Raw genomic sequence first — 72,089 nt, forward strand, 5'->3', positions numbered from 1 at the left:
TTTCATTAACATTCAGTGCTCCTCACCCCATAGTCAACCAAGATACCTAAAGAAGAGCACCAATATGTTCACAGTTTCTTGTAAAAGCAACCCAGTACAAACGTAACTTCCTCAGATTTACAAATAAGGTAAAGAAGCACTAATTCTGTCGCTGCTGGACCATGAAGTTGTTTTTGTATGTCAATCCTTAAAACAGGTGGAAATTTAAGTTCAGGAGTACACTATTTGTTAGGAAGTGTAATGAATTGCACAATTAATTGATTGCAGAAATCTCTCAGAACAATGTGTGTTGGTCAACTACCGCCAATAGTTTCACATTTTCCTGTGTCAGAGAGGGAGACACCACCATTATGAGTATGCCTGCAACAGACCTGGCGTTCGCCGTGCCTAGCTGACGTGACGTCACGAACAAGCGCCGAGGCCTTCCTTTGAGTCGGTGTTGGTTCGGCGCATGGATCTCCCGCCTCGTAGCGCGTCCGGAGCAGCAATTCGAGCAACAGTTGCCACCACAGTGACATAACGAACTGTGACAAATCGGTTACTTCAAGGACAGACCCGAGCCAGACGCACTGTAGCGTGTTTTCCACTGACCCCAAACCAACGCCATTTGTGAAATCAGTGGTGTCAAGCGAGAGCTCATTGGAGGGTAGGAAGGAGGCCTGTTGTGTCTTCTGATGAAAGCTGGTTCTGTCTGGGTGCCAGTGATGGTCGTGTGTTGGATAGAAGGAGCCCAGTTGAGAGCCTACAACCGACCCAGCACACTTGACCTACACGTGGAGGTGTGGTCTTGAGTGCAATTTCGTATGACAGCAGGAGCACTCTCGTAGTTATCCCACGCACACTAACTGCAAATTTGTACGTCAGTCTGGAGACTGGACCTGTTGAGATGCTATTCATTAATAGCATTCCAGGGGGTGTTCATCAACAGGATAACGCTTGTCCACATACCGCTGCTGTAACTCAACGTTCTTCACAGAGGTCGGCATGAGCCTTGGTCTGCTAGATCACCAGATCTGTCTCCAATCGAGCACACATTGGATACTATTGGACGACAATTCCAGGGTCATCCACAAACAGCATTAACTGTGTCTGTATTGAACTACCAGGTGCAACAGGAATGGAACAATATCCTACGAATTGACATCCTGCACCTGTACAACATAAATCATGCACGTTTGCATGCTTGCATTCAAAATTCTGGCAGGTACACCGGTTATTTATACACCAGCATTTCATATTTGCAATGGCTTGTCGCTCGCTTACATTAACCTGTGATCTTGCAATGGTTATCACTTAAATATGTTACTAGAGAAATGTATTCCGAAAGCTCGTTACTCTACAGCAATTATTTTTTGGTGTAGCAATTTTTTTCGTCAGTGTATTAATTCTATGTGTTTTGAGGATTTTATTAATATTGAGTATGAGTTGGTTATGTCATGTCACAGTTTGCCATTTTGTGTTGAGGGATGTGTTTTCTGGTGTGGGTGTTCATTTTGTGTCAGTGTTATCTGTTGCTATATCTAAATTATTTTTAATTTTGCTGTTTTATGTCTGCATTTTCCTTTTAATGGTGTCACGCAGTTTGTATACCATGTCGCTGCTGTATCCACTTATATGTTGACGATCATGTTTAGTTCTTCCTGGTAGTTTTTTTTTTTTTTTTTTTAGAGGAATTCTGCACAATCTGTATGTCATACGGCTGATGGCCGTTATATTTTGAGAAAGCGGGTGGTTTGATTTCTCGTGTATTGTCATGTCAGTAGCTAATAAAAGTTTCTCGGGCTTCCAGCCGCGTCAAGTGATTTAAAATCGACGAACTTTCGGACCAGTACCCCTCACCCATTTTCAAGTGGTGACTGTCTTGTGGTTGCTGCCGCCGTCCTTATATAGCCGCGCTGCCTTCCGTGACGTCACTGGTACCCCGCCGCGCCCGCTTCAACGTTCCTATGGCCGTGTCCCACTCTGTGTTTAGCTGGAGGCCGCCATCTTTATTGAGCGTGTTGCCACAAATTTTTATTTCGATCGCTTCTTTTATTATGCTATCTCAAAAACTGTTAGTCCTTGTGGTAATAGATATCTCACTGAATGCAATACGATGACCGTTTTCTAATGCATGCTCTGCTACCGCTTATTTCTCTGAGTACCGTAGACGAAAACATCTTTCATGTTCTACACAGTTCTGTTAAATGGTACGCACCGTCTGTCCGATATAGAACTGTCCACGCTCACATGGTATTTTATGTACTCCTGGCGTTGTGAGGCCTACGTCTTCTTTAACAGGCTTCAAGAGTTGTCGAATTTTTACTGGCGTGCTGAAGACTGAATAGATTTTAAGCCTCTTTAAGAGCCGTCTTATCTTTCCTGTTATTGAGCCACAGAACGGCAAGAACGCAGACTTCTTCGAGTCCTCCTCGGCGTCCTTCTGCTTACGTTTTTTAGGAAAGATAGCTTGCGAAATCTGGTGGTTGTTGTATCCGTTTTCCTTGAATACTTTCCGTAAGTGGCTCAGTTACTTCGGCAAGTTTTCAGAATCTGAGACGGTTTCGGCTCGATGCACTAAGGTTCTCAGAACAGAACGTTCCTGCGACGGACAGTGATAGTTGTTTGCGTGCAGGTATTGGTCTGTGTGGATGGGTTTCCGATAAACGCTGTGGCTGAGACACCCATTTGCTTTGCAGCGGACGCGGACATCAAGGAACGGCAAGGTACCATCTGTTTTTATCTCCATCGTGAACTTCATGCTGTCATGGATGTTGTTGACGTGATCCAGAGAATTCTCCCAGCTTTTCACATCCATGAGACCAGACAACAAACGTGTGGCGTAAGGAGGGTGGCCAGATGTTTTGCGAGTCTATCACACGTTGGTCATTGTGTGCACCACATCAAGAATACAGCCGACTTCATCAGTCGAATTAAATGTCTGCGTCTTGGAGAAGGGCATGTTATAGTCAGCTTTGATGTAGTGTCATTGTTCACGCACGATCCCATTAAAGACTCGATAGATTTGCTCTCCCAGTTATTTGACGACAGTGTTGTTGATTTATTCAAGCATACTCTAACGTCATCGTATTTCTTGTATGATGAAGAATATTTCAACAACACGCACGGCGTAGTGATGGGAAGCCCATTAGCTCCAGTTGTAGCCAACCTTTTCATGGAGTACATCGCCCTGGACACGGCTCCTGAAGAGCCTACTTGCTTTTATCGTTACGTCGGCGACACGTTTGTTGTCTGGTCTCATAGACGTAAAGAACTGGGAGAATTCTGAGACCACATCAACAACATCCATGACAACATCAAGTTCACGATGGAGATAGACACACTCGGTGCCTTGCCGTTCCTTGATGTCCTCGTTCGCCGCAAAGCAAATGGGTGTCTCAACCGCAGCGTTTACCGGAAACCCACCCACGCAGACCGATATCTGCACGCTAACAGCTATCACCATCCGTCGCAGGAACGTTCTGTTCTGTTCTGAGAACCTTAGTGCATCGAGTCGAAACCGTCTCAGATTCTGGAAACTTGCCGAAGAAATTGAGCCACTTACGGAAAGCATTCAAGGAAAACGGCTACAACAACCGACAGATTTTGCAAGCCATATTTCCGAAAATACGTAAGCAGAAATACTCCGAGGAGGACTCGAAGAAGCCTGCTTTCTTGCTGATGTGTGGCTCAATAACAGGAATGATAAGATGGCTCCTAAAGAGACATAAAATCGATTCGGTCTTCAGGGCTCCAGCAAAAGTTCGACAACTCTTGAGGCCTGTGAAAGACGACGTAAGCCTCAGAACGCCAGGAGTACATAAAATGTCATGTGGGTTTGGACAGTTCTATATCGGACAGACTGTGCGTACCACTGAACAGCGCTGTGTGTAACGCGGGAGATGTTTTCGACTACGGTACCCGGAGCAATCAGTGGTAGCAGAGCATGCATTAGAAAATGGTCCTCGTATAGCTTTGGACGAGACACCTATAATCACACGGACTAACAGTTTCTGGGATAGCATAAAAAAGAAGCGATCGAAATAAAAATTTGTGACAACACGCTCAATAAAGACGGCGGCCTTCAGCTAAGCACAGCGTGGGGACCCGGCCATCGGAAGGTTGAAGCGGGCGCGGCGGCCGCACAACGCTAACATTACCGTATATGGTGCCGGAGCGGGTACCAGTGACGTCACGGTAGGCATCGCGGCCGTATAAGAACGGCAGCAGCAACCAGAAGACAGTAACCATTTGACAATGGCCGAGGAGTACTCGGCCGAAAGCTCGTCGATTTTAAACCACTTGACGCGGCTGGAAGTCCGAGAAACTTTTATTTGTACACATCGCCACGAAACTATGCACTCCTATGTCAGTAGCTGTTTCTTTTCTGAAAATGTTGAAGCTATGTCCGTTGTCAGATTTTATGGTTTTGAGGTCGAGGTAGTGTATTACCTGTTCTGTTTGTGTTTCCATGCTGAACTGAATGAGGTTGCATATGTTATTTCATTATCTGTGTAAATTATTTATCTGCTCATTTATGAGGCATATGACGTCGTCTTCGTATCTGTACCAGTAAAATATTTCATATTTTTTCTTTTTATTGTTTCTGCAAAAAATCTGTTTTCAGAGTGATTGACTAGAATACACAAATATTAACAGAACTTTTCAAACTTGAGAACAACAACAGCTTCGAAATAATCCAAAAAATGATAGATACACACATCAAGTCAACTGCGAATGTGATATATTTGTATGTGAAAGACATGGACACTTCAATCACTCTTGATAATCCAATTAACATTATAAGAAAACAACTGACAGGAAGCCCAGAAATAAAAAAGTCTCCACTACAGAAGAGTTTACACAAATAATAAAACTGATCATCGAGTAAAACTGCTTTCATTACAATAAGTCGTAATTTTACAAAAGGATATCTTGCTAATGGGAGGCCTAATCTCATACATATTAACAGATATCCTATCGTATTGAAGTGTACATGTCTTTCACCGGCAACACTTTCGCAGTTTGGGTGGCTACGGAGGCAGCGTGACTCAATATTTCTGCAGGGGACTTCCAACGGCTTGTTGAGTCGATGTCTTGTCGAGTTGCTGCACTACGCCGGGCAAAAAGAGGTCCGACACGATATTAAGACGTATCCCATGACTTCTGTCCCCTCAGTGTGTACCATGTATCAAGATGCAACCACAGCAAAACAAACGTGCGAGAGGAATGTGGAAGGTGAATGTTAGCATCTTCTTCGACGGCGAATTGGAAGAAGGATTTCATGGCGTATGGGGACCAGTACACATCAAGTGTAGAAACATCCTAATGTTCTGGACTGGTGGGTAAATCTGGTAAAGCCAAGTAATAGGAAGTTTTTAACTACTGGTCATATCTCTGTGATTTATGTAGCAGACGTACAGACCTAATGCGTCATAGACGAAGTGTTAAATCGTTAAATTTTTTTCGCAGTTGCGAATATGGACAACCATCAGCTATAGAATGAAATGACGATGAAAATTTGTGCCGGAGCGGGATTCGAACTCGGATTTCCCGCTTATCGCGAGCAGTCGCCTTATCACTTTGCTATCCGTGCACGACTCACTCCCAAACCAATACTTCCATATGTTGTCAACCCTGTATCTACAACTTGTACTCATACATCCATCATGTACACTTGACAGCAAAAAAAGTGGGTCACTGCCGAATACAACCGACATAACGTAGCTGTGTTGCAGGTCCTCTAAACACCAAAACCCCGTGGGGTACAGTCATTTGACTACACACAATGGGTACTACTAGAGACCAAAGGTCTTTATGGCAGTCAGTCTAAGCGTCAACTAATATCGTCATACAAAACATATTAGAAAACACGTTCTTAGCGATGAGACACCCCATAACACTCATAAACTAACCTTAATTACATCAAGCGACATTCCAAAAGTTCTAAGAAAACGGATTACTTTACATATATCGTACAGTAATCCTTAGTCAAAATTAAATACTTGAGACAATATATGGAGTTACAAAGCTGGACAGCAATTGGAAAAAAGTTTCTCGCTCTCGAAAAGGTTTTCCATCCACGTGCTGAACGTCGCTCAATGGCGAGTGGCTCTGGAAAATGGATATTGGACGAGCCAGTAAAAAACGCGATTAACGGCAACAAGCACTCTACGGAAATCTCAACATTAACAGCGAATCACAAGTAATATCATTGTTCTCGTTGCACATCAACAGCTACGTGTACACAAATTTGACTTTAAATGACATGACCAATTTCGTCATTCTGGCCCTGGATTTAAACCCAGCACCTATAGCCATTGCTAAACAAGTTAAGCTTTGTTTGTGCCTTATTGAGGCCCGATCAGTAATCATAAAGAGACGTGAAGTATAGACGTTTGCACCAGTATCAGTTATCAATTCGGATCCTGAAATTAAATGACGAAAATGTTTGTACTGAACTGGGAATCCTGTCATAACAGTTACCTTCCTGGGAACTACCCCCAACGACGTTTAATATGGTATCATTCACAAGGAACAAGGTATGCTCATGTTTAAAATTGAAATGCCATCATGTAAAGCTTGTAACAGGGATGCGAACCCAGCACCTAATCGGATTGTTAACGAAGTACGTAAAATCAGAAGTTAAATATCAAATGTTTTCACCAACAGCGAGATCTTGGAACCTTAAATGACGATAGAATTGTTTTTGCCTGACTGGGATTCGAACCCAGCATCTAGCGCCGTCGTTTCCTAGCCAGGAACAGACGATAATCAGCTATTGTTGGTTCACCATTAGCGAGGTGTGCGCATGTTTAGCTAGACTTCAGGCGACGAAAAGTTCTGTGCTGAATGGAATTCAAACCCCGCACACGTGGTCATGAAGACACTTTAACTATTAAATTATTTTCCAATAATAGCTAGGAGTGGCGTGTTTGTACTTTCAATGATGTGATGGAAAATACTCTGCTGGCTAGAAGTTGAATCCACAACATATTGTCGTTGGTGATCACAACGAACACAACGTCTAACCCAAATCCGTTTTCGCCAGTAGGATAGAGAGGAATGTTTGAACTTGAAAAGATGTAAGGAAACGTTTGATCTTGTAATGTTGTGAAAAAAAGCTCATCATGTGGCTGTGAGTTGAAACGAACACGTTACAGCTGACAACGCACGAAGAGACGTTGAAAATGCAATTATTTTTCACTAGTAGTTCGGACTGTACATGTTGGGGCTTGAAATGAAATAATGCATATTTTGTGCTGATCAGGATTCGAAACCAGATAGGTGCCTTTCGAGGAGGCCTAGAAGAGTTTGCAATCTTGGGGAACACAGTGAAATCGAATTCGAGTCCCAGTCCAGCACCACAATTTTCAACGTCTCAGTTTCAAATAAAGTAAGAGCCTTGTGAACTTACATGGCCATTGGTTCATTAAATGAAATACGTTTTCTAGTTTACGACGGCTTGCTGGTGACAGAGTCTCTGCCTTACGGGGTTTCTCCATCTGTCATAGCTCAAACGAATGCGGCTCTGCCCCAGTCGGCAGCGAGGGGATGTTATCTTTACTGCGGATATTGAACCACGGAGCTTACTGGCGCTCTGCACTTGGCGTTACTAGGGGTGAAGGAGAGTTATTTGTGTGTTTAAAAATCTACACCAGACGTGAGATGTGAACCTACACGTTTTACACATCTTCACAAGATTAATCCACCAGACCACAGAACCCCCTACCAAGGACATAATTATGAATTGCAGAGTATTCATTTAGATGTAGATGCAGATGTCAAGGGATGCGTAACAGGAAGGAGGGTGGGATCTGGGAACGGACAGAAGCGCAGAAGTGCAAAATATAAGAGTGAAATGTGGCACACATTAAGCAAGACTTAGATGTGTGCCACAGTTCGTTTTATCTTAGGACCGAGAGATAAGGAAGGACTGTTTTCAGAACGAAGAATGGGTTATAGGGAATGGGAGATCAAAGAATACGGTTTCATAGGTGTTGAGAGGAATGATAGAGAGTAAAGACAGCAGCAATTAAAAGAGAAAATGTAGCGTCAATGGAAACCGCTAGATTTGTTTATAAAGTTTTTGGGGAATGGAATAGAAGGGCACTTGCGGCGATAGTGTCAGAGAGAGAGAGAGAGAGAGAGAGAGAGAGTGAGAGAATAGAGAAGATATTAACAACGAGTAAACATAATATGAAATCGTTGGCGTATTGTGTGGAGGACGGAGGGTGTATTCATGGATGGAGGGGAAGAGAGAGATGTATTTGAAATAACAAAAACTACTGTGACAGAGTCCATCTACGCTCATTAGTTTGTAAGTATCTAGACAGGGTATAAATGAAATCAAAATACAATATTTAACAAACTGTATATTCAAAAGAAACCCACATGAATTAAAAAGGCAAACTAACCCATATTGTATCTTTTATGTTGCCAAGCGATCTTCCACTAGCTCCCAATGAGGAAAAATGACGAAAAAGAAGACATAACAAAACATTTTAAGGACTCTAATATTTTATCCAGAATCCTTCATTATTTTGTACTTCTATCATGCGTCTTGGCATAGAATGTATAAGCCGTCGGTCATAACAGCCTGAAGAAGCAATTTCCTCTCAGGCTTCCAGGACGCAGTCCCAAAGAGCGTCCTTAGTAGTTGGTTGGGTTCGTGCCCAGTCGTTTGTTAATGTTCTGGCGACCTCAGCCCACATGTTTTCCATGGGGATCATATCAGCCTCCAGTGGCGGCCAGTCCATGACGTTGACGCCGCTGCTGAACAAATGCAGACTTGTGAATGGGAGAGTGGTCCTCTTGCAATGTGACGTCTCCTTTTGCGTACAGCATTCGCAATGACGGAAGCATCACATTTTCCAATATGTGGGCATACTGCACGCCTACCATAGTTCCTTCTATCCTGTGAAGAATTCCCGCCCCCCTCGCAGAAATCCAATCCCAGCAGGTAACTTCTTCTCGTCGTGGCTATATATTCGCGTCGATGGCGAGCCCTTGCGGCCTGTAAACGATTCGTGGACCGTCGTTATTGGTGGAAAACACCTTCTCATCAGTGAAAATGACGTTGTCCCGCGACGCCCTCAGATGGAGGTCCGCAAATGCTAGCCGGTATAAAACGTTGTCTTCGCTGAGCTCTTGTTTCACGGCGGATCGTCGTGCATGCAGTCCAGCGCTCCTCAGCCTTCGGCGAATCGTGTCACTGGAGCCGGGGAAGTTGGTCTCCCGCTGCATCTGCTTCACGTTCAGAAAGGGATTTTCTCTGCTCCTAGACACTAGGTCCCTGTCTTCCTGCCGGCCGGGGTGGCTGAGCGGTTCTAAGCGCTACAGTCTGGAACCGCGCGACCGCTACGGTCGCAGGTTCGAATCCTGCTTTGGGCATGGGTGTGTGTGATGTCCTTAGGTTAGTTAGGTTTAAGTAGTTCTAAGTTCTACGGGACTGATGACCTCAGAAGTTAAGCCCCATAGTGCTCAGAGGCATTTGAACTATTTTTTGTCTTCCTGCTGTGAGCTCACTCTCTTCCTCCCTGAGCCACGAGCCCTGTTGGTGGTGCCTCTTTCAAGGCAGATCCTCCACCATCTCGTTGCAGTGGTATGTGGTATGCCATACCGTCTACCAGCTTCTCTGATGGAGCAGACTCTGTCTCGAGTAGACCTCTCCCAGTCAGCCATTATGGCAGACAGCCTGATATGTATTTTTTTTTCTTTATTGTTATTTTCAAACCCGTACAAACAGGCAGGCTGTCAGCAGCATGTTACGCCGCTCTTCAGCCACAGAATAGATCAATTAACAACAGAATGAATACACATAAGTGACACAACGGTGGGTGATAAAACAGTAGACACATCAAGACAAACACGGAGCCGTTCACACTCGACGATAAACCACACTACAAACTGTTGACACGATACACAAACACTGAAGATGGCGATGGCACAGGTGAACGATGGAGTGCGACAGTGAACACTGAACAGTAAACACGACGGCACACACGAGACACTGATGGCGATGATCTCCGGCGCGCGAATGTCCACTTAGCGTGTGCGCATCCGGGGACCTGCCAAGAGGGGAAGAAGGGTGAGGTGGGGGAGAGTGGAGAACAAGGACGCCAATGGCTGAGGAGATGGGGGGAAGAGGAGGGGGACAGGGTAGGGGAAGCCCAGGGGAGGAGTGGGGAGAAATGGAGGGGGGAGGGAAGAGGGAGAGAAGGGAGGGAGGGTGCCCAAAGGAGCAAACACAGGAAGAGGGAGGGAGGATCAAAGTTGGTAGGAGGGGTAGATGGAGGGGAGGAGGGCATCATCAGGGAGAGGGAGTTGGCGGAAGCCACCTTGGGAGAGGGTAAGGAGGGTGGAGAGATGGAGACATGGTGGGACGTGGGAATACAGGCGCGGCAGCAGGCGGGGGCGGGATAGGATGGGCGAGGCAAGCGGGTGAGGAGGATCGAGTTTGCGGGAGGTGTACAGGATCCGTATCCTTTCAAGGAAAAGGAGGAGGTGGGGGAACGGAATGAGATCGTACAGGATCCGCGTGGGGGAGAGGAGACAGATGCGATAGGCGAGGCGGAGAGCATGGCGTTCAAGGATTTTAAGGGATTTATAAAAGGTAGGGGGGGCGGAGATCCAGGCCGGATGGGCGTAACAAAGGATAGGGCGGATGAGGGATTTATAGGTGTGGAGTATGGTGGAGAGATCCAGACCCCACGTACAGCCGGAAAGGAGCTTGAGGAGACGGAGTCGGGAGCGTGCCTTGGCTTGGATTGTCCGGAGATGGGGGGTCCAGGAGAGGCGACGGTTGAGGGTGACCCCAAGGTAATTAAGGGTGGGGGTGAGGGCGATATTGGCCATAGATGGTGAGATAGAAATCAAGGAGGCGGAAGGAAGGGGTGGTTTTGCCTACAATGATCGCCTGGGTTTTGGAGGGATTGACCTTGAGCAGCCACTGGTTGCACCAAGTGGTTAACCAGTCAAGATGGGATTGGAGAAGATGTTGGGAGCGCTGCAGGGTGGGGGCAAGGGCAAGGAAGGCGGTGTCATCGGCAAACTGGAGAAGGTGGACGGGGGTGACGGCGGCGGCATGTCCGCCGTATATAAAAGGCACAGAAGGGGGGAGAGGACGGAGCCTTGGGGCACACGGGCGGAGGGAAAAAAGGTGTAGGAAACAGTGTTATGGATGGTGACGTAGAAGGGAAGGTGGGAGATAAAGGAGCCGATCAGACGGACGTAGTTAATGGGAAGGGCGAAGGTTTGGAGCTTGAAGAGGAGACCGGAATGCCATACGCGGTCATAAGCACGTTCGAGATCCAGGGAGAGGAAGATTGCGGAGCGACGGGAATTAAGCTGCTCGGATAGGAGATGAGTGAGGTGAAGCAGAAGGTCGTCGGAAGAGGACAGCCGAAAGCCACACTGGGTAATGGGAAGGAGGCGGTGCTGGCGTAGATGCTGGTGGATACGGCGGGTGGGGATAGATTCCAGGACCTTGCTGAGGACCGAGCCTGATATGTATTTCTGCTTGCCGCTCTTATACTGATGCCAGGAGAGGAGGTACACATATTTACGTCAAACGGAGCGGCGGAGGCAGAGGCATGCGGCGCAGCCGTGCTGGCTCGTCCCTGGCTGTTGGCCCACGAACGCCACCGCCAACTCGCTCACTTCCGTCTCGCCTCGGCCAGCCTGGCTGGCCCTTAGCTCGCGAGCCGCGGCTAGTACAGACCCGGGCCGCACGGCCACGATCACCCCTTGAAGGATCAAAAGTTACACCCAACCTACCCAAGTCTGCAGTAAAAAGTAACGCAGCTACAGCTATTATGCTATAACATGTGCAGGCACACCTACAGTTGACGATTCATTCAAATATTTGACGAACAATACGTTCAAAAATACATCCATTTTAAACATAGATACCACAAAATATTTCACCTAGCTAGCAATAGCATGACGCAGGAAACTATTCTTTCTTGTAAGCGCTCTACATGAGATGTAGCCTTAAGAAAACGTGTATTCAACTACAACAGCTAAGCGGAATGTAAAAGTAAACAGGTTTGGCGGCAGCTTCTCCAAATAATAGTATATACAGAGTATATAATGCACATTTTGTGCACTTATAACATGCACTCAGTGTCTGAAACAATATGTGCTGCACGACGGAAGTTACTTTCTGCTGAGGTACTTCACTTACATCTCAATGATACACGATTACTCTTGAACATTGCTCTTTACGGCAGTCAAAAATGGTTCAAATGGCTCTGAGCACTATGGGACTTAACATCTGAGGTCATCAGTCCCCTAGAACTTAGAACTACTTAAACCTAACCAACCTAAGGACATCACACACATCCATGCCCGAGGCAGGATCCGAACCTGCGACCGTAGCGGTCGCGCGGTTCCAGACTGAAGTGCCTAGAACCGCTCTGCTGCACGGGCCGGCGTTTACGGCAGTCAATCCACTTGTAAATTAACACCATGATATCGCAGATATTAGGCAACACGTTACTAGGGATGAGAAAGGCCTTAAGGTTTGCAACTAAACATGCTACTCCTAGCTACTACTGAATAAGAATTTGATTATTAACGTGTCTTCATAACAATGTGTGCGGCGTTCGACTCTCAGTCAGCATAGACGTTTTCGTCGCCTTATTTCTAGTTAAACGTGCGCACATCTCGCTAATGGTGGACCAACATTGGACACTTCTCGTCTGTTCCTGGTTAGACAAGGACGGCGGTAGGAGCCGGATTCGAATCCCGGCCAGGCAATACAACTTCAGTCCTCATTTAAGGTTCCAGCCTTACTACTGGTGACAAACTGTGACATGTACATTCTGATTTTCTGTACTTATTCAACAATCCGATTATGTGCTGGGTTCGCATCCTTGTCACCAGCATTACATGATGGCATTTCAGTTTTAAACATGTGCGTCCTTTGTTCCTTGATAATGCAACAATATACGTCTTCCGAGGTTAATTATCAAGAAGGTAACTGTCATGTGGTACAAACGTCAATATTTGACATCTCTTTCTGCCTAGTGATCGAGTCTCGATAAGGCACAAAGCTTTGCTTGGTTAACAATGGCTTTACGTTCTGGGCTTGCATCCGGATCCAGAACGAAGACGTTGGTCATGTCATTTAGAGTACAACTTCGTGTACAAGTAACTGTTGATGAGTAATGTGAACAGTGTTATTACTTGTGATTCGCTGTTAATCTTGGGATTTCCGTAGAGTTGTTGCCGCCGTTAATCACGTTTTCTTTTAACTGCTTAGTATTACATAAAGTTGATGCGAAACCACTCCCCATTGAACGACGTTCAGCATGTGTTGGGTAAACCTTTTAGACAGCAAAGAACTTGTTTCCAATTGCCATACAACTTTATAAATCCATATACTGTCTCAAATATTTAATTGTGCCTAAGGATTACCGAACGATTTATGTGACAAAACTATTTGACCCACAACATTTGAAATGTCACTTATTGTGATTAAGTTTAATTTACAAACGTTAAGGACTGTCTGATCTCTTCTGTATTATCGTGGTGTTACTTTACATCTGGACGGACTGTCATAAAGACCGGTGTTCTCTAGTAGTCCCTAGCAGTACCCATTGTGTATCTTACAACGACTGTACTGTGGAGGGTTGCGACGATGTGCAATACAGATATGCTATGTTGGTTGCATACATTCAGGTGCAGCCTACACGTTGGAATTCAGGCACGACCCACTTTTTTTGCTGTCGAGTGTACATTCCCGTACAGGTGAGACCTTTTATTTGAAAGTCGTTTGAGCGGTGCCGGCAGTTAAATGCGATATTGCAGTGCTTGTGTTATTCTGAATTACGATGCAAACTTCCTTTGGACATGCATGCAGGCACTGCAGCATCATATAGTAAGTGTTAATAAGGTTAAGGCTAGCATTTTACGTATCAAATCGCAAGAGCTGGATGGTCTGAAAATAAGAGCCAAAGTAATCAACGAAGTTGCGCAAGCACACATGTCGTTCTATAATCTTCTGAGATGCAACAAAAAGAAAAGTCAACAAATTGTAAGAGAAATACTATAAATGAAGGGAATGTGATGAGAAGTCAGACAGGCATTCCACAAGAAATTTATAAGTACTTTCAGGATCTCTACAGAGAGAATGTTAACTGTTATGAAGAAGTTTATGATCTTTTGAAACATGTGACAGACATACTCGATGCAGAAGGTAATCAGTCACTACGCAGGCTCCTCAGGGAGGAGGAAATTTCTGAATCAGTAGGACAAGCAGCGAAAGGGAAGTCACCAAGTTCAGATGACATACCCGCTGAGTTTTATACAAAATGTTGGGAGGCGATTATCACTGGTGTCATTAACTGTATTTGGACACACGATGATACTCTATGGGATTATACAGGACTGGTCGTGCTCATTACTAAAGACACGAAGATGAAACATTTATCTAAGTTCAGGCCAATTCTCTTTATAACTCTGATTGTAAGATATGGAATAAATCATTGAATATTCGATTTATTCATGTTACTTGTCCAGGACATGAAATTATTACAATACTGGTAGAGCATTAATTACATACCAAGTACCAGTTACAGAGGAATTTCAGTAAAATACAGAAAGTAGTAACAATAAAGATACAAGGATTAATATGTACGATAGGAATTTATAAATATGGACAGGAAGATAAAAAATCGAGTAAGATAATTCTCTTCAGTTTCTGTGGAGAGCAAAGTATTCGGAGGTTTTTACTGTTGTTTTGTTGGGTGCAGTAAGATCACTGGTAGCAGATGTTGTTGGTCCTGCACGTCCTCACACTGGCAATTTCGTCATCACTGTTGAAGTCCCATTTCCTAAGGTTGACTTCGCATCGTGGTACACCAGTTCTCAGTCTGTCCAGCATCTTCCATTTTGCATAAGACAGCTGTGAGCGTCCGGCTGGTTCTTCTTTGACATTCGTTCGGTGTGCCTCAGCCAAAGTATCTGAGTCTTTACCGTTGAGGCTCGTGTCCAATAGGGGATATCTGGAATCAGTTTGCCATTTCTTCTTCTCCACTTCTGAAGCTGCTTTCCCACTAATACTTGCTGATGCTATTACCCATAGAAAATTGGACTGAAAGAGATAATCAAGAAAATCATATCAGAAAAACAGACAAGCACAGTTCTAGGCAAGACTCCAGTACAGGCTGTAAACGATTATAAAAACTTGATATGGGAACTGTCAACAGCAAAAGCGGTTCCAACCATATTATCAGTTGACTTCTTAGAAGCGTATGACACAATAAGTCGCAAGTACATTTACAGTGTAATTACCGCAAAAGGATTTACTCAGTAATCTGTAAAGACTGTACAGGTAATCACGCTCAAGAAATGTGACAAATGGTCAGCAACATGGTTAGCAACATAACACAAATTTTCGCCAGGAAATATCTTAGGTGTAGATTTTGCATGCTGGCGATGTTGGAATAGCACTAAAAGACCAAGAGGATCCGACGGAAGAAGATATGAACAAAAACTCGACACTTACAGCGCAGCATCAGCAGCTCAACTGAAATCCACAGTACCAAGATTTTTATGTTAGGAAAGTTTACATGATTAGCTAACGATCATGCATTTCAACAACTAGAAGCCCATAAAACACTAGGTATGGAAATGTACACCAACCGTTAAAAAATGGCTTCCAGTAATTGGAGAAAGATGTTGGGAATTTTTAGAGGGAAATTTAAAGAAAATGCCGACAGAGGCCTCTTATTACTCCAAAAGCATAGCTTGTTAATAACCACATATTAACTGAAGTATGGCATGTGGCACAGATAACACCAAAACCGAAATTAATTGCAAAAAATGGCTCTAAGCACTATGGGACTTAACCTCTGAGGTCATCAGTCCCCTAGACTTAGAACTACTTAAACCTAACTAACCTAAGGACATCACACACATCCATGTCCGAGGCAGGATTCGAACCTGCGACCGTAGCAGCAGCGAGGTTCCCGACTGAAGCGCCTAGAAATTAATTGCAAATAGGAAGAAATCTGGAAGAGACTCGTTTATTGGGCGGTATAGCGTCTCGAATGTTAAAATGTCACCATCAGCTTCAGCGCAGAGTGAAGGAGGCTTGGAACTGTGAGATGTTAAAAGGCAATGTGATGTCTTACTTTCATACAGATCGCAGAAGGAAGCAAAAGCATTGCCGAATAGTTTAATAGTTACAATTTGAGAACAGGTGCTACGACAAAGCCTGAGTTCACCAGTGACTATATCTCAATCACATCAGTCACGTCTTGGCTGGGTTAGGCTATATGACACAGAATACAGTTAGATACTGGACCGGATAAGACACAAAACTTCAATAAAAGCAGAAGCTGTGAATAATGATAAGCTCTATAAATCCGAACTGAACAGGATGAAGAGAAAATATACCGACAGAAACTGGACAGCAATAAGGGCAGACATACTCAAAGAACATTTAACTCTTCAAGCGCAGCAACGTTGTATCTAGTAATGAATGAAGTAATAAAATCAAATGAAAAGCTTTACTCAATTAACTTAGGTGGAACTGTTATCTCTTCTTACTGTGAAGAACTGGACAATCTAGAATACAGATTTCTGTGCATCAGACATAATCATACAGGCCTGCAGACAAAAATTAAACTTGCTTTAATGGGCAGATTTGACCACAGGCACATACAGATAACGGACATTTTAAACCCAGAGTAGAGACACTGTCCACCAGCAAAACAAAATGTTGTACTACGGCTGATAGGAAACTTTGTCCATTACATCATAAATGAAAGTGACGAAGAATTGCAGTAATTTTCTAAGAACAGAGAGGTAGAGAATAAAAGAATATAAAAATTACAAAGCCACGTATCAAAGGTACTTGGAAGTTTTTCAAAATAAATATCTTACTAAGTAACCATTATTTCGAGACTGAGAAAACCATTGATTTCCGCTTCCGTGTATTCTTTTCGTTTATCTATCTATTTTTTTCTTTAATCAAGAAGGAGAATTTACTTTCTGTATAACTTCAGTATTCACATAAATGCACAATTTTAAATTGTAATAGTATGTTCATATCAGAAACCGACGACCATAAGAACAGAAAGGGAGAGATATAAGAAGAAGAAATTCATTATGATAGCAGATAAAAAAATATTGGTAGAGCGTTGGGTAACTCAGTCAGTGGAGCACTTACCTGGAAAAGGCGAAGTTCCCGGTTTCAAGTCTCAGTCCGGCACACAGTTTTAATCTGCTAGGGAATTTCATATCGTTGCACACGTCGCTGAAGAGTGAAAATTTCATTCCGGAAACATTAATTATTGTAGGCCTTTGTGGCCTACTTTGGAGAGAAGAGTGTGTGATTGCTATCCACCTCCATCATCTTTACTTGAAGTTGGCATTATTTTGCAGGAAGATTGTTATAAAAGTCCATTTAAAACCATGCAGGACCTGTATTTATCCATTCGGCGACGAGTGGAAGCTGTTTTGAATGTCAGCGCAAACGAAAGGCAAAAGGGCCCTGATTAGAGTCCCGGGATCTTTACAAAAGCGAAGAGCTAGCTGCAAACGACAATCACGATAACATAAGTCTGCATGCTGTCGGTCGTGCTGGCGTCGTGGATGAACCACAGTGGAATGTGAAAGGGCTGGATGGCTTCCAGTCGCTGGGGAGGCGCCTTTACCTGGCTCACTTTATAAGAGCACTAGTCACGGAAGGCAGGACGAAAAAAGGAGTCAGACAAGCCCTACGTCAGAAAAACAACATGTCTTACGGGTCAAATTAAGTTTTAAGTAATTCCGATCATATGAATGACGTTTGGAGTCACTCAGAAATTGCTAGTTCTGTTCGCAAACAAGTGTTTATAATAGATCGACTGAACTAGATTGAAAGGGAGGTTGAAACAAAAACAAGTCACTAGGAAAATGCCAAAAAAGTTTCAAATAGAATGTTATTATGAAGTGCATCAAATGATTCTGCTTGCTCATAAGATTACGAGACTGAATTTGGATTTCGTCTGGGCAAAGCATGTCGAGAGTCATCGATGTATATTTATCCCTATTTGAAATTAATTAATAGCAATTGAAACATTGTCGTTTAAGTAAAGCAAGTTATAAGAATCGAGTCATTTTGGTTTCGTGCTTCAATTGAAATACCTGAATTGTGCGACCACGCCATGGGTTTTACATCCCACGATCGGTGTGGGCTTGACTCTTTGTGATGTCATAGTGGTCGTACATGAACGGTCACATTAAAGCCTATATATTTAACACAGCATAATCCCTGAAACACTTTTTAGTAAGTAGACAAGTTCCCGAAAAATATATATATAAATAAGTAAAATGATTGGATAAATTCTGTAGGACTGATGATGCTGACGAAACCAGAAGGTTGTATCTTACACCACATAAATGTTTATTATGTAATGTTCACGCTTACGTGAATGGTGGCCTCGCATGAAATGCGGATTAAAAATGAAAAAATTAAAAATAATTAATGTTTCCAGAATGAAAGTTTCACTCTTCAGCGACGTGTGCAACGATATGAAATTCCCTATCTGATTAAAACTGTGTGCCGGACCGAGACTTGAAATCGGGAACTTCGCCTTTTCCAGGTAAGTGTTCCACTGACTGAGCTACCCAATCACGACTCACAACCCGTCCTCACAGCTGTACTTCCACCGGGTACGTTATGTCCTATGTTCCAAACGTCACAGAAGCTGTCCTGCGAAACTTACAAGTTAGCAGACCTGGAAGAAATGACATTGCGGTGGCATGGCTTAGCCACAGCCTGGGGGATGTTTCCAGAATGAAATTTTCACTCTGCTGACTTTGTGGCCTAATTTGGAGAGAGGAGTGTGCGATTACTATCCACCTCCATCGTCATTAGTTGAGCTTGGCATTATTTTGGTGTAAGAATGTTATAAAAGTTCCTTGAAAACCGTATAGGACCTGTATTTATCCATTCGGCGACGAGTGGAAGCTATTTGGAATGTCAACGGGTTTCCTAAACCGTATATAGGTTGTGTTTTTGGTTTTTCCATATTTTTGTCAACCTCCTGTATATTGTGGTTGGTATACTTTCACCAGAGAAAAACTTGGACTGTCGTCTGATTTGTTTGGTGCGGCCGGCCGCAACATCCTAGCCTGGGGCACCTTCTTCATTTCAGAGTAACACTTACGCCCAACATCATCGACTATTTGTTGGATATATTCCAGTCTGTGTCTTCCCCTATAGGTTTTGTCCTCAACGACATGCAACCTATTCCCTGGTCTCTTAATACGTGTCCAGTCATTCTTCTCCTTCTTATAGCCAGTATTTTGCAGTTATTACTTTCCTCGGCGTTATTGCGAGCGGCCTTCTCATTTTTTACTACATCAGCCAACGTACTTTTCAGCACACTTCAGTAGCACCACATCTGAAATGATTTGATTTTCGTTTTTCTGTATTTCCCACAGCCCTTTATACATTTTCATAGAACGCTGTGCTCCGGAATTTCATCAGAAATTTCTGCCTCAAATTAAGGTGTATGTTTGATACCAGTAGACTTCCTTCAGCGAGGAATGCCATATTTTGCCGTTCTAGTGCTTTTCTTATATGTCGTCATTGATTTCCCAGCCATGCCTTAATTTTCAAGGTAGCAGAATTTCTTCAATCATTTTAAGTTGAACACGCTTCAGTTGGTCCGTGTTTGCGTAACACAATACAAGGATTATCCGTCCGTCTTGATGCAAAACAAGACGCGGTTTTACGAAATGGCATCATGTTTTTAATTACTGCCAAAGTCTTAAGTTATGTTTTTCTGTGTTTTAGGGCAACTACATGACGACCAACGAATATGACATGTAGTATGCCTGAAGAAACGGCGACAAACATAGAAAATATGCTGAAAAAGCAGCTAGAAATATGGAAACCATGCTATGACTCAAATGTAAAAAGAATTTAAAAAACCACTGATGGTGGCGAAATTTTCGCTGAAATTATTTTGGGGAAGAAATTAAACAAAAGTCTTTTGCACCACTTTCGATGTTGAGTATATTGCTACTCTCATTTCAGCCATTCCGCATTACTAACTTCAGTTTACTCTCAATCCATAGTGAATACTCATTAGACTGTTAATTTCATGCAAGACCTGTAATTCTTCATTACTTTCACTGATAATAGCAATGCTGTAAGCGAATTTTATTACTGATTTCCTTTCACACTAAATTTTAATCCCACCTTTCTTTTATTTCCGTCATTGACTCTAGGATGTACAGGTTGAACAGCAGTAGAAAAAGGCTGCATCCTTTCCTTACGCCCTTCTTAACCTGAGTAGTCCTCTACTGGCTTTCCATTCTTATTGCTCTCTCTGGGTTGAGATCACGTTGTATATTACCCTTCTCTCCTTACAGCTCTTACCTATTTTTCGGAGTATTTAAAAAATCTAGCACTGTTTTAAGTTGTCAAATATAATTTTTAGCTCGACAAATACTGAGAAGGTGTCCGCAGCTCGCGGTCTCGAGGACGCGTTTTCGTTTCCCGAGCAAGGGGTCCTGGGTTCGATTGCCGGCAGGGTCAGGGATTATCACCTGCCTCGAGATGCTGTCCTCATCATTTCATCATCATTCATGAAAATGGCGAGTTTTGACTGAGCAAAGGTTGGGAATTTGTACGGGCGCTGATAACCGCGCAGTTGAGCGCCCCACAAACCAAGCATCATCATCATCCTCATTCTGTGAAGGTGTCTCGATTTTTCTCAAATCTTGTCTCCATTATCAAGCGCAAGGTCAGAACTGCCTCTCTGGTGCCTTTACCTTTTCTAAAGCTAAAGTGATCGCTAACTAACGGCCACAGATTGTTATTTAAGGTAGGCTACCTTTCTAAAGAGAGCTCGTCATGGTATGCGTGTACATGTGAATTGGCGAGTTACGGTGTATGAATATTGAATTGCGGGAAGGCCATCGTTTTTTCTATGAATGTGTTATTGTTATTATTGTAGAAATTACTTCTCATTTTTCTGTTTATATGAGAGAGTGTAATGATGGCTGTGGCAGAAACGCGTTAAGGCGTACATCTTTAAAAATTAAAATATTAATAGGGATCAAGACGAACAGTTGTAGTGGTTACTGACAACGATCGCGGACTTCTACAGTGACATTATGTCATTTATAGACAAAACTGATCGTCATCTAACAAATCTTCAGTTTTCCTTTCTATTCTGCTGTATATTATTGACAGCAACTTGGATAGCTGAGCTGATTGTGCTATAGTCCTCGCATTTATTTGCCTATGCTAACGGAGAATTGTGAGGACGACATTCCTCCGAAAGGCCGATGGTATGTCCCCAGTTTTACAGAATGTACACAATAACTTGAATACTCGTTCGACTGCCACTTCCGCTGATTTTAGTAATTCAGTAGGAGTTAAGCCACGATAATAGGAACTTTGGGGAAGTTGATAAAAGTAATTTCGTAGACATATCCCGGTAGGTGTCAGTCGACGTGTGGTGTGTTAAAAATAGACCTCCCGTGTGCTGTGAACTTTTCCCCGCACGTCTGATTGCCTCTGGCGAAATCGGCCTGCACCGTCCTGAGGGAGAACATGTGGCGAAAGCAGCAGATAAATTACACTCGGAGTTGGGTGCCCTTGTGAAGCACGGCGCTGCCTCTGCAGCTGCTCCGGTTTCCATAAACGCTCTGTGCTTGAGTAAGCCCCTTGCAACATATTACCTCTCCGCAACATGGACGAAAAGCTGAAAATAAAACTGGATCTATTAGAAAGCGAATGAGTTGTTTGACACAGAGGAATACTGTATAGAGATGGAAATTCAACAATATTCCGAACTTTATGGTGAGATTCACACGGGGCAGCTCTTTTTAAACGAACTAACTCTAATAAACACATTTGACTTACATCATGATGCAACGAAATAGATACACTGACGGAGAAAAATCGAGACACCAAGAAGGAGTTCTGCGACACAAAAGAAAGATGGTAGGCGAGTTTCTATATTTGAAAGATGATATCTGTTCAAATTTCGCACGTCGACCATAAATATAATAGACCGGCCCTGACGTCGTTTTCGTGGCTCCAACATATCTGGGCTGAAGTCACGTGAATGTTAGCAAAACATGGTTGTTTCGTGTTGCGCTTATGGCTGTACTCAGCGTTTTGTCGGGGGAAATGGCATTACATTTCACGTGTATGTTTTTCTATGATAGTGCAGATGCGTTTATTGAAATCTGCTGAAGTGACTTTTATATGTTTTTTACACTTGAAATAGAGTATCACGTAAATTAAAGTGTTGAAAGTCAGACACATATTACATTTTGGAAAGTATCCGTGATAATTCGGTTACAGAAGTAAGTATAACTGTTTCTCGTTCCTAGTCGTAGGTTCCCTAAGGATGAAAAAAACCGAAGGCAGCTTTGGATACAGGCCCCGAAACGGAAAAACTTCAAAGTCTCACCTTTCATCTAAAATATAATTTTTTTAAACTGATTGTTTAAACTTTTGTAAAAATAATGGGAACTGAACCTTTGAAGTGCACCTAAAATTGTCGACAATTTTGGCACCTATAGTTGACATAATTCCCATATCCTCAAGTGACTAGAGCTCAAAACGCGGCGAATCGAATGTTTAAAGTTTTGACACGAGCCCACTCTTACTGCTTAAAAGATTTTTAACGACATTTTACTTTAATTGATAGTTTATAGTAATTTCGTCCCACTGCCGACCAGATTGGCGTTCGGTGTATTTGTTAGATTTTATAAATGGTACTGTGAACAAATCCAGGTCAAATGTAGTTCTGGCATAATTTTTCGCAAATAAAAAAGTAATTTTTGTTGGAAGTGTTTGGCAGTCAATTGAGAAATGTGGAGCAAACACAGTACAAACATAGGATGGCAGACCGCTGATTTGAAATCCCGCCACGTTTTGCCAACAGTCACGTGGTTTATGTTGGAGCCACACCAGCCCTATAACTTCTGCACAGCAAGGCCAGTCTACTAGTATCTATGGTCGAAGATTTCGCACCAATCGTATAAGAATGCCGCTAGCAGCGCCAGTATTAGTATGCAAATCAGGTTTGCTTCACCTTCGAGAGCGGACGTCGTGAGTTGATTCTAAGAGTGCCTTTAAGGCGACAAAGACGACATTATCAACATCTTACTGAGACAGAACGAGGTCGTCTAATAGGGCTATGAGAAACTGGACCCTTCAGCGATGTTGCACAAAGACTTGGCGCGAATGTAGCGATTATACATGCTTGCTTGTTGGCAACGGTGATCACGAGAGTGTACGGTTTCAAGATCGGGCTGCGGACGGCCATGTTGCACTGCCGAGAGGGAAGACGATCACGTAGAGCGTATGGTTCTGGCGCATCGTGCTTCACCAGCAATTCAAGCAGCAGCTCGTACCACGGTGACACGCCAACTGCTATAAAATCGGTTAATTCAAGAACAGCTCCGAGCTAGACGCCCTGTTGCGTACATTCCACTGACCTCAAACCATCGCCATTTGCGACTTCAGTGGTGTCAAGCGAGAGCTCATTGGAGCGCAGGATGGATGTCTGTTGTGTTTTCTGCTGAAAACTTTATCTGCCTCGATCCCAGTAATGGCCGTGTGCTAGAAGGAGGTCAATTGAGGGCCTGCAACAAACCTGTCTGTGTGTCAGACACACTGGACTTGCTCCTGTAGTTACCTCTGGGGCGCGATTTCACTCTACAGCAGGAGCGCTCTCATGGCTATCCCACGCACTCTGACAGCAAATTTGTATGCCAGTCTGGTGATTCGCCCTGCTGAGATGTCATTCATGACCAGCATTACAGAGGGCGTTTTCCAACAGGATAACGCTCGCCCATCTCAAAGTCTTTGTGCTATCCGTACCAGATAGGGTTGATAGAAGATAAAGAGAAGATCCAACGGAGAGCAGCGCGCTTCGTTACAGGATCATTTAGTAATCGCGAAAGCGTTACGGAGATGATAGATAAACTCCAGTGGAAGACTCTGCAGGAGAGACGCTCAGTAGCACGGTACGGGCTTTTGTCAAAGTTTCGAGAACATACCTTCACCGAAGAGTCAAGCAGTATATTGCTCCCTCCTATGTATATCTCGCGAAGAGACCATGAGGATAAAATCAGAGAGATTAGAGCCCACACAGAGGCATACCGACAATCCTTCTTTCCACGAACAATACGAGACTGGAATAGAAGGGAGAACCGATAGAGGTACTCAAGGTACCCTCCGCCACACACCGTCAGGTGGCTTGCGGAGTATGGATGTAGATGTAGATGTAGATGTAGCAATACTCAAGTATAGGTCGAACGAGTGTTTTGTACGCCACCTCCTTTGTTGATGGACTACATTTTCTAAGGACTCTCCCAATGAATCTCAACCTGGTACCCGCCTTACCAACAATTAATTTTATATGATCATTCCACTTCAAATCGTTCCGCACGCATACTCCCAGATATTTTACAGAAGTAACTGCTGCCAGTGTTTGTTCCGCTATCATATAATCATACAATAAAGCATCCTTCTTTCTATGTATTCGCAATACATTACATTTGTCTACGTTAAGGGTCAGTTGCCACTCCCTGCACCAAGTGCCTATCCGCTGCAGATCTTCCTGCATTTCGCTACAATTTTCTAATGCTGCAACTTCTCTGTATACTACAGCACCATCCGTGAAAAGCCGCATGGAACTTCCGACACTATCTACTAGGTCATTTATATATATTGTGAAAAGCAATGGTCCCATAACACTCCCCTGTGGCACGCCAGAGGTTACTTTAACGTCTGTAGACGTCTCTCCATTGATGACAACATGCTGTGTTCTGTTTGCTAAAAACTCTTCAATCCAGCCACACAGCTGGTCTGATATTCCGTAGGCTCTTACTTTGTTTATCAGTCGACAGTGCGGGACTGTATCGAACGCCTTCCGGAAGTCAAGAAAAATAGCATCTACCTGAGAGCCTGTATCTAATATTTTCTGGGTCTCATGAACAAATAAAGCGAGTTGGGTCTCACGCGATCGCTGTTTCCGGAATCCATGTTGATTCCTACATAGTAGATTCTGGGTTTCCAAAAACGACGTGATACTCGAGCAAAAAACATGTTCTAAAATTCTACAACAGATCGACGTCAGAGATATAGGTCTATAGTTTTGCGCATCTGCTCGACGACCCTTCTTGAAGACTGGGACTATCTGTGCTCTTTTCCAATCATTTGGAACCCTCCGTTCCTCTAGAGACTTGCGGTACACGGCTGTTAGAAGGGGGGCAAGTTCTTTCGCGTACTCTGTGTAGAATCGAATTGGTATCCCGTCAGGTCCAGTGGACTTTCCTCTGTTGAGTGATTCCAGTTGCTTTTCTATTCCTTGGACACTTATTTCGATGTCAGCCATTTTTTCGTTTGTGCGAGGATTTAGAGAAGGAACTGCAGTGCGGTCTTCCTCTGTGAAACAGCTTTGGAAAGAGGTGTTTAGTATTTCAGCTTTACGCGTGTCATCCTCTGTTTCAATGCCATCATCATCCCGTAGTGTCTGGATGACCTGTGATCTTGCAATGTGAGTCACTTAAATATGTTACCCAGACAAATGTATTCATGAAATTTCATTACTCTGCATGGATTATTTTTTGGTTTTGCGATTTTTTTCGTCAGTGTATGATGCCCATTGAATAGCAACATCTATGTGCAAATGTGGCAAGGCATCCAGACTTAGGCACCAATCCCGTCTACATGGCGTGACAAGTGATGCGGTGTTTGGTGTGGTAGATACACGGCAACGCCGTGTCATGCCTGTGACTCGACGCCAATAGAAGTGGTCTGGCGTTAGACTCAGTCCATGTCAAATCAACACAGATGGAAATCCGACCATCTCCGATTTTCATCAATTTGGCGTGTTCATTGCACATCGTGAGAGAATTAAAAATACCACGCTACAGAACGGTAGCACAAGTACGATCAAAGTAATGGACGCCCGAATTTCTGAAAGTGTGAGGAAAATTGGACAAACGCTGCAGACAAAACCTGCTGTAACGCTGTTGGCTACCAGATAATAATTCACTGACATCGCTTGTCAAATCAACACAGATGGAAATCCGACCATCTCCGATTTTCATCAATTTGGCGTGTTCATTGCACATCGTGAGAGAATTAAAAATACCACGCTACAGAACGGTAGCACAAATACGATCAAAGTAATGGACGCCCGAATTTCTGAAAGTGTGAGGAAAATTGGACAAACGCTGCAGACAAAACCTGCTGTAACGCTGTTGGTTACCAGATAATGATTCACTGACATCGCTTGTTTGAGTTGGAGAAAGAGTTTTGGTGGAGGGGCAACACCTTCCAGGGATGGTTAGCACTGAAACAATGATTGCATATATCAGTCGAAACGGAACGCAGAGCCATCAGGTACTGCGTCACTGTGACAGATGAGTTTAAATGTAGAGGTAATCAGTCACCTTCGGACTGCAGTTTGAAAACTCTCCACAACGCCGCCAAACTATTCCAGTTTCCTTATGATGTAACTGTCTTTTATTTATAATCATCCAGTGTGGGTGGTGTGCTATGGTAGCAGCAGTAGCAACATGATTTACACCATGTGGCATCTAGTTTTCTGCGAGAGGCAATGGATTAGAATGTGTTAATGTCAGTTCAGAACCTGACACAGATCTTGAAGTCGTGGCGACAAAATAAAATGTATGGCAGTCTACAAAGGGTGTTACAGCAGAAAACACAATGTTTCAAACAACGAGACAGGGTCACAGGGAGCTTCTCTTGCGCCTTACAGTATAGTCTGCAGGGTACAATCATCCTCCTACAGTACAGGCGATGAAACTTTAAACTGGTCTGTGCAGTTGATCAATACCTGTATATTTAACAAGATGGTCACATGTGCTCGATGCAGGCACACATGCAGTAGTTGTTTTCGATATATGGGAGGAGAGAGATGTGGTAAAAATCTTATTGAGTTCCCTACCGGATGAAGTTAGTGGAGCTCTTATAGTCGTAATTTTTCTCTGTTAGATGGTACAGAATAATGAAGATAGCATGATGAGGTGATAGACGTGAATAGGCCCTGAGGGACACGGATCTGTAGTGCTTGTATGCAGTTTGGGGATGCACCACAGTGCAGTAGCAAAATCCTCGTCCTTCTCCCAGTTCCCATTCCTATCGAATGGTCAAAACACAGTCCTGTCGCAGTAACTCAGCTTAGCCTGTTTCTACATAGGTTTCAGAAGGTGGTAGATATAACTTTCTCCGACTTCTACTCAGATATGACTTAAATTGCCATAATCACATGCGTAATGCTGCAGAAATGGCAGCAGTTGCAAGATACATAGGGACTTCCGAAAACGAGGTTGGAATTTTATTGTACCAGATAGATTCGAGAAAGGTGACTCATTGCGAGATATGAGAGTACCAGAAATATGATTCACTAGTGGCTGTAATCATTAAAGGTCTTCTTTATAGGATCCAACGCAGGTATGTGGTTGAACGGAAAGACTTGATTCCAATCCCAGAAAGCATTTCTACCGAAAGCATAGCACTAGAGATCTGAAAAGCCAGTGTACATTTCTTACAACCACAATGAGCACACCATCTACTACTGTTTGTGATCCTTTGCCTATAACCCAGTCGATATATCACTGAACCTCTGACATGGCATCAAGACAGGATGCATTACAAATACTGGAGAAATATCAAGCGGCGGTGGCGTGAGGGAGTTGCAAATGCCGGTGTCATACCATGCTCCTTAGCCGAATCACTTTCTAAGTTCGGTAATTTTATTATGAGGTTGCAACGCCAGCAACGTGTAACCACACTGTTGGTCTGACACAATACACTCAGGCGATCACTGTCTATATTCAGTGTCACAGTATTTGTCTGGAAAAAAACCACTTCATTCACAGGTAATGCCATACACAGATTTATAAAGCCAGCATAGTTTTTAACATGGATACTTGTCTGCACCTGTAGAACCAATACCACTTGTGATGGAAATATATTTTGTGTGTTTTTTAACTGTAAGATGGCAAGAACTATGCCCCTTACATGAAGTCATTAAAGATCACCGAACTCACGTTGAGCGAACAGTAGGGCTGAACAAAAATGACTGACAAGGCACAATGCATCTTGTAGAGGGTATAGTATGGATGTACTGGGATAATTAATGTTGGGTGGTGGTTTTAAAGTAATTCACATGACATGAAAACTTTGTGGAAACTCGTCGATTTACTGGAGACTAGTTTATCCCAGGGAAGTATTCAGAGTTGACCATGGCTGGGTGGCGGCTCACAGCTGGGGAGCGGTGAAGGGAAGCGACTATAGGCAGCTTAGGGCGGCTCAAACTCTGAGAAAGAGGTAAGGGGGTGCGGCCTCCAGCTGCCTTAAGATGAGTGACAGTGAGGGAGTGGTTGACCCCCATGCTGGTGTACCAGGAAGCAGACGGAGAACTTGTACATCTGTTGATAAATGTCGATCGTCCCATTTTCAGTGAAACATGCGAGAAAGCCACGCAAAGCTATTGTGGAGCGGTCAACATAGGCCGAAATATGCGTGTTCATGACTATAGCAACTTCACGCTGAATTCACGGTCCACAGAGTCTGAAGTAAATCAGGTGAAGAGCGACAGAATGACATGTAGGACCAAGGAATTTGAAGTACTCTCCTGGGAGTCAGAATGTCGGAAAAATTGATGTTTTATCCAGATGCTAACCTTGATGGGTAGCCTGGGAGGAGCTAACTAGCAGAAGTTGAGAGGAAGGGAAATTTTTTGGGAATTTGTTCACTTCCCAGAGCAGGCATTGGTCAGCGCTGGGAAGTGACGCATAATTAACGCAACTTGCACTGCAATTGGCGTAAGTGATTTTGCTGGAGGGAAAACCGAGGCAAAGAGCGGACTGGTGGAAGTCTCCGTAGAGGTTTTTCTGTTCCCAGCTTGCTTAGAGTGCGGATGTGGCGCTTTTTACTCAGCTTGCCTGAGAGAGAGTGAGCATCTCTGCAGTTTAGAACTTAGCAAACGGAATGATTGAGCTTGGAGGTAGAAAGTTTTCATTCAGCTGTGTACTGAGCAAGATAGCTAGGAGTGAATAGACGAGCGCAGCCTTGCAGCACCACGAGGCTGGCCGACGTTGCACAACGCCGGCACCGCACCACGCTGAATTCGGTTCAAATGGCTCTGAGCACTATGCGACTCAACTTCTGAGGTCATCAGTCGCCTAGAACTTAGAACTAATTAAACCTAACTAACCTAAGGACATTACACACATCCATGCCCGAGGCAGGATTCGAACCTGCGACCGTAGCAGTCCCGCGGTTCCACACTGAAGCGCCTAGAACCGCTCGGCCACTCAGGCCGGCGCTGAATTCGGTGATATTGCACCTGCTCCGGCTTGAGTTAGACCACTGATTAATTTGTTGGATCACGTCGGCAAAGTTTCCACGAGGGTTTCATGGGCTGTGTATTGTAGAATTGTTCGCATTACGGCTGGGTCAGTCGATAGGAATTAATTTTGATTTATCGTGCTTTACTCGACGTAAGCGCAATTTATTCCCACTGCCTGTTGGGAGAGTCATGTAATGTGATGATTGAAGGTCGTGAGTTAAAATAAATTTGTGCTAATCGACTGAATCTGTTTTCAATCAAGTAATTGAAATCTGAAGTAATTTTCTTAGACTGAATCTGTTTTCAATCAAGTAATTGAAATCTGAAGTCATTTTCTTAATTAATTTTATGTTAAACATTTGCATCTGGTGTTCAATAGCTGCATATAACATCAATGTGCACCCCTTTTTAATTAAAAGGGATCAATTCTGAATCAATTAATGTCAACACTGCCACCGCAGTTCAATCAGGAGTCACAGGGCCTTATTACTTTCTTTGCATTATCTGATATTGCGGCAGTTTTGCACTCTCTGTTGATCTGTTAATCAATTAGCTGGGGTGAACACACCCAAAACCAGATAAGTGACAGGTGGGGTGTTACATAACATCTGCTGTCTGTAAGATGATTACACAGCTCTTTCTAAGACACAGTGGTACCACTCGCAAGAAAACTTATGAGATATGGCCACCCATCATTGATTTTTGGTTAGTATTATTTCGTATCGCCAGCAATCAGTTACTGCCGAAGTATTATACTTAGTACTATGGGATGTGTGATAGGTTTGCCTTGAGCATCAGGCTTTTAAAGTATGTGTTTGCGTTCCGACATGTGCAAAGGAAATGACTATGTGCAGTCATAAGGATGGTATGGATTTGATGTGGAATACTGTGACAGCAAAGGGAAAAGTATGTCAAGTCATAAGAATGGTACTGATATTTCCATTTACAGAGCCACAGCTGTCAACAGACTGTACTTCTGATACTTCGCTCATTGTCGATTGTCGTTTAACTGAGACTGCGATTGTAACATTTATTTGTAAGTACAGGGATAAAATATATATGTGACCGATTTCTTAGGATAAACTTCCTACCTGTTCGTGCTCGGCCTGCAGTGCCAGTGACCTGCGCGGGGGTGATTCACTTTTCCTGTTAACGGTAGGAGCTGTCAGACTGGAGAGGCCTGTTGGAGTGTAGGAATGTGGATGGATTAACAGTGTTGTCCTCTGCACGACCGAATATCGAACTAGTACTTAGTATGTGTTGGATAGCTTTCGTGATTGCATGGAAATATGAGAAGATTGTATGTAGAGGTGTGTTTGTGCTGGATCGTTATTCCCTACCATGTAAATTGTTCGGTTGACTGCTTCTGCATATTTCGCGCCTTTATTATTTGAGCGAACATTGATTGTGGTGTGTGCATCTTACAGGTGAAAGACAGGTGGAAGACACGTTTGTTGGTTCTCTAGACATGAGAAACACCTTAGCTGACTTTATAAATTATAGGGATGATTTAGAATCTGTTACATCACCGAAATCGGTATTCGCGAGTAGAAATATCAGTTTCCTATGTTTTCTTTTTTCTTCGAGTTTTCACGTAAAGGACTTCGCAGATGGGGTACATTTCTAGTTACTCAGTGGTTTACAGCATGCTCCACCTCACTAAAGCTTTGGGTTTGTAGAGAAATAATTTGCAGTCTGTATCTTCGGAATTATGTTGCACGAGTGATATTGCTATGTGCTTGATATCAAGATGTATCGTGTAAATGGTATAATATTCTGGCCAACCATGTGAAAAATACATATGTTCTTGTAATGACAGAGTCTGGAGATGGATTTAGAAAAGCAAACAAGCAAGCAGGTCGGAGTCAGAAGCAGTAACGCTTTTGTGCTGAGGGGAGCCAACCCAAAATTTGTAGAACACTTCTGAGAGTGACTTCGGACTGGTGAGGGCGCTCTGGTCACACATCTGGAGTAGATGACCACCAGACCTTGTGGGAAATATCTAGTGCAGCGAGAAGTATACCTATGGTGCATGTGCTTATGCTGTCTGTCTTCCCTGTACATGTGCGAGTGTCTGGCAACCGATAGCTGTAGGAATAATGTAAAATGGGCGATTTTGTATGGTGCAGGATACGAATTGTATGTTAACAACATCGACACGGCACATGCCAGGTTGGAGATTGTTTTCAGACTCTAATGTTCAAGCTCCCATCCTCAGTGGCAGAGCAGAGTAATTGAGTAAGAGCCTTTCCGTTTTTGACGATCTGTAGGCCACTTTGCAGGGTTTAATTGCTGGTGCAATATAGTAATCTGAACAAAATAGTTTTTACCACTGAAATTCTCATCTGCAGAAAGAAAGCACCGGTGTTATCAGTAATTCGGTGGGTAAATTTAATAAGATTCAATGATATGCTCCATTCATTCACAAGACATCTTTTGTACTGGGATGTAGGAGCATCTACTAACTGATTCGAACAAGATGGAGGCAAGGTATCTACAGAAAGTTCTGAGAAAGCGAGAGTTCAAAGACAAGTTGAAGCAGACCATCCATCTCTGGCGGGGATGCCATCACTGGTTCAAATGGCTCTGAGCACTATGGGACTTAACTTCTGAGGTCATCAGCCCCCTAGAACTTAGAACTACTTAAGCCTAACTAACCTAAGGACATCACACACATCCAGGCCCGAGGCAGGATTCGAACCTGCGACCGTAGCGGTCGCGCGGTTCCAGACTGTAGCGCCTAGAACTGCTTGGCCACTCCGGCCGGCCGATGCCATCACTCATCCAACACTTTGGCATTTGGACCTCTCCAGACCAGTAGCTGTAGGATACCGAAAATTCTCGCCATTTTCTCTCCTGTAAGATAGTGCTTTGAATTCTGATTGCATAATTATTCTGATTTCCTCCCGTGTGTGATTAGACAGGGTTCTCTTTCCAAACAACTATGAATGCTTTTATGATTAACGGTGTTTCACGAGTGTGCACAGACATGATGAAGGCTTTTAGTGGTGAGAATGTTTAACCACTTCCGAGATGTATGTTGACAGTAGGACCAATATTTTGCAGCAATGCGTCAGTCATGCTGGGCAGGTAAGCACACATGCATGGCTAGACACAGCTCAGATGTCCCTTTAGGATCGCTAGGAACAATGCACCCTGTGCTATTCTGGGAAGCATTGGGATAGATTTCTATAGCTCTGGACCCGCAGCTCTGCGTCATCATGCCAGAAACGGTGCCTAAGTGAACACGTATTTCGACAGGAATTTCTCGGGTGTCAAGTATGAAAGGGATGCTGCCGCCTCATCCTTGCGGGGCCTGAACTGACACCTGCATGTGGTTCGGTTCAAATGGTTCAAATGGCTCTGAGCACTATGGGACTCAACTGCTGAGGTCATTAGTCCCCGAGAACTTTGAACTAGTTAAACCTAACTAACCTAAAGACATCACAAACATCCATGCCCGAGGCAGGATTCGAACCTGCGACCGTAGCGGTCTTGCGGTTCCAGACTGCAGCGCCTTTAACCGCACGGCCACTTCGGCCGGCATGTGGTTCGGCAACTAACGGCCACATCGTCATTTTGTGGAGGCTGCCGGTGCATCCTGGCTCCTGGAAGCGTGTGCAATAGCGTCCTGTGCAGTCCAGTGGACAGGGGGTGGCGGGATGTGTTCTTTACTAGCGATCTTTTGTTTAAACTAAATTCCATCGATTTCACCGACCAATAGGATGCTACGAATAGCAAAAAAACTACCCCATACATGTGAAGAATATCGATTTAATGAATTTGCTTAAATTTTTTATATCAAAGTGGTGTTAGCAGTACAATAGTTTAGGGGTGAGAGCGTGTGAATGGGTGACATGGAGCAGGACAGCAGGTTAAGTGCAGTACACTAGGTTACTTTGCATAATTTTTATGTAAAACGCTGTACCCCCTTAAGGGGGTGGGCTGCAAAGAAGAATGCGCCAGAATTGGCGTTCAAAAGAATGTGAAATTCGAAAAGTGTAGCAGTAGATAGTGGGAGGACATAACTAATTGCTTAATTTCGTATCAAAGGCGGTACAATAGTTTAAGGAAATAGGGGTAACATGGAAAACTACTTAACAGAACAATAGGTTAACTGTCGACAAAGGGCCAAACATTAGGTTAAGACACCCAGAATACAGTGCTGACCATTGGGTTATGCAACATGTTTGCCCCAGAGTTGTTTGCGCCTCTGCACATCAGTGTACTGCATCATTTACTAGTAGTTTGCAGGTCTGTAGACTATTTACTGCGACCTCAAACACATCAGGATGAGTGTTTTGTATCAGTGTAATAAATATACTACGTGAAATCCATCCCTAAACGAATTGTTCCGAAATAAATAAAGTACACTCCTTCCTCTCTCCTGCAGTCCAGAACAGGCTGAGTCCTTTTCCCGCCATTTTTCCCCCTCCAGACCGCCATCTTGGATTATGTCAAGAGAAGGACAACTGTGTCCTCTGATGGTGGTACTGTGTACTAGGTCAGTTGGACTTCAGACCTGGTGGTGAACACACTTGATGGTGGTACTGCCTTAAATTGTTTAAATTGTTCCGAAATAAATTAAGTACACTCCTTCCTCTCTCCAGCAGCCCAGAACAGGCTGAGTCCTTTTCCCGCCATTTTTCCCCCTCCAGACCGCCATCTTGGATTATTTTCCGAGAGGGACAACGGTGTCCTCTGGTGGTGGTACTGTGTAGTAGGTCAGTTGGACTTTGGACCTTGTGGTGAACACACTTGATGGTAGTACTGCCTGAAATTGTTTAAATGAAGACTGAAAATAAAGACTTACATCCATCCTATCCAGCACAGGCTGACTCGTTTTCCCGCCAATTCCTAGGAGGTGGCGGTTGGATGACTTAGGTTAGTGGGTTAGCCCAAGTGACCTATTTTTCTACCATTTTCTTAGGTTAGTGAAGGTAGTCATGATGTGTTGCATTGTCCTGGTGGAATTTGAACTTCCCACCATTTTATGTGGGAGGGGGGTGTAAGGATAATTAATTGATCCATTTAATTAAGTAGTCAATTAAACTGATAAGAGTGAAAGTGGCTATTCCAATAACTCAGACCTGAAAGTGTACCTGTAGCAGCGAGGGGAGCACTTTCCTGAAGGGGGGGTTGGGGGGGAGGAGGATGGGGAACAATAGGTTAAGTGCCTGTCAATCAAAAGGAAGGATCCTTTTAGCACAACAATATGTTAAGGACATGTCAATCAAAGGAAAACAATAGGTTAACTACCTGCCAATCAAAGGACAACAATAGGTTTGCCCCTGAGTGCATACCTGCCCCTGATGTAGGTAACCCGCACTAACAAAATGGGCCACAACATACCTTTCCCTACTACTTGGAAGTACTATTGATGACAGTGCTGCCAAAGTAGAGTTACTAAACACAGCCTTCCGAAATTCCTTCACCAAAGAAGATGAAGTAAATATTCCATAATCCGAATCAAGAACAGTTGCCAACATGAGCAACTCAGAAGTAGATATCCTCAGGGTAGTGAAACAACTTAAATCACTTAATAAAAATCTTCCAGTTCAGACTGTAAAACCAGTTAGGCTCCTTTCAGAGTATGCTGATGCAATAGCTCCATAGTTAACAATTATACACAACCGCTTGCTCTACAAAAGAAATGTACCCAAAGACTGGAAAGTTGCACAGGTCACAGCAATATTCAAGAAACGTAGTAGGTGTAATCCACTAAATTAGGGATCCATACCATTAACGTCGATATGTAGCAGGATTTTGGAACATGTATTGTGTTTAGACGTTCTGAATTACCTCGAGGAGAACGGTCTATTGACACACAATCAACGCAGATTTAGAAAACATCGTTCTTGTGAAACACAACTAGCTCTTTACATACACGAAGTATTGAGTGCTATTGACAAGGGTTTCTAAATTGATTCCGTATTTCTAAATTTCCAGAAAACTTTTGACACTGTACCACACAAGCGACTTGTAGTGAAATTACGTCCTTATGGAATATCGTCTCAATTATGTGACTAGATTGGTGATTTCCTGTCAGACAGGTCACAGTTCGTAGTAAATGAAGGAAAGTCATCGAGTGCAACCGAAGTGATTTCTGGCGTTCCCTATGGTAGTGTTATAGGCCTTCTGCTGTTTCTCATATATATAAACGAGTTAGGAGACAATCTGAGCAGCCGTCTGAGATTATTTACACATGATGCTGTCATTTATAGGCTAGTAAAGTCATCAGAAGATGAAAACAAATGGCATAACGATTTAGAAAGATACATATATGATGCGAAAATTGGCAGTTGACTCTAAATAATGAAATTTGTGAGGTCATCCACATGAGTGCTAAAAGGAATCCGTTAACCTTCGGTTACGCGATAAATCAATCAAATCTAAAGGACGTAAATTTACCTAAATACCTAGAAATTATAATTACGAACAACTTAATTTGGAAGGAACACATAGAAAATGCTGTGGGAATGCTAAGCAAAGACTGCGTTTTATTGGCAGAACACTTAGAAAATGCAACAGATCTACTACAGAGACTGCCTACACTACGCTTGTCTGTCCTCTTTTGGAGTACTGCTGCGCCGTGTGGGATCCTTCCAATAGGATTAACGGAGTGCACCGAGAAAGTTCAAAGAAGAGCATCCCCCTATCGCGAAATAGGGGAGAGAGTGCCACTGACATGATACGGGATTTGGGGTGGACATTTTTAAGCAAAGGTGTTTTCCGCTGAGCCGGAATTTTCTCACGAAATTTCAGTCACCAGATTTCCCCACAGAATGCGAAAATATTTGGTTGACGCCAACCTACATAGGGAGAGACGATCATCGTAATAAAATAAGAGAAATTAGAGCTTGCACGGAAAGAGACAGGTGTTCGTTTTTTCCGCGCGGTGTTCGAGAGTGGAACAATAGAGAATTTTTGTGAAGATTGTTCGATGAACCCTCTGCTAGTCACTTAAGTGTGATTTGGAGAGTATCCACGTTGATGTAGATTGGACAACCGCAGTTCAATAGCTTATAATCTCTTCTTGTCTGAACTGCTTATTATCCACGTTTCACTTCAATGCAAGGTTGCACTTGAAATTCCTTCAGAAAAGGCTTCTTAAGACTGCAGAACTATATTCGATTTTAACAATTTTTTCTTCTCCAGAAACGCTTTTCTTGCTCTTGCCAGAAGAACTTACGCTCTCGGAACTTTAACTGTAAGCCTCTCCGTGATATACAAATGGTTCAAATGGCTCTGAGCACTATGGGACTTAACTTGTGAGGTCATCAGTCCCCTTTGAACTACTTAAACCTAACTAACCTAAGGAAATCACACACATCCCTGCCCGAGGCAGGATTCGAACCTGCGACCGTAGCGGCCGCGCGGTTCCATACTGTAGCGCCTAGAACCGCTCGGCCACACCGGTCGGCCGTGATGCACATTGCCTCTTTTGTAGCGTCTGCCACTGGAGTTTGATTAGCTGCTACGTATCGTTCTCAGGCTTACTAAATGAGCTCGCGATGAAACGTGACGCTCTTCTTGGGATTTGGTGAGAGCAAAGACTGACGACCAATACTCGATTTGTTTGGTCCTCAACTGCTAGTGCAAGTGAAGAAAACTCATATAAGTTACGTACGAAACTATATCTCCTCGCAAACTAACAATGCAGGCGCACTGTTACTGACGTAAAAATCTGTCATACATGTACAGTGGATTACCAATACAGATATTTCCCGTTAAAATGTAATTTTAGGCCACTGATGACGTTGTTAGGCGAACGGCCTAGCCGGGAGCTAATACCGGTTCCCATCAGATCACCGAAGTCAAGCGCTGTTGGGCTTGCCTACAATTTGGATGGGGGACCATCCTGATCTGCCGAGTGGGTGACAATCCTGATCTGCCGAGCGCTGTTAGCAAGCGTTGTGCACTCAGGCCTTGTGAAGCCAATTCAGAAGCTACCTGATCGAGAAGCAGCGGCTAAGGTCACAACAGCTGACAGCGGCCGGGAGAGCGGTGGGCCGACCACATGCCCCTCCATATCTTTATCCAGATGTACCTTTTTAGCTTGTGGTGACACGGTCGGTACCGTTGGGCCTTCCGAGGCCTGTTCGAACGCAGTTACACAGATGATGTTGTTGGAAATAAAAAGTGAGATGCGCATTTGTATAAACGATGATAGCAATAAACTTTATGTGGGTTTGAACAAAGAGGGCGCGGTGTAAACCTACACCTTTTCCTTTTATCCAAATAAATACAGATTCATTAGGATTGAGTTTTCTTTTGTTACGTGTATACAATACAAGTGGAGAAGTAGAGTCGTAAGCGGATTTACCAAAGTTTTTATTAGCAATTTCAAACATATGGTAGGTACGATATGCAATAACGTCTCTATCATTAAAACTTTCAAGTCCTGGTACACTAGACACTCCACTAGCACCTCTCACTATAGCAACAGTGAACCATCCATTTCCATGTGAGAATGTGTCGTTTATATCCAAGCTAAAATTAAGAGAACATCCAAGAAATACACAAGGCCCATCGACGAGAGCGTGGGCTGCAACACTCTTCACTGGAATGCGATTCTTCTTGTCCCCAGATGTTGTAGTCAGTTCAATGTTTTCTATATTTTTGTAAACTGTTGTGCGACGACGACAGCGATATCTCCTGTAGGGCATGTTGGCGGCGTTCAATGCAGTTGCCTGTGCAGCAGCAAGACACAGAGTGAGCGTAGCGCGAGAGCGCGCTCGCTTATATACTGTGCGTGGACTTAGCGTTTTCACAGTGGCCAGCGGGAGCGTTATACAGGACGCGCATACTGGGTGTTCTAGTATTTCTGTAGTGTGGAGCCACTTGTATGAATATCAAGAGCTCAGGTGGAAACTCAGTTCTAAGCAAAGAAGGGAAGGTGGAAAGGTGGAAGGAGTATATAGAGGGTCTATACAAGGGCAATGTACTTGAGGACAATATTAAGGAAAAGGAAGAGGATGTAGATGAAGATGAAATGGGAGATACGATACTGCGTGAAGAGTTTGACAGAGCACTGAAAGACCTGAGTCGAAACAAGGCCCCCGGAGTAGACAACATTCCATTAGAACTACTCACGGCCTTAGGAGAGCCAGTCATGACAAAACTCTACCATCTAGTGAGCAAGATGTATGAGACAGGCGAAATACCCTCAGACTTCAAGAAGAATATAATAATTCCAATCCCAAAGAAAGCAGGTGTTGACAGATGTGAAAATTACCGAACTATCAGTTTAATAAGTCACAGCTGCAAAATACTAACGCAAATTCTTTACAGACGAATGGAAAAACTCGTATAAGCCGATCTCGGGGAAGATCAGTTTGGATTCCGTAGAAATGTTGGAACACGTGAGGCAATACTGACCCTACGACTTATCTTAGAAGCTAGATTAAGGAAAGGCAAACCTACTTTTCCAGCATCTGTAGACTTAGAGAAAGCTTTTGACAATGTTGACAGGAATACTCTCTTTCAAATTCTAAAGGTGGCAGGGTTAAAATACAGGGAGCGAAAGGCTATTTACAATTTGTACAGAAAACAGATGGCAGTTATAAGAGTCGAGGGGCATGAAAGGGAAGCAGTGGTTGGGAAGGGAGTGAGACAGGGTTGTAGCCTCTCCCGATGTTATTCAATCTGTATATTGAGCAAGCAGTAAAGCAAACAAAAGAAAAATTCGGAGTAGGTATTAAAATCCATGCAGAAGAAATAAAAACTTTGAGGTTTGCCGATGTCATTCTAATTCTGTCAGAGACAGAACTTGGAAGAGCAATTGAACGGAATGGACAGTGTCTTGAAAGGAGGATATAAGTTGAACATCAACAAAAGCAAAACGAGGATAGTGGAATGTAGTCGAATTAAGTCGGGTGATGCTGAGGGAATTAAATTAGGAAATGAGACACTTAAAGCAGTAAAGGAGTTTTGCTATTTGGGGACCAAAGTAACTGATGATGGTCGAAGTAGAGAAGATATAAAAGGAAGACTGGCAATGGCAAGGAAAGCGTTTCTGAAGAAGAGAAATTTGTTAACATCGAGTATAGATTTACGTGTCAGGAAGTCGTTTCTGAAAGTATTTGTATGGAGTGTAGCCATGTATGGAAGTGAAACATGGACGATAAATAGTTTGGACAAGAAGAGAATAGAAGCTTTCGAAATGTGGTGCTGCAGAAGAATGCTGAAGATTAGATGGGTAGATCACATAGCTAATGAAGAGGTATTGAATAGAATTGGGGAGAAGAGGAGTTTGTGGCACAACTTGACAAGAAGAAGGGACCGGTTGGTAGGACAAGTTCTGAGGCATCAAGGGATGACAAATTTAGCATTGGAGGGCAGCGTGGAGGGTAAAAATCGTAGAGGGAGACCAAGAGATGAATACACTAAGCGGATTCAGAAGGCTGTAGGTTGCAGTAAGTACTGGGAGATGAAGGAGCTTGCACAGGACAGAGTAGCATGGAGAGCTGCATCAAACCAGTCTCAGAACTGAAGACCACAACAACAACAACAGTGTGGAGGAATGTCTTTCATAAATTGGTCTTACTGCCCCAACTTCTTATACATTATTTTATCGAATTCTCATGTCTTTTGAAATATTCTGCAGTTGCCAGGGTTTTACACACAGATCTAATACATGACACAGTATCCTCGGCCAAGGTGATGGTAGCTGGAATGCACCAGGCGAGGGGAAGGCGAGCACCCAGGATGTTGTATGCTGATAAATTCAGCACAGATGCCAAGCCAGTCATAAGCAATGTGCGCGAAGTAGTCCCAGTTGTATCTAAATCAAAGTCCACAGAGATATAATCAACATAATACTATAATGGCGCTTAAAGGAGTGTTCCATACACAGTATGGCTTCCCGGCTGCGGCGCTCGCTCATTTAAAGTGAGCGGGAAACCAAATTGTTTGCCCATCTAAGTCGCACCTCTGGCGGTGTGTGGTGCCACGGCACCCAATAGCTATGCTCCGCCCCCTGTCGAGACGAGTAATTAATTCCATTGCCATATCGCTGCCCGCTGGTGGGATGTCGTCATCTCCACTTGGCAGAGATTCAGTATCTTGAAATACATAGTAAGGTAAGAGTGAATTTAGTTTAAGATAGCAATATTGCGTGCGATCTGGGCCTGACGCTATCCAGTTTGAGGTTGTTGCTGTAACCTCTTCTGCACCGATGGTGTGATTTTCCATTTCATAGATATGTGCTGTTCTTTCCTTCTCACTTTTAATCCAAGAGTTATTTAGGTGATAGTTCACTTCTTGTAACCACATGGAAGACTAGAAGCATTTGATTTCTTAATGACTGGGGCCTCTTGTAATTATTTAACCGATTAGCCAAGCCGTCGCTAACATCGTTTCTGGCTGATGTTGAACAAATTGTTCTCTTGTTTCCTTTGTCGAGATTCCTAATACAGCTTGAACCATTTTGTGAGTATTTTTGAGGTAGCCTCCGTAGTTTCCACCGGATTGTTACAGAGTCAGCTAAAATTAATTTGATTTATCTTTGTATGGCACCAAATAACATTTCACTTAAACCACTTATTTTCTCACATTCATCAATTTCCAAATTTCTCACTTAGTTTTCGGAAAAAAGTAGCATGAAAACAGCCTAAAAATGGAAAGGAAGTCTAGATGATTACAAGCTATGTTTAATGCAGGACACGTTTTATTTGCTTCGTGTGTTTAGACCCTTAGTACCTACACAACAGCAGGAAGGAGAAAAGTAACACAAATCGCTAGAGTGCATCCCACTTGTCGGCAATATCATCCGAAAAGTCAGTAGAATCTTGGCCTGATACAATTTCAGATGTATCTCCCCCACTCCCTATCACAATGATACCGCTTGGTTCATTAAAGGATGATCTACACCTTCGAAAATAAGCGGTCTACCAAATCCCCTGCCAATCTAGCGAGGAATAGATTCGGGAAATAGTAGGCACCATAAAAAGAGGTTCCGCAAACGTAGACGCCACACTGAATTACGCCAACATATCAAATCAGCTGCCACCGACCGTAGTGCATGGTACTAAGAATTCAAAATGTTAACAGAAAAGTGTAGAGATACCTAAGAATGCTCACAGACTGGATGTCTAAATGAGGAATTCGTCATAACCCCTACAAAACACAAATAGTCCTATTGTGCCATAGAAATTTAACCAAAAAGCTCCAGCAGGAGGAAAGAGACTTCGCCTAACTCTCTGAAATACCTCACTCAGGCTACGAAACTGTCGTAGCGCCCTCTTATCAGTTAGAGGGCCCACACAACAGACAAGCAAGATGGGCTGCCGACCTCCTTTCATGTGCTCATATCAAAACATAGCCCGTGAATGTAAACAGCAACAGACCTTCCGCATAAACACGGCACTACTTCGTGAAAAGCCATGTGACAGAGATCCACCAATTGGAATTAATGTGACTAACAAGGGAACCTCCCCATTGCACCCCCCGTCAGATTTAGTTATAAGTTGGCACAGTGGATAGGCCTTGAAAAATTGAACACAGATCAAGCGAGAAAACGGGAAGAAGTTGTGTGGAACTATGAAAAAAAATAAGCAAAATATACAAACTGAGTAATCCACGCGCAAGATAGGCAACATCGAGGATAGCCTGAGCTTAGGAGCGCCGTGGTCCTGTGGTTAGCGTGAGCAGCTCCACCACGAGAGGTCCTTTGTTCAACTATTCCCTTTAGTGAAATGTTTAATTTTTTATTTTCAGACAATTATTATCTGTCCGTCTGCCCGCCCGATGCCAGGTAACTGCGCCGTAGTATGGGGACGCTACACCTAAGCAAACATCGAAACACACGACTACAGCGCACGGAAGAGAGAGTATTCCTGCTAACGAGGCTCCCTGGCTGGCAGTTGACTGTTCGCTACTTTGGACGAGAGTGCATTAAATACGTGAGATGTATTCTGTGGGCAATATAAATCCGGCAAATATAGCTCGCGACTTCAATAACAATCGCACGGTTTTGCGGTGAGTTACAGTGAACAGAGACGTCAATGAACGAACGGACAGATCATAACTTTACGAAGATAAAGATAGTAAACTTTTTCCTCGAGGGAATACTTGAACCAAGGACCTCTCGGTCCACAAATGGTTCAAATGGCTCTGAGCACTATGGGACTTAACTGCTACAGTCATCAGTCCCCTAGAACTTAGAATTACTTAAACCTAACTAACCTAAGGACAGCACACAACACCCAGCCATCACGAGGCAGAGAAAATCCCTGACCCCGCCGGGAATCGAACCCGTGAACCCGGGCGTGGGAAGCGAGAACGCTACCGCACGACCACGAGATGCGGACTCTCGGTCCACAGTTGCACACGCTAACCACGGGACCCCGGCGCTCCTTATTTCACACTATCCTTGATGTAGCCTATCTTGTGCATGGACTACTCAGTTTGTATATTTTGCTTATTTTTTTCCTAGTTCCACACAACTTCTTCCTGTTTTCTTGATTGATCTGTGTTCAGTTTTTCAAGGCCTATCCACTGTGCCAACTTATAACTAAATCTGAGGGGGTGCAATGGAGAGGTTCCCTTGTAAGTGTAAGCACTCCGCAGAATCGGTGTTATAAGCACGCCAGCAGAGTCAGACCGGCAGTGTGTATCTACAGCTAGGACAGCTCCGGTCAATAACTACGCCGGCTCTAGCCCAGTAGGCACTCGCCGTAGTCTTCTGTAGAAATTTGTGTCTTGTTGGGATTGTGTAGCGTAGTAATTTGCTTTTTATTATTTCTTTCCATTGTCTTGTAATTTTTATCTGGCTTTTGCCACCACAAGAATTATTGTGTTTCTTGTTGTTCTTGAGTTTGGAAATTAGTGCGCGCCAAGACAAATAAAGTGTGTTCAAATCTGATCGCTAGTTCTTTCTTGCCGACCGTAGGACACTACAGAAACACCACAAAGTAGCTTGTAGTGCACCTAGACAAATCCGTGGACTGGCGCATCCACCTACGACTGATTCTCAAGAGGGCCATACTTCGGTAAAACTCAATACGACAAGTTCAGGGCCGCTTCCATGGGCGCTCCACTCGGACAAAAATACAAAGTTATGAAACATTCACTCGTCCCGTAGGTCTCGGGTGATCAAGCACTCATTGCCCACACATGCCTCTTGGGCAAATACGTGTGGCATATTAAAGGTAAGGATGTAACTTGTTACCAATTCCCACACTATTGCATTTACTGTCACAGCCATTTAAACTGTATGTTGAATCAAACAGCGTTATTTTCACCTCTGATGGTTATGGCTTTTCGTCATTTATCTCACCTATGTAAAAAATACAAATACTCAGACACTAGTAGATAGTGTCGGAAGTCCCATGCGGCTTTTCGCGGATGATGCTGTAGTATACAGAGAAGTTGCAGCATTAGAAAATTGTAGCGAAATGCAGGAAGATCTGCAGCGGATAGGCACTTGGTGCAGGGAGTGGCAACTGACCCTTAACGTAGACAAATGTGATGTATTGCGAATACATAGAAAGAAGGATCCTTTATTGTATGATTATATGATAGCGGAACAAACACTGGCAGCAGTTACTTCTGTAAAATATCTGAGAGTATGCGTGCGGAACGATTTGAAGTGGAATGATCATATAAAATTAATTGTTGGTAAGACGGGTACCAGGTTGAGATTCATTGGGAGAGTCCTTAGAAAATGTAGTCCATCAACAAAGAAGGTGGCGTACAAAATACTCGTTCGACCTATACTTGAGTATTGCTCATCAGTGTGGGATCCGTACCAGATCGGGTTGACGGAGGAGATAGAGAAGATCCAAAGAAGAGCGGCGTGTTTCGTTACAGGGTTATTTGGTAACCGTGATAGCGTTACGGAGATGTTTAACAAACTCAAGTGGCAGACTCTGCAAGAGAGGCGCTCTGCATCGCGGTGCAGCTTGCTCGCCAGGTTTCGAGAGGGTGCGTTTCTGGATGAGGTATCGAATATATGGCTTCCCCCTACTTATACCTCCCGAGGAGATCACGAATGTAAAATTAGAGAGATTAGAGCGCGCACGGAGGCTTTCAGACAGTCGTTCTTCCCGCGAACCATACGCGACTGGAACAGGAAAGGGAGGTAATGACAGTGGCACGTAAAGAGCCCTCCGCCACACACCGTTGGGTGGCTTGCGGAGTATAAATGTAGATGTAGATGTAGAACAGATATGCATATACATCGACAATGTATTATCATCATCACAGATACTCACATGGTGGCTTTTCTTGTTGCAGCTATACTGGCTTTGCTATGTTTCGAAATATTTATCCTTTGAGACTTCTTATGTAACTAGGAAAACGCATTTTCAAAAATGACTCTGATCACTATGGGACTTAACATCTGAGGTCATCAGTCCCCTAGAACTTAGAACTACTTAAACGTAACTAACCTAAGAACATCACACCCATCCACGCCCGAGGCAGGATTCGAACCTGCGACCGTAGCAGTCACGCAGTTCCGGACTGAAGCGCCTAGAACCGCTCGGCCACAGCGGCCGGCAAACGCATTTTTACTTATTGTTGATAAATATCAGTAGCGTATGTAACTTTAAAAACACAAACTATGCACCTATACCAACTCTGCTTAATGATCTTCGTATTCTGCTTCGGATATAAAAGAAAAAATACACTGTGATCTCTAGCCATTTCATAGCTATCGCTCGCGTTACCACACATACTGCTGAAAATGAATAATGTTTTGATACAGGATGCTAAATCTGATAAACGTAGAGCGATAGTATTAACCGTCAATTTAAGTCATTGCAACGAATGTATTCTACGGGTTCTGAGCACAGAAGCATCTTCCATTACTTTGAATGTATCCATTAAATCATTGCTAAAAGAGAATGATGACTGCAAAATGCTTGTGTTTACATGAAATCTACTAAACCCTGTCAGCCTAAATATTCTGGAATAAATTATCCTTGAATATGTCACAAGGCTGCAACTGGAAGAATATGGATTCGACGAATGTACAGCGAAAGAGAATGTCAATGCTTATTACTTATTAGAGTGTCTTATATCTAAAAAGAGGTGTTACCTGTTTCTGACATTTACGAAAAGTTTGCAGTAGAGTGTCGCGATTTGAAAGCAACTGACTATTATTTTAACTGAACAAACACTGCTTTTTGCCTTGTTTCACAAATCTTATTATTAATGTTACTGCACTACCTAGGTTTCGAGTTATAAGCCCATTTTCAAGTACATTACTGATTCCCGATATGATAATGCGCAGATAAACATGATGATACGGCAAAGATAGTCATCTAAACTTCTTAATGTATCGACCCATGGCTTAATGTAAAATTATTTCAATGGTGATTTGTAACAATTACATATGGAATTACACAATACAGCAATTATACTAACATAGCAGTATTAAAGTTATTTTCTCGGAAAACAAGTGTCTGCGGAACCCATATATGATGGTGATAAATGCTAAATTTTCAGTTACCTATCAATCCAGCCAGCTTTCAGTCGACTGCACTTCATGGACTTCAGCGGTGATTTTCTGAAAAACGGGGGTAGTGAGACAAAATATCTTAGAGTGGTGCATTTTAGCTTGCACACAAGCTACCTGCCAAACAAAAGCCGAAACGGTTGGCCGTGGCTAAGAACTTATCCTTGCGAGTCAAAGTGCGGTCACATTTTGACTGTAGCTCTGGTAATTGTGAGGAATTAACTACTTCGGTATCAATACATAACACTAATCGCTCCCTCGAAATACTTGAACTCTGTACCCTCCCCTTGTCTTCCACATTCGTTTGCCTTCTCTCGTGTATATCCTTTGGCATATCATCATTCTTCGCTCTGCATATAACGAGGATATAACTGGGCCGTTATTCAGCAGTATGTACTCTTTTCTTTCAGTGTTATTTTACTTCCATATAATACGAGCGAGTGACAATTAGGAACAATTTATTTCACTATTAAAATAAAATTGCTGGACTACTCCCAACTTAGGCCTCGTGTATATATCAATAATGACCAAGTGCTCAGGCTTTTGTTAATTTTGTTTTCAAGGTAAGGGGAACATTGTTCCATGTTTTTCCAATCGGTCGATTTACTGGACAAGCAGAAGTAGCAGTTGCCCACAGTGCCAAGCGCTGAACTGCACAGGGTGTCTCGAAATTCATTGTTAATCGTTTGCGGCTCACGTTAAAAAGCGAAAAGTAGGATGTGTCGTAGCATAAAACTGCCAAGTAAATGCCCCGAACAAAACGAAATTTCGCTACACACACCACAGGAATATGCTGCCCAAAAAACGTCGCGACACACAGTGAAAGCCTGATCTACGTCGGGAGAGTTAGAACACACTTGTGTATCTGGGTGGAATGAACACCAAAGCAGTTCATGGAAACTTTTTAAAAATGCGTTGAAAGATGGAAGGCAAACTTACTGGAGAGGTACACTGTAACAGCACATTATCACCAACAGTAATGAAAACGATCAGCTTTCAGACCATGGGATTGTTCCGGTTGTCTTTCTGTTTCGCTTAAGAGGAGTGGTTCGTGAACACAAGAGACAATCCCGAAAAATTTTTCAGTTTTCAAAATAGTGTAGCTCGAAGAATAAGAGTTGTAAGCCCATATGAAGCTTACCATCTTTTAGCAGATCTTTTGGGAACAATTTAATGCACGAACCACACCTTTTGGCCTCACACTTTTTTTCTGAATTGTATTTTGTGTTACAAGTGAAATAAAGTGTGTTAATTATTTGTGTACGGCATGGCTTCATATGTCTCGAAATAAAAACAAAGTCTAAGTTTGACCTTTTTCTGAAAGTCCTTTACTCTATTACGTTTGAGTTAGACTTTTAAAAAGATGTTGCTATTATAAACTATGGTTCAAAATTTTTTTAATAATAATAATCTAAAATTTCGGTAATTAACTCACCTCTTTTCTTTAAAAAATTATTTAGTTTTCAAATTTAACCCATAAGTTAAGTATGTTTTAAGACAGTACGCAAGATTTCAACCCTCTATTTTAATAGTTTTTAACCATTGTGTACCAGAATATCGAAAATATGAACTTCTGGGAAATCCAAATTAAAGTTCGAGCTCGTTTCTCTACCTACCCTGCATAACGCTAATGCATCTCAGGTACATATTCATCTTGTTCCTGGTGTTGTCTCCCTCCCTCTTCTTTTTTAAACTTCTCCTTCTTTAGTTTTGGTGGCTTCGAACACTGATTTCTCTGCTTCAAAGAATTTCTTGCGGTCATTGAAACCTAACAGAGCATCCAGCACACCTATTTTCAACGTATTTAGCCCTACCAGAACAGTTTCTGCTATCCGTTGCCATATACATCTGTTAAAATTCGCCGGCCGAAGTGGCCGTGCGGTTAAAGGCGCTGCAGTCTGGAACCGTAAGACCGCTACGGTCGCAGGTTCGAATCCTGCCTCGGGCATGGATGTTTGTGATGTCCTTAGGTTAGTTAGGTTTAACTAGTTCTAAGTTCTAGGGGACTAATGACCTCAGCAGTTGAGTCCCATAGTGCTCAGAGCCATTTTTTGTTAAAATTCTAATTTTGGTTTTGAGTCCTAAAATGTAATTACTTCTCTAACAATCTCACCTCGCTAAAATATTCGAGATTAACAAGACATAAAAAACAAACAATTACTTTTTTAACAGAGCTGTCTGTGCGACAGGGGGCGTCGTCATGTGTGCAGGCATTTTTAAATTCCTCTAATCTTGCGGCTAGGCCCCCGGTTAACATGCAATACAATACGATACAATACAATCTCGTGGCTTTCTTTGGTACGATTTCCTCGAAGCAAACTTTTTCTTGCTCTGTTAAAAATTAAAATATCAATTTTTTTGACACTTATTCTCTTATTGGTCCCCCTAACGGCCTACATAGTTTATTGCGAGAATGTATCAACAAACGATTTTTAGATGATATTAGATAATAATGTAAAGCAAACTATTTGTATCGACAGTATTATGGCAGAAGTTTATAATAACGCACAGCAGGACAAAGTACGATGTAATACGTAAAACCTTCTTTAAATGGTAGGATTATTACTTGAACATTCAAAAATGTACATAAATGTGTTTCAATGATCTGTCATTTCAGGAGCTTTAAAAATAATGCACAATTTTGCTCACAATCGTAAACAGTATTATAATTTTCGGTTAAAAACTTCAAAGGGTTTATTTAAGAAACTGGGTCGGATGGCTGTGGGATCTCCGACAGTGCGAAGCCCTTACTTGGCATGTGCTAGGAATTACAGGGGAGTCAAAGTTACGGAAACTATCAGTCCTGGTATGCTGTCGCGGCTATACGACACATTATGCTAACACTTCGGCTACACACTTTCCATACCGTATCGCAATGAAACTGCTTTTATACTCACATCAAACGACCGTAAAGTTAGTCTTACCTTCCCTCTACTAATTATCCTTTCTCAGCGTAGGTTTTTAACTTCCAGTGAAAGTGCAGGCTGCTTTTTAAGATCCTCACCTTTCTGAGTAATCTTTTATTTTTCAGATATTTTCCATTTAGAAACGAAAAGAGTCAACTATTTAATTTTAATACCATCAATGAAAAACTCATTCTCTTAACAATTTTAAGAGCATCTGTAAATATCTCATCTTATTAATTATATTGTTTTAATTTTACGGATTTTAAACACATTTCTCTGAATGGCGGGATGCCTGTAGAGGTGAAAGTCCACCCTCCATCCGTATGGAGTGTGGGAGATGAAACAACAATAAAGAAAAACAGTCGGGATGTGAATACTGTACATTTAGCACATACCTTACCATTGAGCTTTGTTGTCTTATTATCAGTTGGATACAGATTATGCTGGAGAAGGGCAATAGTAAGTTATCACTCCTCCATTCGGAAGATAAGACGTGTATTCTACACGTTTGTTCCTGTCGCACAGGAACGATTCGTCTCCCGATGTGGGTTTCTGTTCAAATCATTATCTGTTCTTCACACTTCGATCTTTCCAGGAATTTAGACAGCGAATTTAGACATACCCTGCAGATTTAGGTGACTGGGGACAGGACTTCAGACGCTCGTATAGGCGAGTGGAAAATATTCCACGGGTACGTTTTCTCACGATGATCAACCTGCATAGCCGGCCGCTGTGGCCGAGCGGTTCTAGGCGCTTCAGTCCGGAACCGCGCTGCTGCTACGGACGCAGGTTCGAATCCTGCCTCGGGTATGGATGTGTTTGTGATGTCCTTAGGTTAGTTAGGTTTAAGTAGTTCTAAGTCTAGGGGACTGATGACCTCAGATGTTAAGCCCCATAGTGCTTAGAGCCATTTGAACTATCAACCTGCATAATCTCATTCCTTACGAAATGAGAACCCTTTGTCTCGTCTTACATGCCTGAGAACGGCGCATACGAGACATACGCTATTGGGAGGGACTGAAATGATACATAAGTTAATGTAATGACTATCAGAAATGAAAGCATGAAATCATTTCAGCGCTTCCCCTCAGAAAAGTCAATCCTTACGCTGTATGCCCTCAAGGAAATCGGTCTCTCAATCCGAGAGGTATGGGAGAATAGAACATTTCATTGAAATCGTTTGTATTTTTACATATATCGTTTTCAAAATTTTTCAGCAAACTTATGGAGAACAAAGTAGCATGAATCAGTGCAACGAAAGCACTGTGAGAGACCACTTTGTGGCTTAATGTTTGTTTTTACCTGGGACATGTTAGAAAAAGTTTTTTTATCTTCATATATTTTGTAAAGTTTGTTATGGTAAAAGTTTTATTATTGTAGAAGGTTGGAAGTGAGATTTTTTAGTCTCCTATTATTTTTGTTTCTTTTAATACAAAAGTAGCTGTTCACATTTAATGATTTTTCCGTGCCAACAACTTTGTAATACGCACCGTATATGGTGCTGCTGTGTGTTACTGCTCACTGATTTTAAGCATTTGACTGTTTTTAGTAAAAGATTTTAAAAGTATTAATGTTATCGGTGTATTAACTGTTGCATTTTTGATAATTGGAGAACATTTTAATAAATACAAAAGGTTTTCTGTATCATGATTGGACGCCTCCTTCCCGATGTTTCCTTACCACACCAGAAGGAGTAGACTGCCAGTTATCTGCATGCGCTATAACTGTTCGCTTGCACACTTTTGCATTTTTGACATGGTTTCTGCATTTTCGGAAATACAGTTTTCGACTGTATTACGTAAGTCTTGAAATGATATGTTCTGTATTTTTGGCATGTACTAAAATAATTTTTAATACCTGTATTGTTCATGAGTGTAACTTTGGTTTTCTGCTTCGTAGAATGATTTGAAAATGGGTCCCGGCCTGAAACTAGTCATCGGATGAATAAAAAAAGTGAAATTTGCAACGTTGGCTGTTTTTTCGGTGTACTGATTAACAGAAATAGCTGACTCAGAGCTATTCTTGCGTGCTTGAAGTTCGCAAAAAAAAAGTGGTATGAAAATGGCAACGGACTCTTTATTTTACGCTGGATACTTTTCAGATGGTAACCCACGCGTCTTGGCCTGCTGCCTGACCGCCTGCAGACAACATTTCAGCCAGGCAAAGGCCATAACGGCTACCAAACGCACATCCGACACGGTTAATGAGTCCGAGTTAGTGACAGTAAACCACAAGAAGTCAGGGCAAGTCGGAAAGGGAAACGCCTTCCACTAATAACGTAGGTGGAAAGGACTGGAAGAGGCAGCGTTACCCCATTTACATGCTGGCATAGCCGTTGTCTGTATACCTGTGTTCACAATCGTAGTGGAAAGTGAAATACTGATATTGGTGGACGCACACTTAGATTTTATATCGTGTAAGTTATGACCTTGTCAAGGCATGTTGCCGCTGCTGTTGTTGTTACATTAGTTACTTGACACATATGCCTCTCAAATTTTCGAACTAATCCTTTTAAAATGATGCACTTCTTTGAACTGCAATTTCTTGGAAACTGTACTACAGTGATGTACGGAAGAGCTTCAAAAAGGACGTTACACATCGTCATTGCAGGCCAAGTACCTTTTATTGAATGCAATTTTACACGTCAAAGTGACAAAGATGCATGAGTGTTTTTCAACATAGTGACCAAGTCTCTGTCAACAAGTCAGAACTTTCTACCAATCGTTCGATTTCTTGACAATATAAACCCGCTCCCTGTTCACGGAGCCGTTCGAGAACCGCTGTGAGAACGCCCTCATCGTTGGAAAATCTCCTCCCTCCCTCCCCCCCCCCCCCCCCCCCCAGATGAAGAATGGAAATCGCATGGTGCAATATCTGTACTTCCGATCAGCACCATTCACTTCTGTGCGGTCTTGGTCAAATAGCTGGCACCATTTCAGTGCGGTTGGCTGCGACGTTGTATTTAGTCCACATACCGGCAGAATTTCACGATGAATCTGTGTGCAATTTACACGTTTTGTCTACAAGAATTGTACTGTCCCGCGTACTTCAACTCTGGAGTGCATCTCCAGTTGCCATGCCATTCCAAACGCACACTGCGATGCACCTGTTTCCGTACCGCAGCAGAACTGTGTCTGCAGCACGCACTGAACATCTAATATCTTCTGACAGTGCGCCACTCTTGTTGTGTAATGGCCTTAGCGTGGGACGACATGTGTAACTTACTTTCTAAAGTCCCCACGAAATAAGAATAAATGTAAGCAAATTATCATTGTTGTCACATTAAAACACGATGCATCCACGCCTATTCTCAGACTGACTGGCGAAACTGTTGGCTCAGACGTCCAGTGTCTAGTGCCATTACACGCTGCGACAAAACGCTGCTGTTCGCTTGTCGCACTCCTCGTGCGAGCCATAGCGTGGTGATGTGGAATTAAAAGTGGCGACATGACAGTGAAACTCAGCAGCAAGTATTTTGGCCGTTGGGCGAGGGAGGAGAATAAGTGCGTCATTTATGTAATTGTGTGCCGGGGCCATCCATCAACGTCTGCCCCTCTCTTTGTGGTGGCTTCCGGGAGCGCGCTACCTGGCCTTTCCCAACGGCTGCGTTGGAGCCACGGTCCAGCGGTTGTACCCGAGCCTTCTTTTTAAGTGGAGCCCCTCCAGCGCCGCTTCGTTCGTGGTGATGCTGACCGTGGTTCTGCTGTTACCTCTGTCAGGCAGTGTTATAGTACGCTACTATCAGGTGCGGATCCGTAGGGCGGGAGGACATGACTCCACAAAACATTGTCAGTAGAGTGGTTAATTATCAGTTTTCAAATTTCTCATCTAACTTTCGCAGAACCTACATCTACACTTACATCTACATCTACATACTTCGCCAGCTACCGTATGGTGCGTGGCGGGAGGTACTCTGTACCACTACTAGGCATTTCCTTTACTGTTCCACTCTCAAACAGAGAGAGGGAAAAACGACTGAAATGTGCATTCTTATGAGTTCCACCCAATAATATCCAAACAGCGGACTCTGTACACAATTTATTAAATTACCAATACCAAACTCCTTTAAATAACAACAAAATCATATAACTTACAAAACTTAAAAAATGGCTAAAGAGTGAGCTTTAAAAAACAATAACGGCAGCTTGCCACCATAAAATCAGGAGCCTTTTACAGTAGTGCTTTTAGAGTTTATCCAAAGGACAAAATCCAATAATAAGTTAACTTGGCATTGCAATTTAAAATGATTTATATAAAAAAACTTTAAGATAATGGCACTTGGCACCATAAAATGAAATAAGCGCAACACACAACCAATAAATATAATAACAAAATAATTTGATACAACCAAAGGGCGCGGGCAACTCCCAACGCAATCACAGAAGAGCGAGCTCTCAACACTTCGGAGCCTTCCCACTAGAACGGTCCCCGAAATAAACCGCTGAGAGCTCCCCGACATGCCTCCCACAACCGCCCATCATTTACGCACCTTGGTTCTGTTCTGTAACACACGACAGTTAATATCAACACAAGATAAAACTCAAAATACAGTGTAACATCCCGACAGCACATGATAACCACAGCGCCGTTTAACTCGGGCGCTCCGGAAGCCAACACACAAATCTCAAACAACTCTCGCTTCCTAAAACGAAACAATAAAAGCCAAGCGCACATGAATAGTCAAACCATAGTCTTATAAGTGCCTAACGACACCAAACGCGACTATTCCACCAAGTTAATAATAACACAATAAAAAAATACATAACATACCACTAAATGCTTTTACACAACCAAACTGACTAGATCGTGTTGTTCAGGTCCCAGAAGACCACATATACCAAGCAGCAGTAATTCACTATGTATATACTGTACAAAACCGCCCTTCTTAGGCAGACTTCACCTAACATATCGACTGCCAAATGTACCATACATGAACGCAACTCCGGGCAAGACTCCAGTTGAGCAAATAAATTAGTACCAACAAATATCGTAACGAGCCACACACACAGCAAAAAGTTCCAACAATACCGTCCCACATCAGAAAAGTTCAGAAACCGCTGCTGGAGCTTCCATGGGAAAATCTGAAGAGCCAAGCGAGCCCACACCCTAACCTGGCAGACGACTCCAAAATTCAGCAACTAGTTGTGTCCGGGCCAGAGTATCACAGGACCCCACCGGACCTCCACATCAGACAGGCAGAAAGAACAAGTACGCCGACTCCAATTAATCACCATCGCATGGCCAGCACAGCGGCGAGTTGCCTCCGCTCCAGACCACTCTGCTCATATTGCGAGGCACAACAACCTTAGCGCTAGTCACTAGCAGGTCAGGCAGAGCGAACTTCACGTTCCGTCCAGTCCCCGGAAAACCAACTACCCTCTCGCTTTCCGCCGGCCACCGCAAACACGCCAGCGACGTCATAGCAAATCGCCACCGGAGCGCCACCAGCACCAGGACAGCGAACTATAATCGATTACAGTGCGCGCTCTGAACAAGATCACAGGTTAGCTGCGAGCACCATATCAACGACTATCCCTCTATTCTTATCTTCATGGTCCTTACGCGAAATGTACGTCGGCGGCAGTAGAATCGTACTGCAGTCAGCCTCAAATGCAGGTTCTCTAAATTTTCTCAATAGTGCTCCTCGAAAATAATGTCGCATTGCTTACAGTGACTCCTGAAGCATCTCCGTAATACTTGTGTGTTGTTTGAACCCACCGGTAACAAATCTAGTAGCCCGCCTCTGAATTGCTTCTATGTCTTCCTTTAATCCGACCTGGTGCGGATCCCAAATACTCGAACAGTACTCAACAATGGGTCGCACTACTGTCCTATATATACGATCGCCTTTACAGATGAACCACACTCTCCCGAAATTCCGCCAATAAACCATATTCGCCTTCCCTACTATAGTTCTTACATGCTCTCTCCACAAGAACTGTACTACTAAGAAAACACCGGTGAAGCTAAATCCGTAACTTGCTCTTTCCAGGTGTGTACCAGACGGCGGTAGGAGCCTGACTGACGCTTTCTAGGCTCGAAACAAACGGTCCCTGGCTCTTCAAAACAAACAAGTGAACAACTACTGCGTTACACACTGTCTGAGTTTACACTTAGTAACAAAACGCCAGAACAAACCACTTAAACAGAGAAAAACTCGCACGAAATTCACGAGCTCTACTACTAAGAAACACAGGAGAAGCTGTACACGGGTAACATCCTTTGCAGGTGTGTTCCAGACGGAAGTAGGAGCCTGAGTAAGTCGCGTGAAGATAATTGTATAAAAGATGTCAAGAGTTCTATAAATTATAAATTACATCTCACACAGGATACTGGTGTGGACGGGCTGGTGCCCATATTAGTAACATTCCAGCCAGCAGACAAATGTGCACATTCTCACGGTGATCGTACCTGATAACAATTGCAAACCTGACGCAGTTCGTTTAAGTCCATAGGTAGAACCGACAAACTACATTAAGTTCCGTAAGGAGAGACGGAAAGGGAAAGAACCTTCACTAACATGAAAAAAAGAAAAAAAACACAGAGTAGCTACGCAAACGTAGGTGGAGCCATTGAAACAAGTAGCATTCCTCTCATTTACATGCCCACATACCCGTGGTCTGCAGACCTGTATTTACAGTTGTAATGGTGAGTGAAATACGTTTCTGATAATGAGTACACTCTTCGATTTTAGATGGTATTAATTATGAAGTTTTGAAAATTATGAGATGTTGTTGCTATTATAGTCCTTAAATTAACTTTCGGACCAAACCGATTCTCCTCAAGCGCTACATTTCTCTGAATTGCTGAATCTGATGCTTCAGTGGTGCATTAAGCACTGATATAAACAAATTATAATTTTTATTATTATTATAGTAAAATATTTTATATATTTTGTTGTTATCTGATATATAAAAATAAATCTTTATTAGTTTGTTCGTATTTTATGCCTGGCCAACCGTTCATGCGATTGCGATAAAGCTTTGTCTATTTGTTGCTTGCACTTTCAGGAAGGTTGCAGGCAGAGTGCAATTAACTTACGTGGGGGTAAGCACCACGTATCTATCTACATTTTAGTAATCCGTTATTAGAGAATAAGAGTGCTTAGTGACTTGCAACAAACTTTAGACATAATTTCAAATCAGTACAAAACTTTTTCTCGCTCACAGCCCCCACAAAACGATGAAAAGAAAAAAGTTTGTAGCTAACTACATTTTCACTGGTCACACGGTAAAACTGCCGCATCAGGGATGACGTTTTAATTCTTTACTTCCTTACTACTAAATTTATGCACGATACACTCTACATATAGTATTCACAAACACCAATGAATCTACCTGCAAAATTATATCATTGTACGACACATACGGCAGGAGATATAACGCCATAAACATTGAGATGCGTGGTAAACAGCCGCATCATGCATTACACTTTGATTTATTAAGTCTTTCCTATCAACTCTATTCGCAATAACAGTTATGTAGACAGTATCCAGATGCATCACTGAATACTCCTGCAAAATTATGTCATTGTAAGACATTTTCTTCAGGAGATATGACGTCATAAACTTTGAGCTGCGTGAAAACGAAACTGCAGGGCGAAATTCGCTACAGATACAGGTGAAACATATGTACAAATATGTGTGATGTATGTTAGATATCGTTGAGGTATGTACCGTCTATGCAACTAAATGAAGGCAGTTTGTTCCTTGCTATACGTGTTTCGCATCTTTTATTTGGGAAGTATCATCAGTGGCCTGAAGTACATGTTACCTTTTTTACATACAATAAACGTATTATGCGATAGATATAATATGCTGCTGCATTACATTTTGTCGTGTTTTTCTCTTGCTTTTTAGGTTAGAAGCAACTTGTGCTACAAAAGTTGCTTCTAACCTAAAATGCAAGAGATGGCAAGAAAAAAACTGCCTTCATTTAGTTGCATAGACGGTACGTACCTCCACGATATTTAACATACATCACACATATTTGTACATATGTTTCACATGTATCTGTAGCGTATTTCGCCCTGCAGTTTCGTTTTCACGCACCACAAAGTTTATGACGTCATATCTCCTGAAGAATATGTCGTACAATAACATAATGTCATTGTTCATGGGAAAGACGGAAAACAGATAAAAATGACGGTATGTTAAATATATTGGACATATATGTGACATGTGCGTGCTAAGGCAAAGTCGCCTGAAAACATCTCCTCCTAAGCCCCTGGAACAGTTTCAACCAAACTTGGTACACGTAGTACTTACTATCTGGTAAGAATTATTGTGGGGGTAAGAACCACCTACATGCTGTTGCGTTGGGGTGATAACTTTGTAATGGTGACAGAAGGTGTGGAGAAGGAGATGGAGAGGGAGGGGGAAGGACGGGATGGACACAGATAGGGGGGAGGAGGAGGAGGAGGAGGAGCAGGAAGTGGTCAGAGAGAGGGGAAAGAGGAGATGGACAGACGGAGGGGGATGAGGAGACTGAAAGAGAGAGGGGGAGGAGATGAAAAGAGGGGATGGAGGAGATAACTTACAGGGTGAGGAGGTGGAAAGAGAGGGGGTGGAGGAGATGGACTTGGAGGAGACAGACGTACAAGGAGACGGCACGACCGTGGGGTTGGGGATTTCTCCGAAATTTTGTGTGGTGAAAGAGGACCCCTAACACCTCACGTGGTTAAAATATTAGGACGCACTACCAGGAAAATCCCGGGAAAAATCGATCCAAAGTTTCTTAGGTGCCTTATGAGTATATAGTGTTAGTCTGTCGCCGAGCCACCGTCCGGAGTTGATGGTTAAGACTCGGACTCTTACGCCAGGGAGAAGGGCTAGAGTAGATGATCGGGGAGGGGGGGAGCAGATGGACAGAGAGTGGAGGGAGGAGCAGATGGACAGGGAGAAGGACAGGAGGAAATGGACAGATAGTAGGGAGAGGAGGAGATGGACAGAGGGGGAGGAGGAAATGAACTGACAGAAGATTTGAATAAATAGATACCCAGGCAACGCGGGGTACTCAGCTAGTTATTATTAAAATCTTAGCAATCTATTGCACTTTAAAATGTGTGGGTGATCGCCAGAACGGTGGACTGGGGAGGAGGGAACGGAGGGGGGGGGGGGGGCCTACAAACTGTGATCCCCCCTCCTCAGAACTGAAACCTGGACTCGCGCCTGGCTACCATAGTATCACAGGGTACGAGATTGTGATGCTACTCATGCTTCTGCGACCATCCGCCTACAGCATGGTCGCACATTTGTACCGGCATGATAGTGCATTAAGCAGTTGGAACATTACTGTGTTCCAACACTATGAAATACCTCGAAAAAAAGGATCTATTGACACATAACCAGCACGGGCTCAGAAGTTATCGTTCTTCTGAAACACATCTGAAAAACATCTGGCGCTTCGTTCACTCGAAGTAATATGTGCTACTGACAGGGAATCTAGGGGTCATTCCATATTTCTGAGTGTTTCGAAAAGTGGTAATTGACTCTGAAATAAAAAATGTGAGATCCTACACATGAATGCTAAAAAATTTCGCTATAGTTGGGTTACACGATATACACTGAAGCGTCAAAGAAACTGGTATAGGCATGCGTATTCAAATACAGAGATATGTAAACAGGCAGAATATGGTGCTACGTTCAGCAACGCCTGCATAAGACAGCAAGCGTCTGGTGCAATTGTTAGATCGGTACCTGCTACTACAATGGCAGGTTATCAAGATTTAAGTGAGTTTGAACTTGGAGTAATAGTCGGCGCGCGAGTGACGGCACAAAACATCTCTGAGGTAACGATGAAGTGGGGATTTTCCTGTACGGCCATTTCACGAGTGTACCGTGAATATCAGGAATCCGATTAAACATCAAATCTCAGACATCGCTGCGGCCGGAAAAAGATTCTACAAGAACGGGACTAACGACAGCAAAAGTAATCGTTCAACATGACAGAAGTGCAACCCTTCCGCGGATTGCTGCAGATTTCAATGCTGGGCCGAGAGTAACAGCCAGCGCGCGAACCATTCAACGAAACATAATCGACATGGGCTTTCGGAGCCGAAGGCCCACTCGTGTACCCTTCATGACTGCACGACAAAAAGCTTTACGCCGTCCCTGGGCCCTTCAACACCGACATTGGACTTTTGAGGACTGGAAACGTGTTGCCTGGTCGGACGAGTCTCATTTCAGATTGCATCGAGCGGATGGACTTGTACGAGTATAGAGACAACCTCATGAATCCATGGACCCTGCAGTGTTCAAGCTGGTGGAGGCCCTGTAACGGTGCGGGGTGTGTGCAGTTGGGGTGATATGGGACCCCTGATACATCTAGATAGGACTCTGACAGTGACACGTATGTAAGCATCCACATCCATTCATGTCCATTGTGTATTCCGACAGACTTGGGCAATTCCAGCAGGACAATGCGATGCCCCACACGTCCAGAATTGTTACAGAGTGGCTCCAAGAGCACTCTTCTGAGTTTAAACACTTCCGCTGGCCACCAAACTCCCCAGACATGAACATTATTGAGCATACCTGTGATGCCTTGCAACGTGCTGTTCAGATGAGATCTCCACCCCGTCGTACTCTTACGGATTTATGAACAGCCTTGCAGGATTCATAGTTTCAGTTTCCTCCAGCACTACTTCAGACATTAGTCGAGTCCATGCCACGTCGTGCTGCGGCATTTCCGCGTGCTCTCGGGAGCCCTACACGGTATTAGGCTGGTGTATCAGTTTGTTTCTCTCTTCAGTGTACAACACAAATTTAAAAGTTATCGATTCAACCAAATACCTAAGAAAGGCAACATAGAAACCTTACATCGCAACCTTCACACAGAAAATATTGTGGGGAAGGCCAACCGAAGACCGCGTTTTATTGGCAGAATGCTTAGAAGGTGCAGCAAATCTACTAAAGAGACGGCCGACACTACCTTTCTTCGTACTCTTCTTAAGTACTCCAGAGCGGCATGGGATCGTTACCAGATGGACTGACAGAGGGCATCGAAAAAGTACAAAGACGTGTAGTTCGTTCTATATTATTGCGAAAAAGGAGACAGAGTGTCATGGGTATAATATCCGAGGTGCAATGACAGTCATTATAACTAAGACTTTCTTCGTTGTGGCGAAGTCTTTTCACAAAATTTCGCCGGCCGGTGTGGCCGTGCGGTTATAGGCGCTTTAGTCTGGAACCGCGTGTCCGCTACGGTCGCAGGTTCGAATCCTGCCTCGGGCATGGATGTGTGTGATGTCCTTAGGTTAGTTAGGTTTAAGTAGTTCTAAGTTCTAGGGGACTGATAACCACAGATGTTAAGTCCCATAGTGCTCAGAGCCATTTTTTTTCACAAAATTTCAACCAACGACTTTCTCCTCCAAATACCAAATTTTCTGTTGACTCATATGGAGCGTGCGCTCATATGAACTTCCGAGAAGTTTACAGGGTAGGAGACGGGTTATTGGCAGAAGTAAAGCTGTGACGACACGTCATTACTCGAGCCTGGGTAGCTCAGTTAGCGACGTTTTGAACTGATTGTGTCGTCTTACGGGTGCACAGATTAACGGGATTTAACGCATCTAAGATTCCAAGGGCTGTGGCGGTCGCCCGCCATTGGTAATTGTTCTTTATTTCTGATCGTTGTCCGACGAAGATGGCTGCGTTAAATTGGACGTCTGTCACAGTCAGGACAAGGAGCGATCCTTGAACACGAACGTCGCTCCCTCTCGTTAGTTCAAAAGGTTCGGATCTTGGAACCTTATGTGTGGAGCAAAGCTTATTTTGTTGCCCTTCCTTCTTTCAGTGCTCTGTCAAATTCTTCACGCAGTATCGTATCTCCCATTTCATCTTCATTTACGTCCTCATCCATTTCCGTAATATTACCCTCAAGTACAGCGCCCTTGTATAGACTCTCCGTACACTCATTCCACCTTTCTGCTTTCCCTTCTTTCTTTATTACTGGTTTTCCATCTGAGCTCTTGATATTCATACAGGTAGTTCTCTTTTCTCCAAAGGTCTCTTTAATTTTCCTGTATTTTGTATCTATTTTACCCCTAGTGTACGCGCGACCGCTACGGTCGCTGGTTCGAATCCTGCTTCGGGCATGGATGTGTGTGATGTCCTTAGGTTAGTTAGGTTTAAGTAGTTCTAAGTTCTAGGGGACTGATGACCTCAGATGTTAAGTCCTATAGTGCTCAGAGCCATTTGAACCCCTAGTGAAATGTACCTCTACATCCTTACATTTGTCCTCTAGCCATCCCTGCTTAGCCATTTTGCACTTCCTGTCGATCTCATTTTTGAGAGGTTTGTGTTCTTTGCGATTGCTTCATTTATACATTGTCTCCTTTCGTTAATTAAATTGAATATGTCTCCTGTTACACAAGGATTTCTACTAGCGCTCGTCTTTTTAAAAACTTGGTCCTCTGTTGCCTTCACTATTTCATCTTGCAAAGCTACCCATTCTTCTTCTATTGTATTTGTTTCCTCCATTCTTGTCAATCGTTCCCTAACGCTCTCTCTGAAATTTTCTACAACTTCTGGTTGTTTCAGTTTATCCAAGTCCCATCTCCTTAAAATGCCACCTTTTTGCCGTTTCTTCAGTTTTAATCTACAGTTCATAACCAATAAATTATGGTCAGAGTCCACATCTGCCCCTGGATATGTCTTACAATTTAAAACCTGGTTCCTAAATCTCTGTCTAACCATTATATAATTTATCTGAAATCTTCCAGTGTCTCCAGGCCTCTTCCACGTATACAACCGTCTGTCATGATTCTTAAACAAAGTGTTAGCTAAAGTTATGCTCTGTGCAAAACTTCACCAGGTGGCTTCCTCTTTCATTCCTTACCCCCATTCTATATTCACCTACTACTCTTCCTTCTCTTCCTTTTCCTTTTCCAATCCTCTATGACTATTAAATTTTCGTCTCCCTTCACTTTCTAAACAATTTCTTTTATCGCATCATATATTTCTTCAGTCTCTTCATCATCTGCGGAGCTAGTTGGCACATAACCTTGTACCACTGTGTTGAGGCGTGGGCTTCGTCTCGATCTTGGCTACGATAGTGCGTTCACTATGTTGTTCGTAGCAGCTTACCCGCGTTCCTATTTTTTTATTAAACCTACTCCTGCATTACCCCTATTCGATTGTGTATTTATAACCGTGTATTCACCTGACCAGAAGTCTTGTTCCTCCTGTCACCGAACTTCACTAAATACCACTATATCTAACTTTAACCTACCCATTTCTTTTTTAAATATTCTAGCCTACCTGCCCGATTAAGGGATCTGACATTCCACGCTCCGATCTGTAGAACGCCAGTTTTCTGTCTCCTGATAACGACGTCCTCTTGAGTAGCATCCGCCCGGAGATCCGAATTGGGGACTACTTTACCTCCGGAATATTTTACTCAAGAGGATGCCATCACCACTTAACCATACAGTAAAGCTGCATGCCCTCGGGAAAAATTACTACTGTAGTTTTCCCTTGCTTTCAGCCGTTCACAGTACCAGCACAGCAAGGCTGTTTTGGTTAGCGTTACAAGACCAGATCAGTCAATGGTCCATACTGTTGCCCCTGCAACTACTGAAAAGGGTGCTGTCCTCTTGAGGAATCATATGTTTGTCTGGCCTCTCAACAGATACCCCTCTGTTGTGGTTGCCTACCGTACGGCTATCTGTATTGCTGAGGCACGCCAGTCTCGCCACCAACGGCAAGGTCCATGATCATGGACATGACATGAAATAGTAAAATTATGAAATGGAGCGAGGGGTATTGACAGCAGGGAAAGAAGTCAAGCCGGCCGCAGTGGCCGAGCGGTTCTAGGCGCTACAGTCTGGAACCGCGCGATTGCTACGGTCGCAGGTTCGAATCCTGCCTCGGGCATGGATGTGTGTGATGTCCTTAGGTTAGTTAGGTTTAAGTAGTTCTAGTTTTTTCGAAGATGTCAAGCGAGGGGCGGGGGGGGGGGGGGGTTTATGGGTAGTTGCAGGTGTGCTATGGGTTTAACAAGACAGTGTCTTATACTGAAATTGCAAAAAGTCAATTATGTAAAAAGACTTTCTGTTAAATTACCAGGAGCGTAGACCAATAGATGTGTAAAAATGTAAATGGGGATAAAACAGTAGATTATAAAAATGGAAATAAAGTAGCTAAAACAGAATTAGTTACGTAAGATATGAAAAGTGTGAAACTTTGGAATTATAAAACTGTAAGGTCTACCTCTAAAAAAAAAAAAATTTTGTAAAGCATTTTTGTTAAAATATTAAAAGTTTTGGCCTAGAACAGTGGATGTATAAATAGTGAAAGACATAAATATCGTAAAACTGTGGAAGTGGGATTATGTAGAGGAGCTAGAACTGTATGCATTGTCATTAAATATTAAAATTAAAAAACTTTGAAAGCATAAAGCCGTAAAATGTGTAAAAGTATAAATTATAAAAGTTAAACTATGTGCAGCAACTGAAGTTATAGGGGCAGGGAGTGACAGTTACGAAAGCCAGTCTGCTTGCTGGTCTGCTGCTAAAACGGTGTATGAGCCGATGCACTGCCGCTGTCTTCTCGGTGAATTTGATCATACGTACACTGTGGCGAGGTGGACGACTGTAAGGGGCATTCAAAGCTTCTAAAAATTCACTGCTAATAAAATCGTTCTGCTGGCTTAATGTGATGCGAGGCTTTTGCAGACGGAGTGTAAAAAACTCATTTTCTTGCAACATTGTCAGGAGGTGTATCTTACGTTTATTGTGCAGCACTTCCGAATGTATATCAATAGTTCCAAAAGCATGCTCCGATGCTAGAAGATGCTCACCAGACACTGTTTTCTTATTGTGAATTAAGTGTTCTCTTTGAAGCGTATTTCAAACGTCCTGCCCTTTCGACCTACCGTTTGCACACTGCAGTTTATAAACACTTGCTGCAGTGAATCTCCAGGCTGTTCTATTCACACGCTCCTTCAGTCTGAAAGGAATAATGTCGTTACTTTTAAACCCTATACACACACAGTCAGAACTCACACACCGTGCTAGCAGCAGGTCGGAGTGCAAACTGTCTTCCGCATATTTTACAAAACTGCTCGTCGTACAACACCGCTAAGTAGAAGGAAATACAATTTACTAACCATCACACCCTGCTTCCTATAATTTTAGTTGCTGCACATAGTTTCATTTTTATAATTTTGTCTTTTAGACTTTTTACAATTTTATACTTTCATGCGTTTTTAAACTTTTTAAATATTTATTGCCACTTCGTACATTTTAGCTCATCCACATAATTCCGCTTCTGTAATTTTACGATATTTATGTCATTTACCAATTATGCAGCCATTGTTATACACTCCTGGTGTATTAACAGAACGGTTTTACATAACTGACTTTTTGTAATTTCAGTATAGGACCCTTTCTTGATAAACCTGTAGCATCCCTGCCACAAACCCTCTCTCTCCCTTCCCTTGTCTTCTTTCCTTGCTCTCAATCCCCTTCTCTCCACTTTATAATTTTACTATTTTATGTCATTTACGTTTCATTTACGCAATGCTCTACACCAATAGTATTTTAACAAGAATTTTTAGATACTTTGAGATAGTTTTAGTAAGACCCATCTTGTTAAAGTCATGACATCTCCATCCCCATCACCCCTCCCTACTTCCTTTCTCCTCATCCAATCACTCCCTCTCGATTTCATTTTTCCCCATCCTCCCCCCCCCCCCCTCTCCAATCTCTCCTATCTCCAGCATATACCTTGATGACATCTGTAACACACAGTACTCTGATATGTGGTTCGGAGTAGACAATTACTTAGATAAATTCTACACTGAAGTACAATTCCTTTTTTCTGCTTATTGTAAAGTATTAGAAGGCACATTCTAACATGTGTGAGACTGGTTTCGATCTATCTTCCTACCACAGTTGCGCAAGGACTCTCTGTGAGTGTTTTAGGAATTTTGTGTTGAACCTATGGCCTGCAAGGTGGGAAGATACCATCTCACGCATGCAGAGTTCAGAAGAGTACAGCAGTACAGACAGTGATGTAATCAGACAATGATCTCAACGTCAGTTCCACTACACTCCCTGTAAAGGAAACGTTATCGCTAACAGAAATTAGTATTCGGGTTCAGGCATAACTATGTGCTAGAAAAATGAAAACCTAAGATTTTAGTTATTAACGTTTACTTTTTTATGACTTCATGACATAACAATGTCAGTAAAATTACGTAGAGGATGGTAAAATATTGATACTGGGTGTTCACAACTGTGAAGCGAAATTCCTAACTATTATAAGGTTCTTTAATGGTAAGATGGTTGATGACCATGCCTGGGGGTCGATAAAAATACAAAAAAATTAAATAAAATTGGGGCTAGAGATATCAATTACGTTAAAATGCATAATGAGAATACCCAACATTGAATGGTAGTCAGTAAAGAGCTATCAAAAAGAAGTGGACAGTTAAAACAATTCTATAACTTGAGAGTGTAAAGCACGCTACAGCGGCTGATCAGTTCTTTTCGTTAAATCGGATATGTCGCGTTTCTGCTTCAATTATGCCCGACAATCTTGAATATGTTTAACTACAGATCATGGTTGAATGTACAAAAGTTAGGAGAGTCAGAGGCGACTGCAGTTCTGAGCGTCAATTAAATATCACTTGCTGGCGTAGCGCGAGCGCACATGTTTACATTTCGCCGGCGGCGCCAGTGGCTGTTGTCGGCGCGAGCTGTGAACCTGATAATCTATCCTAAATCCCTCTCGACTGTCAAAAACCTGTTTGATACATTCCCTATGCCTCCGGTAAAGCCGAGACTCCTAGTTATTCCCTAGCGAAGTTAACTGGCATGGTACACGCTATTTGGCGGGAACAGCGTGTACATACGAGGTGTGGCTAGAAAAAAACCGGACTAGTACTGGTGAAACAATAAAACGAATGCAATAAGGCTGAAAGTCGCGTGGCCTGTCACGTGACTCTCGCTCCGCCTACTGCTCGAGTTTCATCTGCCTCCTGCACTCAGTCTGCCCGTGGAGTCTGTTTTAAGTAGTTGACGTTTTGTCTGTGCGTCGGAAAATGTTGAGTGTACAGAAAGAACAGCGTGTTAACATCAAATTTTGTTTCAAACTAGGAAAATCTGCAAGTGAAACGTTTGTAATGTTACAACAAGTGTACGGCGATGATTGTTTATCGCGAACACAAGTGTTTGAGTGGTTTAAACGATTTAAAGATGGCCGCGAAGACACCAGTGATGACACTCGCACTGGCAGACCATTGTCAGCAAAAACTGATGTAAACATTAAAAAAATCGGTAAACTTGTTCGACAAGATCGCCGTTTAACAATCAGAGCAGTGTCTGAGTTAACAGGAGTTGACAAGGAAAGTGTTAGGCAGATTCCTCATGAAAGTTTCAACATGAACAAAGTGTGTTCAAAAATGGTTCCAAAGTGTCTCACAATTGAACAGAAGGAACGCCGAAGAATGATTTGTTCTGACATCCTGGAAAACATTGAAAGTGATCCCACCTTCTTACAAAATGTTATTACTTGCGATGAATCGTGGTTTTTTACTTACGATCCCGAAACTAAACGCCAATCGATACATTGGAAAACTCCTGGTTGTCCACGACAAAAAAAAGCACGAATGTCAAAATCGAAATTCAAGGCAATGATGATTGTTTTTTTTGACATCAAAGGGATTGTGCACATTGATTGGGTACCAGAGGGACAAACAGTGAATCAGCATTACTACATTAGCGTCCTGGCTACCCTACGTGAGCGAGTACGGAGAAAACGGAACGATTTGTGGAGAAAAAAGTCATGGATCCTTCACCAAGACAATGCCCCAGCTCACAGTGCGTTGTCAGTGAAGACGTTTTTGGCAAAACACAACATTCCCATCTTAGATCATCCACCCTACTCACCTGATTTGGCCCCCTGTGACTTTTTTCTTTTCCCTAAAGTCAAGACAGCTTTGAAAGGAACTAGATTTGAGACTGTTGAAGCAGTAAAAGAAAAAGCGACGGAAGTAATGTATGGACTTACCGAAAATGATCTGCAGCATTGCTATGAACAGTGGAAAATTCGTATGGAGCGGTGTAGAGACCGAGGAGGAGAGTACATTGAAGGAGATAACATGAAATTGTAAATAATTGTAAATAAATGTTTTTTCCAGCATCAGTCCGGTTTTTTTCTAGCCGCACCTCGTAGTTGCCTTCAAATCGCCTGCAAGCGTTAAATGTCAGTGCTCAGTGAGCTTCTCCGTACTAGGAGACTTTGCAGTTTAGCTCCTTACGAGTTAAGATGAGCCTCCGAACAAATGTTCACATAATGACTCTTGCAATCATCTCAGTGCGGCGCAAGTCGCCTTGGTCAAACACTCGACGAGTTGCTGCAAGTGAAGAAGCAAATTACTCTTCCTGCAGTTTGCCTATATCAAAGCTGGTGGCCACGCATTTTCTTTCTGGCCAGTCAGAGCGCTCGTACTTGGTATAACTCCACCCACTAGAGTTTTGTAGCCTATCAGAGGCGTCGTTTCTTTTGTAGGGCAGAGTTTAACTTCTGCTACGTAATACTAACATAAACAGCTTTTTATTTCATGCAAGTTTTAAAATAGGAGGCTGCAGTGAGTCACCACTGTTTTGAGTTGGGTTTCTCCGGACGTTTATCTGTTATATCCCGCCATGTTCCTGTAGAAAGGCTTTCCGAGAGGTTGTCGTTAAAAAGCAGGGAGAAGGACTGCTTGTGCCGGCGACCTGCACTGTGGTTCTGGCATCTCATTGTGTCTGCTTGGTGTCCCACTGTGAAGATTTCAGCCGACCAATGGTCGGGCATTCCCTCGTAAAAATTCTCCTTTCCTCGGAACTGCGTCTCGCAGCTTGGGTCTGGGAAATTACTTGTGTGCGGTTATTAGTGTGAGTATTAGTGATTTATATTCACATAATGTCAGTTTGTTTATTCGCTTTGCCTGTAAATAAAATTAGTACATTTCCACATAACTGTGTCGTGTGACATATCGAGTTAACCGGAATTGTTTCAGGAATTCAGTGTATGGTGTGTTATTTGATTGACACCTTACAACGTATTTAGTTTTTCTTTGATTTAGATCTGAAGATGATCCAGAGTGCTCGAAACATGTAGTATAAGTAAAGAACTGTGCAACTGAGACTGGAAAATAAATGAGTATTATCTTAAATATCAATACAGTTGCTGACTCTTACGAAACGAATATGTCAAGTATAGTGTGTGAAGTGTACATTGTATAGTAATTAGTTAGATTTATAAAGTTTATAATGTAACCAGCAACCAGCCCCAAGTATGATTTCCAAAAGTTTATTTAAAACAAATTGTTTTGGGTTTCTATTTACTATAAAATTATAAATCCATCATCAGATGGGTCTTACAGGTTTCCTTGCTTTCTGCTGGGAGCTCGTTTTGTATTCGTTCCTGGCTTTGTGAAATAAGATAAGTAAAAAGCTTTTTTGGTTCAAAATTCAGTAAACTTCTGAGAGATTTTTTTTTCCTATTTAACCTTAACAAATATATTTAAGAATGAATTATAAGTTGCTAAAACGTGAAATGTGGGGAAAAATTATGTGTTGTATAGTTCTGTGTGACAAAATCGTCATGTATTTGCGTCATGCATTTAAAATTGACAAATTTTAAACATGCGCTGCTTTAACGCACACCATTCTATTCTTTATGACAGCAATGACGCTCAACATTTATTAAAAGTGGCCCAGATTAACATAAATAAAAATAACAATAGTTTCAAAAATGTTACCAGAGTAAAAATGTTAAGTTAAGACGCTGTATAGAATGCGTGGTCGCAGTAAGATCTGTGTTTGCTAGAGAGACGAATTTAAACATCGAAAAGAGAAGTAAAATTATATTCAAGAATTTTTAATATGGCTTTCACTGTATGCCTAAAATTACGAAAACAAATATTATATATAAACAGACAAAGGTTTATAAGTGTAAAGTGTCCAATCAGATCTAATGTATGTTACATTGTTAACGGATAAAATAATTGTACAATGAATGGAATCAACACAGAGCATGGACATTAGACGGGCAAAATTTTGTAAAGTACTGGAGCACAACAGAAATAGTATTTTTTCTGTTATTACACTGATAAAACTGAGTATAAAAACGTCGACTCTAAAGCTGCATTCTATATTATACATAGCATTATTATATTTTTGTACCGATTAGCTAGTTATGTTAGAGATATGCTACAACGTTTGTACAGTGACCAAAATCAGCACTGAATATGGGCATTACATAATTCACACTGCGTACAGTACAAACGCAGAATAAGATACGGTTTCTTTATGTTTTCTTATATACTGTGATAAAACTGCGTCTGAACATCGAATCTAAGTTTACATTCTACATTATAGATACTAATATGGTACATTTTGCCAGTTACAATGTACAAAATAAGCTGTAACCTTTTTTGTCTATCAGGTTATGAATACCATATAATGTGAATTTTACGATAGAGTTATTAGTAGTTAGTCTTATATTCATACAAAGTGGGTACAAGAACAGCAAATGAAACAACAATGGAGAGGTACTACGGCCATATTTGAGTATAACAGTTTTATGTTGGTTTAAAAGGTGAGAAACCTCTCAGAAATTATTAAGGAAATGAGTGTCGTATGGAGCGAGGTGGCGCAGTGGCTAGCACACTGGACTCGCATTCGGGAGGACGACGGTTCAATCCCGCGTCCGGCCATCCTGATTTAGGTTTTCCGTGATTTCCCTAAATCGCTCCAGGCAAATGCCGGGATGGTTCCTTTGAAAGGGCACGGCCGACTTCCTTCCCCATCCTTCCCTAATCCGATGAGACCGATGTCCTCGCTGTCTGGTCTCCTTCCCCAAACAACCAACCAACAGTGTCGTATGATTCTTCGGAAACTAGATAGAAAAACCATAGCTTCTGTTACTATAAATAATCTCTAAAAGACATAGATATGTAGGAGACGCACACAAGACGATCACACATTTTAAACTGAAGAAAACTGTAATCAATTTGTAGTAACAAAATAATTTTTAACAGCAAAGATCAAAGACAAATTTCTATGAACCTTAGACAAAGATCGTAAGAGAGTATCTGTAGCTGTAACATTGATAATGTATGTATATCACAGGTGCATCTATAAACATACTATTATACACGACAATTTTAGTTTCCCACCCCAGCAATCCAGTAACAGACAAAACTTGTTGTCAGCAACGTATGGTTTTAAATCGTTCTGAAGATTTGTTTTATAAACTGCATTTGTCAATTTCCCTGATTTGCAACAAGTGACGCAAACATTTTTAACGACCTTTTCTATACCCTGAAGACAAAATTAATCATTAGCTTGTTCCCAGTAAACTCCTGATTCTTTAAAGAATCGAACTCTCATCTATGAAATAACTTCAAACACCTGACTACGTAACAAATGTGTTCATATGTAAGCAAGAAAAAGTTTCTTGAAGATTTAAGGTTATATTTAAAGTTTATTGGAAGCCGCTAAGTGCTCTCATTATGAAACACTGGATGAATATAATCTGGGTAATTTGTGCTCCATTTTAAGGAAAAGCTAGTTTCCAAACATCTCAGTGTTTATGGCGTATCTCCTGAATTACGTATCGTACAGTGATATAATGCTGCAAGTACATTCAGTAGCATATGTAGATACTCTATGCAAGGTATGTTGCAAATAGAGATACTAGTAAAGAAGTAATAAATTAAAACGTAATGTCTGATCTTAAAGTCTTTCTGCGCATCATTTTAAGCAAAAGTTAGTTTTTCACGTATCTAAATGTCTATAACGTCATATCTTCTAAAATATGGGTCGTACAAAGATACAGTTTTGCTGGTACATTCAGTGGTATATGTAGATACTGTCTGTAAATTGTGTTCCGAATAGAATTACTAGTAATGAAGTGGTAAATTAAGACGTTATTCCTGGTACTGAAGTTTGACTGCATCAACACTGAAAACACAATAAGCGATAAACTCTTTTCGTTTGATGATTTTGTGGTAGTGTCAGCGAGAGATAGTTTCGTGACGGTTCGAAATTACGTGTAAAGTTCGTATGAAGTCATGAAGTGTTCTGAGTCTAAAAGTAGATGAACAAAGTTTGGCTATTTCTTGGCCGTTGGTTAGGCTGTGACAAGAAAGAACACACAGTTTCTACCTGTAATTCCTGTCTTATTGTGTTAAACTTTTAACATAACATTATGTCTGTTAATGAGTAGATTATGATAGTATCGTAAATTTTTAAATTTGATCAGCAATATTCGAAATACATGTTTTGTTACCACAACGCTGCAACTGGTACGAGGATCCGGGTTCCAGGTTCCAGGACTGCGCTTTAGAAATGTAGATAAGCACAGGAAAACTTAGGCAACAATTTTCCAGAGGCTGTGATGGAACGTTGCACTTAGTGCGGGTATGTTATTTTATGTGTACTAACAACTGCGACAATGGTTCGTTTTTCTCGCATATGCGATAACAAGCGTCGAACGCTCGTCTTCGCAGGAGTCTTAAGCGGAATTGTTTTCATACACGGAGGCTTAAAATTTTATTTCTTTACTAATCCAAGTCGTTTGAGAAATTTATTTGCCTTTTTCGTTGTTATTCCTCATTGGTTTGCTTACCTTATGAACCCTCCTATTCCCACCAATTTCGATACGGAAAAATGTACAAACAAAAAAGCTTGTAGAATGCAGATGGAAATCGAACAAAGGTTCTCGGTTTCCTAGCCACATGTCTTGGTCGCTACACCAGAGGCATTTTTGTTGAATAGCGTTTACTATATGGGTACATAAGCGACAGACATAGCTGTCTCTTCCATTGATTTCTAGTAAATTGTGCGTTTGCGTTTAGGTATTTTCTTATTATTTTGATGAAATATTCTGAACAATACATACGTAGTAAGCGGCAATGAGAAAACTAAATTTTACTATTGCAGGAAGATCGTTTAACTTGTAAATTACAATAACTTCTCTCATCTTTCATTTTGTGACAAATCGGCTATTCTTTAGGCCTCACTGCTATGTGATATCGCGCAGGATTGTGGATACGAATTCAGCTTTTGCCATAGACGTCGTAATATCGCTGAAAATATGGTGTATGTAAAGACAATTATTTTTCCCGTTTCTCTAATGCAACTGACCAGATTGAAACTACGTGACGAATTTTAAGAAAATTGCTTAGTTCGAACTGTAATTTTTGTGTAGACAAAATAGGCAACTTGTGATAAACATCAGCTGACTGATGGAATTTGCCAAACCTCGTCAATTAGTGTTATAATTGGTGCTGTTATTTATTCGATTTTAGGCACTTTTACGTCGCTAATTTTATTTGTTTCTTGAATGGTGGGTCAGAAAGGTGGAAACATTGCATG

The sequence above is a fragment of the Schistocerca americana genome, chromosome X (genome assembly GCF_021461395.2).
Source record: "Schistocerca americana isolate TAMUIC-IGC-003095 chromosome X, iqSchAmer2.1, whole genome shotgun sequence".
In the NCBI taxonomy this organism is placed as follows: domain Eukaryota; kingdom Metazoa; phylum Arthropoda; class Insecta; order Orthoptera; family Acrididae; genus Schistocerca; species Schistocerca americana.